This window comes from Pyrus communis, chromosome 16 (genome assembly GCF_041283825.1).
Source record: "Pyrus communis isolate YQ-2024b chromosome 16, ASM4128382v1, whole genome shotgun sequence".
Taxonomy (NCBI): Eukaryota; Viridiplantae; Streptophyta; class Magnoliopsida; order Rosales; family Rosaceae; genus Pyrus; species Pyrus communis.
The window spans coordinates 26,970,186-27,042,274 of NC_142580.1; the positions used below are offsets into that span (position 1 = coordinate 26,970,186).

The 72,089-nt window shown below is 38.6% G+C and overlaps 2 protein-coding genes, 2 long non-coding RNA genes and 3 pseudogenes across 5 annotated transcripts; 5 read left to right on the top strand and 2 right to left on the bottom strand.

Moving 5' to 3' along the window:
- Positions 1 to 6,377: 6,377 nt before the first annotated feature.
- Positions 6,378 to 24,840, top strand: LOC137731177 (cinnamoyl-CoA reductase-like SNL6; annotated as a pseudogene).
- A 4,282-nt stretch (positions 24,841 to 29,122) lies between these two features.
- On the top strand, positions 29,123 to 33,694 carry LOC137731920 (zinc finger CCCH domain-containing protein 56). The gene is made up of 3 exons (XM_088688262.1): positions 29,123 to 29,508; positions 29,568 to 30,520; positions 33,034 to 33,694. Exons 2-3 carry the CDS (start codon positions 29,755 to 29,757, stop codon positions 33,312 to 33,314), a joined length of 1,047 nt encoding a protein of 348 aa, XP_088544388.1. The 5' UTR covers positions 29,123 to 29,508; positions 29,568 to 29,754; the 3' UTR covers positions 33,315 to 33,694.
- An 853-nt stretch (positions 33,695 to 34,547) lies between these two features.
- On the top strand, positions 34,548 to 36,165 carry LOC137730632 (RING-H2 finger protein ATL29-like). 2 transcript variants are annotated; one of them, XM_088688219.1, is made up of 3 exons: positions 34,548 to 34,673; positions 34,787 to 35,222; positions 35,313 to 36,165. In XM_088688219.1, exons 2-3 carry the CDS (start codon positions 34,927 to 34,929, stop codon positions 36,031 to 36,033), a joined length of 1,017 nt encoding a protein of 338 aa, XP_088544345.1. In that variant the 5' UTR covers positions 34,548 to 34,673; positions 34,787 to 34,926; the 3' UTR covers positions 36,034 to 36,165. The 2 variants fall into 2 exon arrangements, with proteins under 2 accessions (XP_088544345.1, XP_088544344.1); XM_088688218.1 differs by having other exon boundaries at positions 34,787 to 36,165.
- A 10,286-nt stretch (positions 36,166 to 46,451) lies between these two features.
- LOC148690214 (uncharacterized) lies at positions 46,452 to 47,326 on the bottom strand. The gene is made up of 3 exons (XR_015957505.1): positions 47,240 to 47,326; positions 47,037 to 47,146; positions 46,452 to 46,520 (listed from the first exon to the last, which is right to left on the bottom strand). It is a non-coding gene; the product is annotated as an uncharacterized LOC148690214 (long non-coding RNA).
- Positions 47,327 to 53,640: 6,314 nt separating this feature from the next.
- LOC148690215 (uncharacterized) lies at positions 53,641 to 54,514 on the bottom strand. Its single transcript, XR_015957557.1, has 3 exons — positions 54,428 to 54,514; positions 54,225 to 54,334; positions 53,641 to 53,709 (listed from the first exon to the last, which is right to left on the bottom strand). It is a non-coding gene; the product is annotated as an uncharacterized LOC148690215 (long non-coding RNA).
- A 3,077-nt stretch (positions 54,515 to 57,591) lies between these two features.
- Positions 57,592 to 58,723, top strand: LOC148690216 (uncharacterized; annotated as a pseudogene).
- A 4,506-nt stretch (positions 58,724 to 63,229) lies between these two features.
- LOC137732897 (uncharacterized protein At4g17910-like) lies at positions 63,230 to 67,112 on the top strand (annotated as a pseudogene).
- The last annotated feature ends 4,977 nt before the right edge of the window (positions 67,113 to 72,089 follow it).

Sequence of the window (72,089 nt, forward strand, 5' to 3'; positions counted from 1 at the left end):
CTAGGTGAGGATCACTCGTGACGTCTTGATATTCGTGCTTGGGAAGATTGACGTCTCCACAAACGTTTATAAATTGAATATTTCATATAATTATTATGAATGCTTTGGAGGACTAGTACGAACTACGAATGACTTGATCCCTATTTAGGGTACGTATGCAGTCTAACGAGACGTTAGATGCAACCATATAATAATTAAGCAATGTGAGGGACATTAGTGGAAAATGTGAGATTTAACCTTATGATTTGGTGGTTAAATGTTGGTCATAAATCAATGTGTGAAGAATCAAGAAATTAAGGTAAGGAAACGTAAGTAATGATAGTTAATTAAATTAGTGTCTAGTTGAGTTTATCACCGACAATTATTCCTAAAAATAAATAGTTTGGAAGTGGGGCGTTATAGATTATGCATTTCACGCCATATTGTATATATATATATATATATATATATATATATATATATATATTTGGAAACACTATGTTATGGTTGAGTATTAGATTGCATCATGGTATATCTCTATGTATATTATCTGCACATAATTATTGTGAATGCTTTGAAGTACAAGGGTGAATGCAGGACACACAGGTAAGTTCAGGTGAGTTTATAGTATTAGTTGAAATGATGGAGTTATGGCATGACTACATTTATGTTTTAGGCAACTCCGACCTTGTCGTACAGGTTGCCCATGAGTCGTACATGTTATATTTGATGCAGTTAGAGCTCATAAACCTCCCGGTGTTAGTGCTCCCGCCCGTGGCCAAGGCACAATCTTTCACGTGATGTTCACTTCTCACACCTTACGCTCACCTTGGATCCAAGGTAGGTGCACAGTCCTGTTGTACAGACCACAATAAGTAATTCCGACTCATAGGTGACCCGTGATTATTCGCATAGTCTTCACATAATCGTAGCACTTGAGCGTATTTATTTACACCTAGTCCTATCATACATACCACTTTAGGTGATTCCAACTCGTGTGTAGGTATACTTATTGAGTTATTGGCTAGCATATTTAAGAGCTATTGACTAGCATGTTGATGAGTTATTGGCTAGCGATGAGCTATTGGCTAACATGTCATTGAGCTATTGACTAGCATTGATTGATGAGATATGGATAAGTTGTAACGATCATTATAGGTGACTCCGACTTATATGCTAGCTTTGATTGATGAGATATGGATAAGTTGTACCGGTCACTATAGGTGACTGCCGACTTATATGCTAGCTTTGATTAATGAGATATGGATAAGTCGTACAAGTCACCCAACTTATATGGTAGCATTGATTGATGAGATATGGATAAGTCATACATGTCACTATAGGTGACTCTTGACTTATATGCTAGCATTGATTGATGAACTATTGATACAGCCGTACATGTCACGTAAGGTGACTCCGGCTAGCATGTTGATGAGTTATGGTTCAGCCGTACAGGCCACAATAGTTGGATCTTGCTAACATACCATTTCATATTGATTTATTTCACCTGGGTTACTTATTCTTGTTGAGATATTTGACATGACATAACTATGAGACAGTTATTTTGGTTAAACTTTAGAGTTATAGTCACGCCTGTTATTTTCTGGGAAATTATACAGGTGTTACGGCGAGGGGTTACTGCCTTTGGTAATTGAAATTGGGTTGAAAAGTTTTGTTTCACTCACTCACATTTTCTATTTTTGCGCCCCTCCAGGTTCTAGCATCAGAGTTCCATATCGACGAGGATTCGTGGCACTTTTCAGTACAGATGTCTTCTTATGATGGTATAATCATTATCTTACCTTACTGTATTATACATATGCTTTGTATCACGCATGAAATGGGTCCAGACCCGCTCATTGCGCACTCGTGTACTTAAACACTTTTAAGTTTTAATTTATTCACATTTTATACACTATCACACTTTATGGCTTCGACACCTTTTAGGTGTCGCCCAGCACAGCTCGATTTGGGGTCCTAGTGGACGTTCCTGGTAGGGGTGTGTCAGTTTGGTATCAGAGCATAAGTTGGGCAGTATTGTGTTCATCACACGCATGATGTGAGCATTCTTGGTTTTTGTGTCTAATGTTCGAATCTTGCCACCTCATCGAATACGGAAAAATATGATAGCTTTTTTTTTCAGTTTTGTGGTCTTGACGACATTTTAGAAAATCATTTTGGCACTTGTCCTTCGAATTAAAACGAAGTTATTCCTTGTGGAAGAAATGTGTAGATTTGAGGCAAATTGAAGGCCTAAGTTAATGTATTGATAACTGTGTATCACCGGAGATTTTACCAACCAATTCCATCATCATTCTTCCATTGTTAGAATTGATCCTTTTGAGATTGGAAATATATGCTAGTTTTGATTCCTTGGTAGTATTGTTAGAATATCACCTAATAGAATTCTTGCGAAGTCTACTTTTGTTAAGACTCTAGAAATGTCTCATGTGGCAATGTGGTGCTAAAGTGGTAACACTCAGCGGAAGAACATGTTGGGAAATTACTTTTGGTCCTTGGTAGTTTAATATTTTGTGATGTTACTTTTCGATCATCAAGAAATCTTGTTAAATTATTCTTAAATTTTATCTCTCTATTTTTGGCTTGGGACAACGTCGAAATTGTTTAGTTTTTTTTTTATCATAATTCATCACTTTTGAAATTATTCGACTTTTTGATATTAGTTTGCATCAGCTCTGTTCGTACCCTCAACTTCACCTCTTGGTGGTAATTGGGTTAATTTAGAGTCACCAGTATGTTTCCCATACAAACTAAATTAGAGCTCCTAAGCATATTTGCCAAGATAGCATTAGAAGGATGACCACATCTATGATACCACAGAGAAGATTGCACAGTGTGTCCTAGATAGGCAGAAGAAATTACACCTTGATTCAGTAGTTTAGGAAAAATATGCACAGGTACTCTGAACAACTCATTATTGATACTCTTTCCATGGTGGAGGATTGCCCCTGTTGCCTTGTCTTGCACATAAAATTGAATATCATCACATATGAGCCAACTGTGATTGTCTTTGCACAGCTTTTTAACAGATAAAAGATTAACAGTTAACATTGGCACATGCCAAACATTCTTAAGATGCAAAATATGAGATTGAGTTTGCAGAGTGCCATGACCAATATTGTGGACATCCAAACTTGCACCATTACCAACTATTATCTTCTCAGTGCCTTCATATGGTGTAGACTGAGCAAGGACTGTCACATCTGGGGTCATATAATGTGAAGTACCCGTATCAAGAATCCAAGACTCTCTATTTGAAATGTCAGCAGAAGTTTGAGCATTCAGAGCTTGAAAAACAAGAGAAGGGGATATCATACGTTGAGACAAAAATGGAGGAGTCTGATTGGTATGCATAAACTGAAAATGTTGATTATTGTTGACAAACTGTGACTGAGCAAAAAACAATCCCATATCAGCTTGAGGAGACATATGAAAACCTTGATAGGTATAGTTGGCAGTTAAGGAAGAAGGTGGTTAAGCTCCTTGATAGGCATAATTACCTCGATGCCTGCAATTTAAGGCAATATGACCTCGTTTTCCACAAATTTGACATTCTTGCACAGATAGACCATTATCATTCCTATAAAGGCAAGTAACTGTTGTATGACCTTTTCTTGAACAGATTTGGCGCTTAGGAATATGTTCAAATCGATTGGAGGTATTACCTGACCATGGCTGCCAATTATTACCAAATCTGGAACTATTAAATCTCAGTTTATATCCACCATTTCCCCTTGGTCTATAGTTGTTGGAATTGAATGATCTACCAGTCGGATAAGTACCTGAGGAGCCATTAGATTGAAACTGATTACCCATAAAAGGATAACTTGTATGAGATGATAGGCCATCTGAGAATCCAGAACCAACATTCGGAGGAAACTGTGTAGTAGAATAACTACCCGAAGAACTTGATGAACCATTAAATTGAGATGATGAGCCCCTAGCATTATCATTAGAAGCATTAGTATTGACATACATAGCAGACATACTCTGAACTAGAGACTGCATTCTAGTCTCAATTGTTTTCTCTGCATCAATCAACTGAGCCCGAAATTCTTTAAGAGTAATAGGCGACTTGCAAGCCAATATAACCGTTCTAATCATATCATAATCAGAAGGTAAGCCTGTTAGAGCAACAATGATGAGATCATTATCTGACACTTTCTCCCTAGCCGCCTATAACTGATCTTTAATAGTCTTTAACCTCAGGAGATACTTATCAATAGTGTCCCCCCCTTTCTGCATAGCATGTAGTTCTGCTTTGACATGATTAACACTAGCTTTGGACATAGACATATATCGATCCTGTAAAGCAATCCATGTCTCACGAAAGGTCTTACGACCTACCACATGTTCTATAGCATCATCACTGAGTGTAGCAATCAACAAGCTTAACAGGGCCATATCAATCTTAACCCATTCCTTATAGGTTGCATTTATCTCATTGGTAACACCTAATTCAGGAGTGAGAACAAATTTGGGAGGGCACACAGAATCACCAGTAAAGTGATTAAAAAGATCATAGCCACGAAGAACCAAGCCAAACTGAAAACTCCACTTAATGAAATTATCATCATTCAGTTTAACAGTAAGCATACCCAGCAAACTTTCAATTTTCACTTGATTCACCATGATGTAAAAGAGCAATCAAACTTATATCACCAGATGTAAGCAGTAACAACAATGGCGGTGAGAGAACGCCTAAAAAAACCCATAAACAAATTGAGTCGGTGAACAAAAACCCAAAGAAAAAAATTGTATATTTGATCTCCAAATAAGAACACAATCACTATACTATTGCAGAGAAGCAAGAATCACATATAAACATCAACAATGGCTTCCGCCTTCGATCAATTCATTCAATACAAGAAACTAAAAACTCAACAAATTTGGCATCGGCCTTTCATCAAATCAACATATAACTCTTCAATTAACTAGAAATTATGGCATCGGCCTTCAATTATACTTCAATTCGAAAGAAAATTCCAAAACAAAAAATAGAATTCTTTAGAGTTTTCGAAGCAAAGAACAGAAACGATAGCACCTTATTCACCAGTCGAAGCAGCGGAGATCATGAAGCAGTACCATTGTGCAAGCAAGACCGGCTCTTCATACCATATTAACAATAAAGATTAACTCCATGGAAATCAAGAAACACACTGAAGAAGGAAGCTTAGAGAAGAAGAAAAAGAATATCCCAAGATATTTCTTAACTGTTTCTTCTGTTTACAAATGAAGAACCTCCAAAGTATATAAGGGAAAGGCTATTTATACTATTCTATTGAGACTTATGAGATAAGCTACATGTGCACATGTTTTGCACATGTAGTGACAATGACATGGCATACTATACTTATCCAATAAATAAAAGTAACAACACTTAAAAGCTATAGTAGGCAAAATTCGCACAAACAATTTAAAAATCCTCACAACGTACTCCAGATCCCAAAAACAACAAAGCCCTATAATAAAATCATTATGGATAGTAAATTTTTCTGGATATAACTAGTGTATAAATTGTTGGACAATTATCTGATTCTAAAAGCTTAAGACACTAGCCACTTAGCATTGCTATCTACTGATTTTTTATTATTATTTGTAATTGAGAGATCTTATGTTTATTTTTGTCAATTCAAACCAAATTACTATCACTGATGTATTATGTGTTTTAGCTCAAATTCCTCACTTGTATAAATATATCATTGTATTAAAATAAAACTTAAGCAACAAGAAATATTGTACAACAAACGAAGACACTCATTATATTGCAATTTGACTTGTAGATAATTTTGGCTCAACCTTGCTCCTGCAAATTAATATGATAAATGATAAAGTGAAGATTGAAGAGCTTATAGTATTCAATTATGAGTTTAAAGAATTTTAAAATCATTTGCAAATTCAAGGTGTTCAGTCAAGATTTAAAACGAATTCATGAAAATTCAATGTATTAATTAAAATTTTGAAAGAGTTCATAACACTCTGTAAAAATCTGGATATATTCAATCATGATTTTAAAGTATTATATGTATTCAATTGCTAATTTTTTTTTTTAACATATGATATTGTATATCTACACTAAAGATAAGGTGGAGTGCGGCTAAACCACACAATGGGCAACTTAAATTGATATTGAATTCGCCATATACAATATTTGAACATAAAATCTCTCACTTTTAAGTAAAGATGAATACCACCAGTTTGTTGTATTGAATACAAAATTTAACCTAATAATTGACATCTCTAGCATTAACCTATATAAACAAACCTCATCCCTCTCTTTCTACCAGAACCTGCAACCTCCCTAATATTGACAGCTCGGACTTTTAGACCCAAAAAGCCTTTCTCTCTCTCTCTCTCACAGAGACAGAGACACAAAAATGGCACCAACAGCAGCATCAGACTCTTCGAACAGAGCTGTATGTGTAATGGATGCATCAGGCCACTTAGGCACTAGCCTCACTGAGCGCTAGCTGCAAAAGGGTTACACAGTCCATGCTGCCCTTCAAAAACATGGTGGGTAACTTAATGAAGTTTTTTAATTATCTTTAATTCTGAATTATTATGATTAATTAACAATATTGTTCTGGGGGGTGTGTTGATTAACTAGGGGAATCGCAGTTGGGTGGGATTTCCTTTGACAAAAAGAAGCTCAAAGTTTTCAATCTTGATCCGTTCGACTACCGGAGCATTCTTGACGCTCTCAAAGGCCGTTCTGGTTTGTTTTATTCATTTGAGCCTCCACAAGATCAACCAGACTATGATGTACGTACCTTCTTTCTCCCTAATTGACTTCCTTAATAATATTTTAGTTTTCGTATTTTCTATGAAAATTTGTTGTTTAATAACTGCTTTTTGTTTGTTAAGGGTAGGGTTATTATACAAAATGGTCCCTCATATTTGTATGATCAATAGAAATGGTTTCTGAGATTGAAAATCAATAGAAATGGTCCATGAGATTGTCCAACATCCATGATTTTAGTCCTTCCGTTAAAAACGATTTTGGGCAATTTTCAAAGCTTTGCAACTAAATCGTTTTTTAACCAAATTCGACCCATAATATATCAAAATGAAGATAGGAAAATGTATAATAAGATTATACCTATTTGGAAGCCCAATGGTTCCCGGAGATGGCCGGAAAATAGCCTAAAAGGTGACTGGTCCGCCGGAAAACTGGGTAAACTTTAAACGTTCATAACTTCTTCAATACTCAACCAAATTGAGTGATTCAAAAACTAAAATCATACTTCTCGACAATACAAAGAGAATGATATATTTCTTTACTGCTAACTCATCTTGGTTTGTCCGAAAAACTGCTCGAAAGTGGCTAATTGGAAAATGATTAGCCACTTTCGAGCAGTTGTCCGACCAAACCAAGGCGAGTTAGCCTTCTAAAAATGTACCATTTCTTTGTCTCGTCGAGAATTATTATTTTCATTTTTGAATCACTCGATTTGGTTGAGTATTGAAGAAGTTATGAACGTTTAAAGTTTACCCAGTTTCCGGCGAGTTTTCCAGTTTTCCGGCGGACCAGTCACCTTTTAGGCTATTTTCCAGCCATCTCCGGGAACCATTGGGCTTCCAAATAGGTATAATCTTATTATACACTTTCCTATCTTCATTTTGATATATTATGGGTCGAATTTGGTTAAGAAACGATTTAGTTGCAAAGCTTTGAAAATTGCCCAAAATTGTTTTTAACGGAATGACCAAAATCATGGATGTTGGACAATCTCATGGACCATTTCTATTGATTTTCAATCTCAGACACCATTTCTATTAATCATGCAATTCTCATGGACCATTTTATATAATAAACCTTAAGGGTAAGGAAGAGTTTCAAGCTATTACAATAATTTAAGAGGTTCAAAACTATTAAAAAATACTTTTGTGAAGTTTCAATATTTTACTGAAAACTCAAAACAATTACGAAATTATTTCGGTCTTTTTTTCTCTCAATAGAACTAAAAGCTGAAACGTTAGTAAACGAACCCTTCTGTTAATAACATTCACTAGAAATTATGTGTTTAATTTGCTGATTTTCTCAATTCATTTTGTGTTATTATCAACATAACAAAAAAAAAAAAAGACTAAAATATTATCAACAGTCTCAATTCATTTTGTGTTTTAAACCCTTTTCTCATAACCAAAAAAATATACTAGAAAAGAATAAATAAAAAGAGCTATTATCAACAGTCTAAAACAAATTATTATGCAGTCTAGACATCTTAAGATGATCACGTAATTGCCTAATGAAGTTGTCACTTTGTCCCAAAAAAAATGATAACGTAATGTATGGAAGTGACAGGAGAAGTAATTTTTTTTTTGGCAAGAAAGAAGTTTGGAAATGAGATATCATTTGCTTTTCTATATTTTGTGTGTGTATATATATATATGTGTATATATATATATATATATTTTTTTTTTTTTAAATGATAAACTAATTTACCAATCATCTAAATACCAATCAATACATTAACATTAGCATTTGCCTACACATTTTGCGTGCATGAACACATTTTTTTAAAAAAATGAGAAGGAGAGAGGGAGAGAGAGAAAACGTTGAGGGAGTGGGAGGTTTTTGTTTTTGGTTTTATTTATTTATTTTTTTAATATTAGATGTATTTTAACATCATTTGTAGGTGAGACTTCAATAAAAAACAGTAAAATTTGGATATCTGAAACTACATTATTGCCCATCATTTTTTTTGTGTGATAGAAGACTAATTTGTTTTTTCACCATCTTTTGGTTGACAAAGAGGGTTTTATTAATTAGTAGAGATAACATCTAAATTATTAAAACCTAAGTTGGGTCCCAATTGACACACCCCGATCGAGATCGGAGCGTGCTGGTCGTCACACTAAGGTGACGTAGCCATGTGCACGTGCGGAAGCTAATAAAGTAATAATATAACAGTACGAATAATTAAAAACTAGCATACAGAGTACTAAATAAGTGCTAGCGTAAGTGAAAGACAATTTCAGAGCAGGTCTACAGCAGTCCAAAAGAAAGTTGCGACAAAAGTACACCCAAAGGTGACCCTACGCTGGTGAGTATCTGTCAGAAAGCCAGGAGAATCCTCTGGGAATACCACCGAACTGCTAAACGACTAGAACCTGGAGGGGCGCAAAACAAAAGCGTGAGTGGGCAAAAACAAAGCATTTTGAAAACCATTTAGCAAAATACATTCTAACCCCTCGCCATAAAACCTGTATACTTCCCAGAAATAAATATATATATATATATATATATATATATATCTATGTATAGATATGCCAAACATGCTCAAGGGTATGCCAATCATGCTCAATATATGACATGTCGGAAATCTCATAATACAATGCAAGTGTTCAGGTATAAAGTATGTCAATAACATGTAATCTGGCAGCCGGAGTCACCTAACGTGACCTGTACGGCTGCATATAGAGCTCAAATCTCAAACTCAATAACTAAACCTGCCCACGAGTCGGAACAACCTAAAGTGGTCTGTACGACAGGCCTGGGTGTAATACATATATACGCTCTAGTGCTACGATCACGTGAAGGCTGTGCGACTGATCGCGGGTCACCTACGAGTCGGAACCACCTAAAGTGGTCTGTACGACAGGACTGTGCACCTAACTTGGATCTAAGCTGAGCGTGTGGTGCGGGAGATGAACATCACGTGAAGGACTGTGCCCTACTCAGGGCGGGAGCACTAACACTGGGGGTGCAGGTTATGAGCTCTCTAAGCATCTCAAACTACTGCTGAATGTAAATATGAATACCACTTACCTGGCACTTACCTGTGCGTCCACAACACCCAATATGCATATGTATATGCAAGCCACTACTAATGCATGCAATTATGCATAAACAATAATAATAAAGTGCATGGCATAACGTAAATAACCCATTTTCAAACAATTTCTGGGAATATAAATGTATATAGGTATATACGGAAAACAAAAGCCCACTCACTGGTATGTGGAAGGGTCGTAGCCCCTTGCCTCGAGTGTGAACGCTCGTCCTCGGGGTACGTGTCACCTATATGCGAAATAACTATAAAAACGTTAACTTTAAAGCACATAACCAACTTCTCGTAATAACTGCTCATACATTGCTCAAAATGGACAAATGAATATATCAACGTGCTCTACACAACCTCAGGATCACAACCATATTTTTAGAAAAAATTTCCTCCGCCGCACGCGCCCCCACGCGCCGGCCAAGGCACGGCCACACGCGCCGGCCACGCGCAGGCACGTGTGGCGCACACTGACGACGTCAACTGACGCCATTAGGAATATTCTGTCAAAACTGACAGATTCCGTTAACGGCGTCAGGAATATTCTGTCAGAATTGACGGAATATTCCGTCACCTTCTCCGTTCAGTCTCCGGTGCCGTCGCCGTCGCCGGAAAACTGGAAAAACTTCGAACCTTGTTTTCTCGTTCATTTCTCAACCATTTTCCAAGATTTTTGCACCAAAATGACACTTAGGACATGTAGAATCACGATATACTACTTTTAAAGGCTAAAAACTACGCGATCGTACCTGTCTTCAACCTCAAAAACTGGCCAACTTCGAAACCCACGATTTCGACGTCCAATTTCGTCCAACGAGCTACTCCGATGCTCCTTAAGACCGCACTAAGACACCTACGAGCTTAGAAATCCCAAAAACTCAATGAATAAACTTTGCATGAACAGTACTCGAATCAGACATTGTCGAATCGACGTGAAAACCAAGGATTTCTCACCTGAAAATGGTATGGCTGTGCTCGCCTCGACCTCACGAGTTCAATGGTATAGTTGGTTCCCTCGATCTGCAAAGGTTTGAGGGTTCTTGGTGTGTGTCTGTACGTTAATGGTGGATGAGAAGAGAAAGGAAGCTCGGGGGAGAGAAAAAGACAGGGAAAAGACAGAGGGTGAGGGGGAGTGAGACAATGTGTGTGTGTGTGTGGCCCTACACTTGCCAACACCACACAAAACAACCAAAACCTAACGAGACGAACTAGGGGTAGAAAAGTCATTTCACTAGTACGATTTAATACTCCCGGGACGGGATGTCACAACCTTTCCACCTTAATAGAATTTCGTCCCGAAATTCAAAACAACCAAGTATAACCCCTAGTGGTCAAAGAACAATCGAGGATACAAATCCCTCATCCGATCTTCTGTCTCCCACGTAGCTTCCTCGACTGAATGATTCCTCCACAGAACTTTCACTAAATTCACCGTCTTGTTCCTCAGAACCTTCTCTTTCCAATCAATGATCGTCACCGGTTCCTCGTCATACGTCAAATCTGGGTTAATCTCTAACGGTTGAGGAGGTATCACGTGAGATGGATCAGCAACATAGTGTCGGAGCATAGACACGTGAAAAACATTATGCACTCTAGCCAACTCCGGAGGCAACTCCAACCTGTAAGCTACCTCACCAACCCGTTCTGTGACCATGTATGGTCCGATGTACCTGGGGCTCAACTTCCCCTTCTTTCCGAATCGCACAACACCTCTCCACGGTGAAAGCTTCAAAAATACCCAATCTTCGATTTCATACACTCTATCCGTAGCATGCCGATCCGCTAAACTCTTCTGCCTGTCCTGGGCTGCTTTCAGGTTAGACTTAATCACCCGAACATTCTGAGTAGTCTCCTCAACAATCTCCGGACCCACTAGAACTCTTTCTCCAAACTCTGACCAACACAACGGTGCACGACAAGCTCTGCCATACAAGGCCTCAAATGGCGCCATACCAATGCTCGAATGAAAACTGTTGTTGTAAGCAAATTCCATCAAATCTAACCGCTGGTGCCAAGCATCACCAAACTGCAACACCGAAGCTCGCAGCATATCCTCCAAAGTCTGAATAGTTCTCTCTGACTGACCGTCTGTCTGTGGATGATACGCCATACTGTAAAGTAATCTCGTGCCCAAAGCTTCCTGAAAAGCCACCCAAAACTTCGATGTGAATCGTGGATCATGATCCGAGACAATACTCACTGGGACACCATGATACTTCACCACCTTCGAGATAAACAACTCCACTAAACGGCTCAAAGAATACTTTTCTCTTACAGGAATAAAATGAGCCGACTTAGTGAGCCGATCAATGATCACCCAAATGCCGTCAAAGCCATTTTGTGTACGCGGCAACTTGTACACAAAATCCATAGTGATATTTTCCCATTTCCACTCTGGAACGGGAAGCGGCTGCAACAACCCAAACGGCTTCTTCCTCTCTGCTTTAACCTGCTGACAAACAGCACACCTGCTCACATACTCGACTATCTCCCTCTTCATACCCGGCCAATAATAAAATGGTCGAATGGTATGATACATTTTGGTAGCTCCTGGATGCATGGCGTAAGCCGAGATATGTGCTTCATCGAGAATTTCTTTCTTCAACTCCACACTATTAGGCACGAACATTCTACCCTTTAGCATCAACATGCCATCCGAATCACGAACTCTGAGGTCTCGCCCCCTTCCTTGCTCTCGAGCTTGAATAAGTTCTTGAGTCTCCTGATCAGCTACCTGAGTTTCAAGCACCCGATCAACAAGTATCGACCTAACTTGGAAATTAGCAAGTAACGCCACTTCTCGATCTTCGGCTTCTAACCTTACTCCCGTAGCACGCAAGTCCACTAAAAGAGGAACACGACTCGCGTGCAACGCATTAATACGGCCCTGTGACTTCCTGCTAAGTGCATCAGCCACTACGTTTGCACGACCAGGATGATAATCAATCGTGCAGTCGTAATCGCTGAGCAACTCCAACCACCTCCGCTGACGAAGATTAAGTTCCTTCTGAGTAAAAAGATATTGGAGACTCTTGTGATCTGTAAAGATCCTGCACTTCTCTTCGTAAAGATAGTGTCTCCACAACTTCAACGCAAAGATGATAGCAGCCAACTCCAAATCATGTGTAGGGTAATTCAACTCATGAGGTTTCAACTGCCGCGAAGTATAAGCAATCACCCTACCATGCTGCATCAATACACATTCCAGACCATTCAAGGAAGCATCGCTATAAACCTCGAAATCACCACTATCGTCTGGGAGTGCCAAAACAGGTGCATGAGTGAGACAATGCTTCAACTGCTGGAAACTCTGTTCACACCTATCATCCCACTCAAATTTAACATCATTCCTCGTTAATCTCGTCGGTGGCAAGGCAATCACCGAAAAATCCTTAACGAATCTCCGATAATACCCCGCCAAGCCAAGGAAACTTCTCACCTCGGTGACGGTTCGTGGTTGCTCCCAACTCTCCACAGCTGCAACCTTCTGATGGTCCACCAAAATACCCTGAGCAGAAATGATGTGCCCCAAGAACGCAACTTGATCTAACCAGAACTGGCACTTACTAAATTTAGCATACAATTGGTGTTCCCTCAACCTTTTTAGCACCAAAGTAAGATGTAGAACATGCTCCGCTTTCGACTTAGAATACACCAGAATATCGTCAATGAAGACAATAACAAATCTATCCAAGTAAGGCTGGAACACCCGGTTCATCAAATCCATGAAGGCGGCTGGTGCATTCGTCAACCTAAATAGCATAACCAGAAACTCGTAATGACCATAACGAGTCCTGAACGCCGTCTTAGGGACGTCATCCCTACTGATCTTCAGCTGATAGTAACCAGACCTCAAGTCTATCTTAGAGAACACACAAGCACCTCTCAGCTGATCGAACAAATCATCTATACGAGGCAATGGATAACGGTTCTTAATCGTCACCCGATTCAATTGCCTGTAGTCGATGCACAGCCTTAGAGTTCCATCTTTCTTCCTCACAAACAAAACTGGAGCGCCCCAAGGCGAAGTACTAGGCTGAATAAATCCCTTATCCACTAACTCCTGTAATTGAACCTTCAATTCCCTCAACTCCGCGGGAGCCATACGATAAGGAGTTAAAGAAATAGGATTAGTACCTGGGAGCAATTCAATAGTGAACTCCACGTCTCGATCTGGGGGTAGACCAGGTAAATCCTCGGGAAATACATCAAGAAAGTGTCTGACCACTCTCACATCCTCAACTCTGTTAGGAACAGCCTCATCTAACACCACATGAGCTAGATACCCCTGACAACCCTTAGATAACAACTTTTTTGCTCGCAGCGCCGAAATAACGCCGTGTCTCACCCCACTCTGCTCACCCACAAACGTAACCACAAGTAGTCCAGGTCAGTGAAATGTAACTACTTTCCCATAATAGTCAATGTTAGCACGATAGAAATGCAACCAATCCGTGCCCAGAATCACATCAAAATCCACAATATCTAACATGATAAGATCGACTGACAAAGCAACACCCTCTACGATCACTGGACACCCTGGGTACACACAATCTACATCACATCTTTCTCCTCTAGGCATAGCGAACTCTAAATCGTACCCTAGAGGTGTGGGGCGAGGTTGCGTCACTTGAGCAAATGTATGAGAAATTACGGAATGTGTAGCTCCACAATCAATTAAGACTCTAGCAAAACAACCAAGAATGTTCAACGTACCCATAATCAAGTCTGGGTTGTTCTGGGCATCCTGTAGAGAAATATTGTGAAGACGCCCCTGTCCCTGCTGATGTCCGCCGCGGCCTCTGCTCGCCTGAACACCGCGTCCCTGAGCACCACGCCCCTGACTGGGCTGACCCGACTGTCTCGAGGACCCTGCACTACTAGTGGCAATCTCACCCTGCTGATACTATCCTCCCTGATACCACTGAGAACCACCTACTAGCGCTGGAGGATACGGCATATAGCCGCCCGAAAACTGGGGATAGCCACCCTGGGAATAGGGATCCTGGGGGTACTGATACTGCCCCAGAGCGTAAGGGACAGCATCACCCTGATAATGGTAAGCACCACCTCGACCCGCCTGGCCGTAGCTACTTGGACCCTGGATTTGCTAGAGTGGTGCAGGTGGTGGCATAAAGGTCTGCTGCGGTTTCTGTTGCTGCTGACCCTGGGGACAATTCGCCGCTCTATGTCCCAACTGTCCACACCTGAAGCAACCACTGCTACCACGTCTACACTCGCCGAAATGCCGGTTGTTACACCTACGGCAAACTGGGGCTTTGCATCGCCCACCATCGCCCTGCCTCTGGCCTCTAGCGCCACCAGAAAATCTACCTCCACGACCCTGCCCAGTGGCACTGAAGCCACCACTCGAAGAACTAGAACTAGCTCCACCTCTCTTGAAGTTCTGAGTCTGACGGGGCCCGAGCGATGCCTGACCTTTACCTTTGTCATCATTCTTCTGATTGCCGTCCTTTTCTTCATCAGTGTCGCTCGACATATTCTCAGAGTCCTCGATCCTCAACAGTATCTCATAGAAGTCCTGGTAAGTCTCACAGTGTGTGGTAGTCGCCATAGAACGCCACCTCTTCCTGGTGCCCAAACGAAAAAGATTAAGCATCTCTGTTGGATTACCATTAACATCAGGATGGTAGCGGGACAGATCAGTAAACTTGCGGTAGTACTCATTCGCCGTCATCTTCCGCTGTTTCAGCTCGGTGAACTCCTGTTTCTTTCTATCAATGTACTCAGGGGGCACATATCTCCTCTTGAACAAATCCGTAAAAACATTCCAATCAGTCCTCTGATCTGGAGTCAACCTACGAAGCTCCTGCTCCCACCAAGCTGCCGAATCCGTATCCAGAAACCATGAGGTCATTTCGACCCACCTCTCCTTAGGCAAGTTCCTCTGATTATGCAGCACACGGAAAGTCTTCTCTATGTGTTCCAACCAGCGCTCGGCGCCCTCATGCCCCTCACTACCCTTGAACTTATCCAACTTCAGATTGTACATAGTCTCCAGAGGAGTCCTCTGGGGAGGGCGCATAACTGACTGAAGGACTGTAGCAATAACTTCCCCCAACTGAGCAACATCGGAACCACCTAAAGTGGTCTGTACGACAGGCCTGGGTGTAATACATATATACGCTCTAGTGCTACGATCACGTGAAGGCTGTGCGACTGATCGCGGGTCATCTACGAGTCGGAACCACCTAAAGTGGTCTGTACGACAGGACTGTGCACCTAACTTGGATCCAAGCTGAGCGTGTGGTGCAGGAGGTGAACATCACGTGAAGGACTGTGCCCTACTCAGGGCGGGAACACTAACACCGGGGGTGCAGGTTATGAGCTCTCTAAGCATCTCAAACTACTGATGAATGTAAATATGAATACCACTTACCTGGCACTTACCTGTGCGTCCACAGCACCCAATATGCATATGTATATGCAAGCCACTACTAATGCATGCAATTATGCATAAACGATAATAATAAAGTGCATGGCATAACGTAAATAACCCCTTTTCAAACAATTTCTGGGAATATAAATGTATATAGGTATATACGGAAAACAAAAGCCCACTCACTGGTATGTGGAAGGGTCGTAGCCCCCCTGCCTCGAGTGCGAACGCTCGTCCTCGGGGTACGTGTCACCTATATGCGAAATAACTATAAAAACGTTAACTTTAAAGCACATAACCAACTTCTCGTAATAACTTATCATACATTGCTCAAAATGGACAAATGAATATATCAACATGCTCTACACAACCTCAGGATCACAATCATATTTTTAGAAAAAATTTCCTCCGCCGCACGCGCCCCCACGCGCAGGCACGTGTGGCGCACACTGACGGCGTCAACTGACGTCGTTCGGAATATTCTGTCAAAACTGACAGATTCCGTTAACGGCGTCAGGAATATTCTGTCAGAATTGACGGAATATTCCGTCACCTTCTCCGTTCAGTCTCCGGTGCCGTCGCCGGCGCCGGAAAACTGGAAAAACTTCGAACCTTGTTTTCTCGTTCATTTCTTAACCATTTTCCAAGATTTTTGCACCAAAATGACACTTAGGACATGTAGAATCACGATATACTACTTTTAAAGGCTAAAAACTAAGCGATCGTACCTGTCTTCAACCTCAAAAAATGGCCAACTTCGAAACCCACGATTCCGACGTCCAATTTCGTCCAACGAGCTACTCCGATGCTCCTTAGGACCCCACTAAGACACCTACGAGCTTAGAAATCCCAAAAACTCAATGAATAAACTTTGCATGAACAGTACTCGAATCGAACATTGTCGAATCGACGTGAAAACCAAGGATTTCTCACCTGAAAATGGTATGGCTGTGCTCGCCTCGACCTCACGAGTTCAATGGTATAGTTGGTTCCCTCGATTTGCAAAGGTTTGAGGGTTCTTGGTGTGTGTCCATACGTTAATGGTGGATGAGAAGAGAAATGAAGCTCGGGGGAGAGAGAGAGACAGGGAAAAGACAGAGGGTGAGGGGGAGTGAGACAGTGTGTGTGTGGCCCTACACTTGCCAACACCACACAAAACAACCAAAACCTAACGAGACGAACTAGGGGTAGAAAAGTCATTTCACTAATACGATTTAATACTCCCGGGACGGGATGTCACACCAACTATTCTATAGAAACACATCCTTCTCTTAAAAAACTTATCTTTTTTTTTTAGTTTTTATTTTTTAATTTTAATATCAACAGTATAAGGAGGTGGAGGGAACTTGGTAGTATCTAAACTACCAATTAATATACTCCTTTTTGTCAACTCAAAGAGAGTGAAAAGACTGAGTAGTCTCCTATCACCAAAAAAAAAAAATTATGATAGGCAATAATGTAATTTTACAAACCAATTCTAATGTTTTATATTGAAACTTCACCTACATATGATTTTAACATATATCCAATGCTAAAAAAAATTAAAAAAAAAAAACAAAAACCTTTATTCCCACCCCCACTCCCACATTCTCTCTGCCTCTCTCCTTCCCATTTTAAAAACAAAAATAAAAAATATTGACACACAAAATATGTAGGCATATGCTAGTGTTTTTTATTGGATCCATGAAAGGAAAAAAAAAACTACAAAAAAATGAAAAACCACTGGATTTGAAATCAATAGAAATAACTAGATCGATGTAACATAGTCGATCAGCCTCTTAAATTATTATTCCATAAGTACAGGTAAAAAATTTGGCATCTTACATACATAGATTGTTTTCTCAGGTTTTGAATGTTTGGGTCAAATTATTGAAAGTTCGCAGGAGGATAGTTTTTTTATTTTATTTTTTATTATAAGAATCTTTTTTAATATACCACGTAGAATTGAAACAGTTATGGAAATAAAAAAAAAATTAAACAGTTGTGAAAATTAAATTTAGTATCAAATAATAGTTAAATTCCCATTAGTTTTTATATATAAATGTTTTATGTAGGAACACATGACAGAAGTAGAGGTTCGAGCAGCACACAACGTACTAGAAGCCTGTGCAAGAACTGAAACAATAGACAAAGTCGTGTTTACATCTTCCGCCACTGCTGTCCTTTGGCGAAACGATCGCAAATCGACAACTCTTGATTTGGATTTGGATGAACGACACTGGACCGATGTCAATTTCTGTCATAGTTTCAAGGTAAATATTATATCTTTGTATTTTCAGCTCAAAATTTAGTCCATTCCAACAAAAGAAATTATACAAAGGTTCAGTCATTTAGTCAAATGTATGTGTTTATAAAGGAGTAGGATTCTCTCCCCTCTTTTTTTTCCTCCCCTTCCCTCCCTTCTTATTTGAACGGTCACGATTAGACCATGTCAACATCTTATATTAATTTTTTATAGCAAGAAAAAGACAAAATAAGAGAATGTAAGAGGAGGAGATGCAAGGAGAAAATACGAGATGAGAGAATCCTAGTCGTTTATAAACGAGTTAATTAGATTTAAACGCTTAAATTTTGAATTTCTTTTATTAAACATTAATGCCTTTTAGAATTTTGATCAATGCGCTTTGGTACATTAGGCCACATCAGTATTTTTTATTTTTTAAATTAAAAATAATAATTGTATTTTTTTAATTAAAATCTTACATATTGATTTCTAAATTTGTCCTTTTAATTAGCTGAGATAATTTTTTTTTTATCCGGCCATTTTTTTATTCATGTATTTTAGGAGTTGTGTACTCTTTTTTAGGAAATAATTTTGGTTTTTTCGCTCAACATATTTATCCAATTATCTCTTTTAATTTTTGGTTTCGTTCAAAACATTTTTTTATCCTAAAATTGAAAAAATAATTGAAATGATGGACGCTTAGATTTTTTTTTGTTTGTTTATTATTTAGTATACTTTTTGTTAGATAATTATTTTGTATACATTTGAATTTGTTCATATTGTTGATTAGTGATAATGGTACGTTTATTGTTGGTTATCATATATTGGTTTTGTATTGATTGGTACGTTTATTTTAATTTTTGGGTGTACATATCGTTGATTGGTACATTTAGTTTTAGCTTTTGGTACGTTTTGTTTTAGCTTTTGATGCATTTAGTTTTAGCTTCCTGTACATTTAGTTTTGTTCTCGTTGATTGATAGTGTGACAGCCCGTCCTGGACTTTTCGTACCGTAGGGGTGAAATGACGGTTTTGCCCCTAGTATGGTTGTTTCGTTGTGTGGTCATTTTTGAGTTTTGATTGGTTGATTTGGACCACACACATACCCACACTCATTTCTCTCTCTCTCTACCCTGTCCCGAGACTCTCTTTCTCTCCCTTTCCTATCATTTTCATACGGACAACACCACAAACCCTTGAAATTGTCACGGATCGAGGAAACAAACTACATATTCGTGCTCGTGAGGTCCTTAGGAGTTCAACCATACCCATTTCAGGTAAGGATACCTTCATTTTCACGTCAAACTTGGGATCCCCCGATTTGGTCACTGTTCATGCACACGTTAATTCTTGTGTTTTTGGGAATTTCAAGCTTGTAGGAAGCTTGGTGAGGTCGTCCTTAGGAGGCTCGGGGTGGTTCGTTTGGACGTCGGGATCGTGAGTTGCAGGTTTGGCCAGAGTTGGTGGTGTTTTCCCGACGAGATTCCATGGGTTTTAGTGCTTGAAAGTGGTATGGATTTGTTTCTCTTGTTGTAAGCTTCATTTTGGTACCAATTTTGTAAAATTTGGTTGAAAAACGAGTGAGATATCAAGTTTAGAAAATTTCTTGGTTTTTCGGCGCCGGCTACGGCGCTGGAGTTGGCCGGAAAAGATGACGAAATATTCCGTCAGTTTGGACGGAATATTCCTAATGGCGTTAACGGCATCAATTAGATTTAACGGAATATTCTTGACAGCGTTAACTGACGCCGTCAGTGTGCCTGCGCGTGGGTGGCACGTGTGGCCATGCCTTGGCCGGCGCGTGGGGGGGTGTGCGGCGTCGGAAAATTATTTTAAAAATATAGGGATGTTCGTGAGGTTGAGTAGATCATGTTGGTGTATTCATACACCCCATTTGAGCATTGTATGAGAAGTTATTTCGTAATGTTGGTTTTGTGCTTTAAAATTAACGTATTTATAGTTGTTTCGCATATACGTGAGACCTATCCTGAGGACGAGCGTGGTCACTCGAGGCAAGGGGGTTACGACCATTCTACATACCAGTCAGTAGGCTTTTGGTTTTCCGTATATACCTATATACTTACGTTTTTCCCAAAAAGTGAAATGAAACGTTTATACGTTTATATGCCATGCATTATGTTTGCCCATTTAATTATGCATTATTAGTTGCATATATATATGTGTGCTGGTGCTACGAACGCATATGTAAGTGTCAGGTAAGTTATGGTTTATATTTATGTTTAGTAGTGATTTGAGATGCATAGAGAGTTCATAACCTGCACCCCCGGTGTTAGTGCTCCCGCCCAGAGTTGGGCACAGTCCTTCACGTGATGTTCACCTCCCGCACCACACACTCATCTTGGATCCAAGTTAGGTGCACAGTCCTGTCGTACAGACCACTTTAGGTGGCTCCGACTCGCAGGTGACCCACGATTATTCACCCAGTCTTCACGTGATCGTAGCACTTGAGCGTACTTATTATACACCCAGTCCTGTCGTACAGACCACTTTAGGTGGTTCCAACTCGTGTGCAGGTATAGTTAGTGAGTTGGAGATTTAAGCTCTAGATTCAGTCGTACAGGTCACGTTAGGTGACTCCGGCTGACAGATTAAATGACGTTGTTTGGTATTTCCTGAGTACTTGCATTTTATTTCGAGGCATTTGGCATGGCATATTTCCGAGCATGATTTACATATATGAATATATTCTATTTTTCTAGGAAGTATACAAGTTTTACGGCGAGGGGTTAGAACTTTGTTTTTGAAAAGCTTTGTTTTTGCCCACTCGCACTTTTTGTTTTGCGCCCCTCCATGTTCTAGTTTGGCTAGCGCTTTTGGTGGCTCCCTAGAGGATTTTCCCAGCTTATCTGACATATTATCACCAGTGTAGGACCACCTTTGGGTGTGTTTATTTAGTGTTGTTTCTCCTGGACTGCACTAGGTCTTTCGTGCTCTGAAATTTGTTTTTCAAACTTACGCTTGCACATGTATGTTATTTAATTTGTGTATAACTAGGTTTGTTTTTATTCGTACTTATATTATTATTTATTAGCTTCCGCACTGTGCACATGGTTACGTCACTTCCACGTGACGGCCAGCATGCCCTGATCTCGGTCGGGGTGTGTCAGATAGGGTTTTTTCACAATTTTGTTACAATTGTTTTTGTACCATTTAGTATCATATGGGTACGATTAATATTATACATATCGTTGATTGGTACATTTACTTTTGTTCTTCAATTTTGTTTACTAGTACGTTTATTTCCGGTTTTAGTAGGTTTGTTTTCATACATATATTTTTTATTGGTACGTTTGTATTATTCTCGATGTTATTTTCTTATATGAATTACTACAAAAATTTATATATGGATTACGACAAATATCTTAGATGGTATTTTATTTCTTCATTGAAAGGGAAAAAAAAAAATCAAATGGCAGGGTATTTTATTCCTTTATAAATTGTAGATAATCTTTTTTTTTTTTTTTTGTATAATTATCTTTAGAGGGAATCAAAGGAGCTAGATTGTAGGAAATTTGTTTCAATATCTCTGCAATTTTTTTCCTGACGTGAATAATTTAGGCAATGGTAAGATCTGTAATTTTGGTACAAATAAATGAGAGTTATGATAGATGAGACTCCAATTTTGTAGGAAAAATATTTAATTAAATCTCTAAAACCAACAAATGTTTAATCTATAAAGTTGAAAACTCAAACACTTATATCAAAACGCCCCTTTATAAATGCTTCTACGTACGGTTAACCCGCAACAAAAATACTAAGAAACAAGAAGACTTTCTTGTACTTTGGTGGCCCGATGCCCAGCCACATCTTGGACACACTAGGAATTTTGCCGCCACGTGAGTGGCCGATTTCTTATTCATGATGTGATCCAAGTCTGGAGATAGTCCCACATTAGAGAAATAAAAAAATTATATTATTTATAGAGTACGGTTTTTTTAGATCTCAGATTCAAGAAAATTAAAGTCACTTATTGTTCAAATTTAATTCAATTATAAGAGAGAAAATACAGTTAAAAATTAAATGATCACCTATTATTGAATTAGAACGAACAATGAGTAATCATAATTTTTGGAAAATTTGGATTTAGAAGAACATATATGACAGTTTATATATGAAAATTACTGCTAAGTGTCATGGGGGCTTATAATAATTTGTTAAGTCTGCTTTATCAATGGTCATAAATGATTCCTGCATGTCAATGGAATAGGATCCTATACGATTTCTCTTTGTGAGGATTTTGGAGATCACTTCATCGTGTCCGTTCATCTGTTATCTTAAGATAAAAAATTATTTGAATTTTTTATTTAAAATTAAACACAAATAATACTTGATGAAAATTAATCGCACGCTATACGATAAACGGATACAATGAAGTGATTCTCGGAATCCCCACAAAAAGAATCTAAAACAGATCCTCATCCCATACTGACAAAGTATGTGGTGCGAGGTGGTTGGTGTCCCAGTGTTGATTAGCAGTTAGAGTGTACTGAGTAGTTAGGAATGTGATCCGATCCCACTTTCAACCTGAACCAACAAATTAATAACATTTGCGTTTTTGAAGATGTCTCATCCTACGGTCGATATCTATGCTTCAACAACATCATCAATATATGTATGTATGTATGTATGTATGTATGACATGACATGTTGCTCACTTAAAAGCACATTCATTAAGAAAACATGTTTTTGTATTATTACATTTATTCGTATGCTTTGTAATATCCTATTTCTTTACTTCTTTTGAAGCTAGAAATTTATATATTGTTTGTTGTTGGAATTGGCATAAAATCAAGGAAAATTGTCCGAAATGATTTCTTAATCTTGGGATTAAAATATGATTTTTTTTAATTATACACAGAATATGCACACGACATTCATAACTATATAACAGAAATAAAATTATCCTAAAACTTAGATTACCAAATTGCCCTCCCGTATAAATAGTTACCCAAAAATTCTAACTCTAATTTCTCATTTTCTAGAGAGAGAAATGCCGAGTGTAGCTGTGAAGCTCTACAGAGTGTTCTTCAAGTTCGTCTTGAAGCATTGTTTGCAGAAAGAGCAATAATTATCACATGTGAATGCGAGGTGTGAAGGTCCCTCGACAAGATTCACAGACGATAGGGATTGAAGACCTCCACATCCATCACAAAGCCACATTCGCCGACACCATTTTTTGAATGGAGTTCCATGACGTTCTTTGTGGCTTCGGTAGCGTCTTTCAGTTGACGCACAACAGCTTCAATGCTGCTAGGTTGTAGTCCCTCTCTCTCTCTCTCTCTCTCTCTCTCTCTCTCTCTCTCGGCAGTAGTGATAGTTACAGATCTGCAACTGCAGATCGAGACCAAATTGCTGCAACAACCCACGCAAATCAAGAAGCTCGAAACCTTCAATATCTTCAGCCTGACAGCCACCAAGCCCACTGCCACTGCAGACCCGACCCCAGCACCTCTCTCTCTCTGATCCATGCCTGGTCAACTCGATCGCCCAGCACCTCCCCTTCTCTCTATCTCCTCCATGAACATGTGGATATTTCAATGTAACCGTGATTGTCATGAACAATTGGATATATCAAGTCTCTACTCTTTTGCCATTCCCTGTTTTTCTTGATTTCGATTTTTACCTTTTTATTCGTAGATTTTGTGTATTGTTCTAAAAATTCCCGTCTAGCACTGCCTAGGTTCCGTCTCGATGTTAGGTGGCTGGCTATCATCCTGATTAATATCTAAGCATTTGAAAATTAAAAAATGGTGCTTAGACCAGTTGAGGCGCTCGCCTAACCCGCCCAGACCTGCTTCAGGTTACGACTCACTTAAACAGAAAATAAATAACTTTCAATTTGCATCATTTTTTTTTAAAAATAAATTGTAAGAGACTTGTTGAATACTTAAATGAGCACACATTATATGCTTGTTCCCCATATTTTCATTATGTTCCAATACTTTATAATACATATGTCATTCTATTTTGTAGTTTATGATGAAGTTATACATATTAAGTATAAACATACACTTATTTACACGAAAGAGTTATGAACCCAGTTCACATAGGTTGTTTATGTTTGATTAATATATCGATTAATTAGTCTTACAGCAAGTATCTTTGTATTGGAGAAAACTACTTTTGGTAATTATAGTATGAAGATATATTATGGGTTAAACTATCTATGAGTTGAAACAGCTAAAACAACTTTTCAATTGTGAGTTGAAATTCATTACGAATCCTATGAGATATCAAGATACCTTTATAAAGTAATCTCTGGTCCTTCCAAGAAATTGGTTGTGCATAGGTTTTTCTCTAATGCTGTACTGCATGAAGTTCGCTCTTCTGGCTTATAAAAATGCAAATGGAACTGATAAAAAGCAAGAAATGAAACCTCATGGTGATTCATTAATGGCTATAAAAGGGTAGAGGATAGAGAAAGTCTTGGTCAGAATGGTACAGTGCTTGCAGGTGATAAAAAGACTAAAAAATTGTAATGTCTTTAGATCTTTTTTCTTTTGACTAAGATCTAAAGACATTACAATTTTTTAGTCTTAAATTTCTCTTTCACACTAAAGAAAACACAACTTTCACAATATGGAAAAATAAAATTCTAACAGAAAAGGCTAAAAAGAAAAAATAAAAATTATTTACCTTTAGTATAAACGACTTGAAAGCTGCCCACAGAAGCCCCAAAAAATGAACAACAAATTGTCATGAAACAAAACATAGAACCAAATCACACAATCAAACAACAGATCTAAGGATATAAACAAAACACAAAAAATTAAAAAAACCAAATTGAAAAAAACATAGAACATCACCCTCTAAAACGCAAAACACAAACAAATTATAGGCCAAAACAAGAGATCTAAACATATAAAGAAAATACCCAAAATCAGAACAAAAAATTCATGCACAAATCCCACCTCAACATCGAAACCTACCTAAAAAAATTAAAACGGAAATAATAAAAAAGTTAAAACCTCACCAACAAAATTGGAGGTAAGAAATCCACCTTGAGAAAATCAAAAAACCAATCCAATGCTGACGAGTCTTAAAGACAACAAATTTGCAGCAACAATTAACTTTTTCAGGGGTTTTAAATGCAAGAAATTTAGACAGATAATTTGGATGAAAAAATGAGAACGATCTGAAGATCGAAAATGCAGAGAACATAGGGTTTGGGAGAGAGAGATCATAAGAGTAACTCCACCGTGGTGGATTGCTCGGGGGACAGGCCAGAGAAAAGGGCTCGAGGCCCTATGGATTCGCTCCAGCGTGAAGGAGCCCGAGTGAAGGTGGAGGCCCAAGCTCAAGGTCTGTGAAGAATTGCCAGCCTTAGGGCCCGAGTGGACGTGACGTTAGTGCTGACGTCAGCCTGGTGTCAGACCTTTTTTTTGTTTTTTTCCGTCATGCGCGTGCACCCCACTCGTGCGTGGGGGCACGTCACCCGACATAATTGTAGAAAAGTTAGCCCACTTTTCAGAACTGAAATGTTACTGTTGGAAGCCACGTGGCTTCATACGGTCCGTTCGATCTCAACGGCTCTTTAATTTGGACCGTTCGATCTCAATGGTAATAAAAAATAAATAAAAAATTTATTTAATATCAACCGTTTGATCTGAGATCGACGGTTGATATTAATCTGCTTTATAAATAAAAAAATAAAAGAAAAAATAGTTTTAAAATTAAGAAAAGTTACAGTTGTGATACGTGGCACAATCTGGAGTGTTGGAATTCAAATTTTTTTATATCCAACAACAGAGAATAATTAGTTGAATAAAAATTGTAAAAAAATTGTAAAAAAATTCGAAGAAAAATCTAAATTTTTTTAAAAAAAAAATTGTTTTTACTTTTCTATAAATACCTTCTCATTATCATCTACCTTACACCACAATTTCATATTTTCTCAACTACTTTCAATCATATTCCTTTCTTTCTCTCAAAGTTTCAATCCATTTTTTTTTCAACAAAATGACTACTGATGCAGATACGAATTGATCGCTTCTTGAAGATGTTGCGTTGTGTACTAGTTGGGTTGAAGTTACTCATAGTTCGCTTACGGGTAATGAGATGCAGTTGCGAGAAATGTGGAGTCTTATTCATACCAATTATCTTGAGAAAATTGGTGGGAAAAGAACCAAAGAATCGATGTTCAGTCGTTGGAAATTACTTAGCCAATCGTTTAGTACGTGGAGAGACGCCTTGGCACAAGCTAGTGCTACTATTCGAAGTGGGGAAAAATACTCGGATCACGTAACAATATATTATTTATTTGTTTGTACTATACCCAAATTTATATTATAATTATTTGTTTGTATTATTTATTTGTTACCTATTTTCATTATAATTATTTCTTCTCCCGCAGTAATTTTTTACTGAGTAAGGAGACCTATGGCACCAAAAGCATCATTCTTTTGCACAAAGTAAGAATCATGGTTGCAAACAACAATCATGATTTTGTTGAACAAATGTCATTCCATTCTAAAACAACGTCTAAAGTACGTATCAGGGAATACACTATTATAGACAAAATAATCGTCTAAGAGTTCCGTACCTCGTCGTTGCCTGCTTCTATCAAGGTTTCCGGAACGGCTGGGCCTGCAGATCTGAGCCACAGCTTGGATGACTTGACGGGAATGTGAGGCTCTACCCATTCTTACTTTGTCATCTCTCCTTCTACGCTCCTCATCCTCTTCCCTCTCATTTTTTGCCACCTGGAGATTAAACATTCCTTCTGATTGGTTAAACAATTCTTCCTCTTCCTGATCAAATTCCCACATCATTCTTGAGGAGGAAGAATACATTGTAAGAAAGAAGTAGAAATTATGAATAATGATAGAGATTTTTGTGAAGAAGGAAGCAGAAACTATGAATAATGATAGAGATCTTGAGAAAATTGGTGTGAGATTTGTGAGGATGGATGATGGATTATATGGAGGATTTAGAAAGGATTAGGTTGTAGATAATGCCACGTGGCATGCCGTCATTTGTTAAAAATCTGATGGAAATCTATCCTCAAATATTGTAAACAGATTATGACGCATGGCGCGACGTGATTGGTTAATAATTTTATCAGAAATCCATCACCAATAATTGTATTTTTGGATAATGACACGTGGCATCCGTCATTCGTTAAAAATCTGATAGAAATCTATCCTCAAAGATTGTAAACAGATTATGACACATGGCGCGACGTGATTGGTTAATAATCTTATCAGAAATCCATCACCAATAATTATATTTTAGGATAATGACATGTGTCGCAATGAGTACGATTAAAAATCTTATCGGAAATCCATCCTCAATAATTATCTTTTCGGATTTTATGACAAGTGGCGCAACGAGAACGATTAAAAATCTTATCTGAAATTACAAATAAAATTATTTTGTATTATTTAATAATAATTTGGATAATGACACGTGGTGCAACGAGAACAATTAAAAATTTTATCCGAAATTACAATTTTGTATTATTTTATAAATAAAAAAATACTAATATTTTATTACCTATTGCTTATTGCCAGGGCTATTGAAGTGTAACAGTGGAGATGTAAAAGGCGATTATTGTTTATTAAGGACAATTACTGTTTACCAGGTGAATTGAATAGTGAATAGCCTAGGGGAAGGGCTCCCACGCTGAAGTTGCTCTAACAGGCAGAAAAAGCAACGAAAATGAAAGAGAAACAAACTAAAACGAAAACGAATGACAGACGCGTGGAATGAAAGGGCAAAACGGTAAAAAATTAAAATACGAAGGAACCAAGGGGCATTTCTGCCGCTACACTGCAAGCAAAAGGAGAAAAGGATTTTTTAGCAAACCACGGCGAATGAGCCGTCGAGAAAGGTACCATTCTCTTCATGTCGTCGGAAAGTATGATTTTCGTTTTTAAATCACTCTAATTTGTTGAGTATTGAAGAAGTTATGAACGTTTAAAATTTATCCAATTTTCGGCGAGTTTTCCAGTTTCCAGTTTTCCTCCGGATCAATCACCTTTCAGACTATTTTCCGGCCATCTCCGGCAAAGTTCAGTTTGAGTGAGGAGTAATAACAGAAATGCCACATGGTACTATTTCAGTAGTGGAGTTTGTTAGTATTGTTAGAAGGATATTATTATAATTGAGATATATGACTATATAAAGGATTGTATAGTTAGTATTTCATTAAGTTCATTTGTATACATTTTCTTCATTCAATCAATACAATCTCTCTGGTTTTCTCTCTAGTATCTTCCTCTTCCTCTGTACCAACTTTATCTTTTGCAGAGCTTTCAAATAGGTATAATCTTGTTCTACACTTTCCTATCTTTATTTTGATATATTATGGGTTAAATTTGGTTAAGAAACGATTGAGTTATGAAGTTTTGAAAATTGCACAAAGAGTTTTTAACGGAATGATCATAATCATGGATGGTGGACAATCTCCGGGACCATTTCTATTGATTTTCAATCTCAAAGACCATTTCTATTGATTATGCAAATTTTAAAGAATATTTTGGCTATTTAACCAAACAAAAAATAAAATAAAATTATTCACACACACATAAAATGTATACTCATCGGCTAGTTATTAAATTAAAATATTATGTAATGGTAAATTCATTTCAAAAGACCAACTATTTTTACATTTTCCTGAGATACTCCTTCAACACAAACGCACGCTCAGGATCGCCGCCAAAGTAAAAGACAAAAAGTTGGAAAAGAAAATAGGAAATGACTAAAAATGGAACAAAAGTAGAGAGTCTCATCCAAGTCTTTCCTCTAAAAATTTACAACCTTTGATGTGAAAATTTGGAAATCTCCTCCATCTGAGGGATCTCTGAATCAATTCTCTCTCTAAATTCTCATTCTGTCTTTCTTTCTTGCCTCATTAATTTGAACACTCCTATCAATTTATCCACCACTTTCCCCTTATTAATGCATTAACAGTTACCCATTTTGCTCTGCCACTTTTCTGTTAATTATGTTTTGGACATTTTGAGGCTGTAGATCCAACTGCAATTCCAAGTTGGTAAGTGTTTCACTTTCCCATTTCCCCCCTTTGTATCTTTCTTTGATCTCTTGTAGTTGTTGTTGTTGCAGTAGTAGTAGTAGGTACTTGTTATTTCTGGGGAAGTTTCATAGCTAAAAGCTGTGTAATTTGTGTGTTAGAGGTGGGTCTTGAAATACCCATTTCTCAGATTGTTGGGGTTTTTTTTTTTTCCAATCAAAATTTCAAAAATTTTGATAGAATTTTGATGAATTTAGATTGTGGATGTTTTGGTATTAGGGTTTTTATAGAGCAGTCTTGTTTTGTTTCAAGCACTCTACTTTGTTGAGGAATTGTACTTTCAAATTCCAATGGATTATGGTAGAGAGAGCAATGTAGTCCATGTAATCACTGGGAATAGTAGTGGTGGTGGTGGTGGTGATATTTGGTCTAGTGACCAGGCAGTTTGGGCTACTGAGGATGAGTACCGTGTTTGGAATAACGGTGACGCGTTGGCAGACACCATGTCCAATTCAAATTATGATCAAAGGCAGTCGCAAAGTCGCTCTGGAAGCGAACCCCCAAATAAGAAATCAAGGAACTCCCAAGATGCAACTTCATCTAACCGGTCAAAAGCCATTGGGAAAATGTTCTTCAAAACCAAACTTTGTTGCAAATTCCGTGCTGGGACGTGCCCCTATGTTACCAATTGTAACTTTGCTCATAGCATTGAAGAGCTTCGGAGGCCGCCGCCAAATTGGCAAGAAATTGTGGCTGCCCACGAGGAAGAAAAGGCTGTATCTTCAGAGCCAAGGGAAGAGTACCAAATTCCAATCGTCTCTGCAGGTTATGGTGTGGAGACTCCAAGATCCTATAAAGGGAGGCATTGCAAAAAGTTTTATACTGAGGAAGGGTGTCCTTATGGGGATAATTGCACTTTTCTTCATGATGAGCAGTCCAAGAATAGAGAGAGTGTGGCAATAAGTTTAGGTCCTGGAGGGTATGGTGGTGGTGCTGCTGCTGCGAATGGAGCAAATAACAAGCCATCAAACTGGAAAACAAGGATTTGCAATAAGTGGGAATTGACAGGATATTGCCCATTTGGAAGCAAATGCCATTTTGCTCATGGTGTAGCAGGTATGATTTATATACTTTTTCCATTTTCGCTTTGGATAACGGAAAAGAATTGATGTTGATTCTGTATATAGGCTAGTGTTGTCTTTATAGCTCCAGTTTGAAGATTCAGCAATATTCCATGCTGTAATAGGTATCTGATTTGAGGATGAGAATAATTTAATTTTTATAGTTCCTTGATGTTGTCATTTGTCCATGTACATTTTCATAGAGCTAGCTGTCTTGCTTGGGCTTCCATTCTAGGACTTAAGAAATACTGGTTTCAGTTTCTTTACATGGATGCTTGATGTTCTCAACTTCTGTTGTCCCAAATAAGTACGACATTGAGCTAACTCTAAAGAATTGTTGTAAAATTATAATTTCATACATCATTTATGTCCACGCCTGTTCTTGTTTTGCTCTTGATTTTGCAAAGTACTTGAGTATGTTAAGTGATTCAATTATGATCAACTACTATTTAAGTTTATTTTCCAATAGTTTTTTAATCATGCTACTGGTTTACTTCTTGTTTTGGTGCATCATTAACAAAGACTTTGTTACCTGTGTTTCTCCCCTGAAAAAAGGAAACCTTAACACAGGAATGTTTCTTTTAACAAAGGCATGTTTTTTTTTCATCATAAGACAAAGATGCTTGTCAACAGCTTTCTTTGTTCTGTTGTCTTTCATAGAGAGCCTGGGAAAGCCCAATTCCGATGTTAGGACAGAGGTTCTGGATTGCAATAACATAAGACTTTATTCAAAGCCGCTCATCCAGTCTTTTATTTGAGCCAATCTATAGTGGAATTTAGAGGAATAGTTCCTGTAGCAGAAATATGCTGGTGAATTATTGCTTGCTTGTTCACCTGTGTTATTGATTATGACAGGAAAGAGTGAACTCGTTATCTCTTCTATCTTTCATTTTTCTTAACCATCTGTGGCCTTGAACCAAGATTTTATTGAAGTTGCCTATGCTGATTTGGACAACTGGATAGTTTGTCCGTTTCTTAATTATTATTATAATTTACATGGGTATGATTAGAGAATACCAAGGAAGAAGGTCAGCTGAATAATACCATTAGGATTCCAGCAGCGGAGTTGATGTTACTATCACTAGATCGAACAATCTGCAAGTCATCAGGGGGAGTCTAGGGCTGTTCTCCAACCCACTGAAAAACCTTAACAAAGAGGTTGGTACAGAACAACCAGTCCAAAAGAGGCTTACATCTGACTAAGAAGGCCACTCGTATTATCATAATCATTAATAAAATCATCTTTTATTGTAGGCTAGGGAAGTTCCTAGTTAGAAGCTCTATTCCATTTTTTCATTCAAACATGCCACCTGAGCCTCTGTAAGTTTAGAAGAAACAAAGATTTTGACATAATTAGCGGTAGAGAATGAGATGGTGTATCGAATCTAGACTGCTGACACAGATATTTGTGGAATTCTTATTGTCTGGATCTGCCTCTGAGCATGTATATGTGTGAGAGGACTTTATAAAAAAATATAAGTGATATAAGTTTCTAACTCCTATCATGTCTTTAATGAGGGAGAAGACAAATCCAGACTCTCTCGTACCTTCAGTGGAAATTTCTCAGAAACACGGGGCATATTCCCACTGTTAAAGTTTAAAACAATTATTGGTTCACAATCGTAACAGCTTAGGGTTTTGGGATCTGGTTGTCTAGCATGGTACTAGAGCATCGGTAGTAGGAGGTCATTGGTTCAAAATCCAATCCCCATTCTTACTTCATTGTAGGATTGCAAGGTGCAGGGTGGGGCTGGACCTATGTTTCTCCTCTGCCTCTCCACGTGCAGAATGGATACATTCCTATGAACTTAAGGTTTTGGGTAGTGGTAAACCAACAATGTATATCACCTGACCGACTATACAGATGGCGACAAATTCAAATTAGCAACCAGCTTAAGAGAGATGTGGCCAGCCCACACTTTGGAGCTGATCAACTTTTTCTTATTGGTGGTTTGACTTGTGCATTGACGTCTAGGGAAACATCGTGCATCTTCCATGAGGAAAGGCACAATGGAATTTACCCTCAAAATATAAAGCTTAAGCAAGGATCATGTAGATGCATACTATTGTCGTACAACTTGATCCAGTTTGGCTACGCAGTGCTGTCAATGTTGTATTATGAGTAATGATACTAGATTGTGCATTTGTTTGTTTACTTGTTTTCTCTAATTTTTAGTTTATTGGCTACTGAACTATCGGTACAAGTTCTGGCTGAAAAATGAAAGATTAGAAAGTGTTCATAAAAATTGGCATGGTGATGTTCCTGTTAAGGTTGCAAGTATTCAGGGTTAGTTGACAATAAATGCAAATATGCTCTTATGAGAACGCACTTGACAACATCTGTTCGACTTCAACTTTTCTGCCACGGAAGAGTAGCATGCTAATGTATTGTCTGGAATCTGAGGACTATATTTTTGTTTCAGTTCGAACTTATGTGCAATATCTATCATGACTAATCGTATAGTGCTTTCAGTATCTGACTTTGAAATCCCGAAATTCTGACTGCAGAATTACACCGGTATGGTGGTGGGCTTGTGGAGGGAGAAACTAGAGATTCTTCTTCAGTCGCTCCTGACAATAAGCAGGGAGTAATGCCTTCGAAAACTCCAGGAGATGCTGTGGTAGTATCGGTCCCTGTAGTCTCGTATTCTGATGTTTATCACCTTGGAGTTCCGTCACAAAGATCATCTATTGTAATTCAGAGATCAGGGCCGAGAGCCCATCAGAAATGGAAGGGACCAGACAAAATCAGTAGGATATACGGTGACTGGATTGATGACATCGAATAGAATTTGCGATTGCTTGCCTGCAATGCACTGCGGTCACTTACATAAATTAGATAGAAAACTAGATACCTGGTCTTTGTAAGAGATTACGGTATCATCATGTAGCTGTAACATTTCTGTAAAAGTTTCTGTATCCTCGCTTCGAGTTCAGGTTAATCGCAGGCTTGTTAAGTCGCATCCGATGTGTGTTTCATGTGAGAATTTTGTTGTTACAAATAGAACTTGAAGCTTTGTATCACTCTCCTAATCTTAGTCTTCCTTGTTACCATATATAATTATGTGACGGCCCTCTTTGTCCGAAAGAGACGATGGTCCTTATTTTGTACCACTTTGTTCGAACTGTCGGTTCCCTATTCTCGAATTAGTCATAGTATTTGTATCTAGTCTTCTGCCTTTGAGGTTCTTTTGTACTGTTTGAAACTTTATTCTCTCGTATGATGCAAAATAATATGACTGGATTTTTCTTTCTTATTCGATGAATGGCCAGGCGAGATTCGAATTTGGGACTCCAACATTGGAAAGAGAAGTGCTAACGCTGCACCAAGGGCCAAACATGGCATTGAAATATACGGGTGGCTAGATAGTGTTATGTGGATAACCATTTTTATCTTCTACACATCCTTGTTAATTTTTTGCCGTTGTCTTTTTTACTTTTGATTTGACGTTTGGCAATTAAGAAGGGTGTGAAACGAAAAAATGGGCGTAAATAATACTATCCTATATATATGGATCTAGATCGAGAGACATTTTTCGACACACTTTTTTGGGGTTTTCATTTCGTAATATTTCAAGAATCCGAACTGTTCATATTTCAATCTTTCTTGCAAAAAAATAGACAAATATAAAATCATTAAAAATATTCATTTCTAGTGAAGAAAATAGACGTATACATATTTATACAAAGACCACAATGAATGAGTGGGCCCTAAGAATGTCAACAAATGAGTTCCCCGATTATGACACACACATATATGTATGCATGTGTTAGGATACAGAGACACTCTCTTGACATACATTTTGAAACATGTTTTTATGGGATCCACTCTATAATGTATTTCATCAATCCTAACCCTATTTGTGTGTGTGTGTGTGTGTGTGTTATTGATGAAGAAATTGGTGGTTTGGAATAATAGTGAAGAGAATAATTCGCTGAGCCCCATCCTTCTCTCAAGGGCTCGCTCAAATTAAGCTCAGAAGTTTTGGTTCTTACCAGAGAGTTCCACATCTCCAGCCAACATACCAAATTAAGGCAACAATTTTGTATGCTAACAAAAACATGAGGAGATGCATTGACAACATGCATGCCTCCTTGTTTCTCTCTTGCCAATGACTGACTGGAGGAAGCAATCCAACACACACAAAGTTAGATCCCAACACTAACACAAACAACATTGCATTCTCTTCTTTGTAGCTCCTTCTTGTCAATATTACTATTACTATCTAACACAAACAACATTGCATTCTCTTCTTTGTAGCTCCTTCTCGTCAATATTACTATTACTGTTATTGTTGTGTTCCGTCGTCTCGGAATATCCATGCACTAGGGCTGGCCGGAAGTGCAAGCCGATCTCCGGCCACGAGGTTAACATCAAGGTATTGCCGCTCAGTCTTTGTTATGCAGGGAATGTCATCATCGACCACGAATACAAATTACTCCCCAGTACCTCAACATGCCGCGTCCCCTCCAATTACCATCCTTCTGACCGTCCTCCTTGTCTTCTTCTTTGCGGGTTTCTTTTCTATTTACTTTTGCAAGTGCTTCATGGATCACATCCTTGCCTCCTTTCAGAGCACACCCTCCGGAGATCTTGTGGGCACGGCGGTTGTACCCAAAGAAGGCCTTGACGTTTCACTCATAGAATCATTTCCAACATTTGAGTACGCAAGCGTCAAAGATTTTCGAATAGAGAAGTATGGCCTAGAATGCGCAATTTGCTTGGTGGAGTTTGAGGACGATAGCATGCTACGCCTCTTGACGATGTGTTGCCATGTTTTCCACAGGGATTGCATCGACCTTTGGCTCGAGTCTCATAAAACTTGTCCATTTTGCCGTGGAAATCTCGAAGTAGTAGCCCCGAGTTTGGCGGACAAGTCTCCGGTTCTTGCTCATGAGAACCACGCCATGCAAGACATTCATGAAGGGCATGAGTCAATGATGTTGGATCTGGATGCTGTCCACATTGACATTAAAGATGAACAAGGCCAAGATCATCATCATCATCAAGGAAATAATGATAACAGTAGTAACGACAATAACAATATGGTTGCACAAGGTGAACAACGTACCAGCAGCACTACTCGAGATCGAGATCAAGATCACGATCAGAATCATGATCGAAACAAAGAGAATGAAACCGAAAGATTTTCGCGGTCGCATTCAACGGGGCACTCCATAGTTAGGCCTAGAGCAGAGGAGGATCGATATACTCTGAGATTGCCAGAACATGTGAAGAAAAAACTTATAAGAGGACATCATAACTGGACGGGAAGTTGTACTACATTTGGGGAGTTTTCTCGCCAAAGAGACAATGCCGGTGCTTCCTGCTTTGGAGAGGCCTCTGGCTCCGCAGGTGGAGGAGACATTGACAATGCCCAAAATGAAATTACAAAGATAGGCCGCGGCCTAAAAACGTCTGTTACATTAAATCATCTCTCAAAAGGGGCCTATTACGAACATAACGGCCACGAAATACATTTAGCCTCAATCAAAGTTGTTTCCTAGATCAACAACACGGTCTGCCACCATATTACGTTCTTTGTTGTCTGTAGATATTTTGGATACTGCATTTCTATTTGTGACTAATATAATCTAGACATCCCAATATGAAAGCTATGGTAAAATTTATCGTCTTTAGTCTTGATGAAATTGTACTTACAAAATAATTAAACACACCTTTGATCAAAGACCAAAGTCATGCACCCATGGAGTTAGAAGGGGGGGGGGGGGGTTGGCCAATAGATCTCCGATTCGTGAGTCTGTTTTTCTAAAAATAGAGAGTTTAAGGCTTAAGTTTCTATCATAATTCAGCTCTACATTTGCCCAAATCTACATTTACGATACTCAAAATGATCCAAAAATATCATCAAAACTTGACAAAGAAATAATTTATGGGCTCATTAAAATGTTCGATGTCTGTAGTTAGTTGGTTCAATTATTTAGGGTAGCAAGGGACAAGGTTAATGAAGGGTCTGTGAGTTCTTTGTGCTTGCGTTTGCATGGCATATAGAGCAATTGTGATGCGCAATATAATATATGCTGGCGTGTGAGAGGATAGGTGGGTTAATAGTTGGGGATATTGGTCAATTTCACACTAAAAGAGATATTATTGTAGAACATAGGACAATCGGGTTGCAAAGGATAACAAAGTTGCATCCTAAACACATGGCTCTCCAATATCCTCTTCTTTTCTCATCCTAAATACATGGGCATTCCTTGGAATCCAGATTTCAGAGGGAAAAAACCCAAGACTGGAGGGGTATCTATGAAAGCATTTCTAGGTTACCAAATTCAGGATAGGCCGACTTAGAAAAACACCCTACTAGGGGGTGGGGGCAAATTGTTTCAACAATATTTAGCTAATGCATATGCCACACTTGAAGAAGATAGGCTTGATTTCATTAGAGCAAATCAAACTTCTTTGAGAATTGAGAGTCTTAGGGGAATTCATGAAGCACTTAAAAAATGAAAATGCAAGTGGTTGAAACATTGGTAAGAGAATTATCCTGCCAACTTCTTTTACTAGCATCAAAGTTCTAAAAGACGTTAGGTGTTAGTCGGGTGGCAGGTTCGGGCCTAGTGCCTAGACAAACTAGGCAAATTTAAGTAAATCTATCATATTTCGTGTAAATAAATATTTGCTTATACTTAAAATATATATAATTTCATCATAAACTACAAAATAGAATGAAATATATAGTATGAAGTATTGGAACATAATGAAAACATGGGGAACAAGGATATGAAGTGTGTTTATTTAAGTATGTAATTAGTCTCTTACAATTTATTAAAATAAAATAAAATACAAAATGAAAGTTATCTATTTTTTGTCTAAGTGAGTCATGACCTAGGCGGGCGCCTCAATGGGTCTATGTGCCCTTTCTTAATTTTCAAATGCCTAGGCATTAATCGGGACGGTGGCCAGCTGCCTAGCACCCAAGTAGGGACTAGACAGATAATTTTTAGAACAGTGTTAGATACATGATCAATAATTATCAGGATGCTTTGGTTATATTCCATCATTTTGGAAATCCTGATTTATTTATGACCTTTGCTTGCAATGCTAAGTGGCTTGAAATTGTCGAAGATCTTCGTCAAACCCCTGGAAGTAGAGTTGAGTGACACACCCTGACCCAGAATGTCCACTAGGGCTCCGAATCGAGCTGTGCTGGCTGACACCTGGAAGGTGAAGAAGCCATAAAGTGTGATAATGTGTACAATGTGAATAAATTTAAACCTAAAAGTACCTACATACACGATTGCGCGATGAGCGGGTATGGACCCAGTTCACACATGATACAGAGTATAAGTAAAATACAGTGAGGTAAGATAATAATTATATCATCATAAAGAGCCACCTAAACTGGGGAGTGCCACAAATCCTCCCCGATACGGAACTTTGCTACTAGAACCTGGAGGGGTGCAAAATAGAAAGTGTGAGTGGGCAAAACAAAGATTTTCAGAATCATTTCAATTATCAAAGGTAGTAAACCCTCGCCGTAAAACCTGTATAGTTCTAGAAAATCATACTACATATAAGTATGTAATTAAATGTATATTAACAGTAAATCCAGAAGTATAACTACACAACATCTCATTAGCAATATAAATAATCATGTGCTTAATAACTTATACTAGCCCACAAGTCAGAGTCACTCATACTGATGGTGACCTGTACGACTGCACTCATATCTCCTCAATCAATGTTAGTACATAAGTTGGAGTCATATATAGTGACCTGTACGACTTATCCATATCTCATCAATCAGTGCTATCACATAAGTCGGAGTCACCTATAGTGACCTGTACGACTTATCCATATCTTATCAATCAGTGCTATCACATAAGTCGGAGTCACCCATAGTGACCTATACGACTCATCATTATCTTATCAATCAATTCTAGCGCATAAGTCAGAGTCACCTATAGTGACCTGTACGACTTATCCATATCTCATCAATCAGTGCGATCCCATAAGTCAGAGTCACCTATAATGACCTGTACGACTCATCAATATCTCATCAATCAGTGCTAGCGCATAAGTCGGAGTCAGAGTCACCTATAGTGACCTGTACGACTTATCCATATCTCATCAATTAGTGCTAGCACATAAGTCGGAGTCACCTATAGTGACTTGGATGACTTAATCTATAGCTCATCAAACATCCCTGCACATGAGTCGGAACCACCTCTAGTGGTCTGTATGACAGGACTGGGTGTAAAGAAGTACGCTCAAGTGCTACGATCACGTGAAGACTGTGAAAATAATCGCGGGTCATCTACGAGTCGGAACCACCTATAGTGGTCTGTACGACAGCTTGTGCACCTACCTTGAGTCCAAGGTGAGCGTAAGGTGCAGGAGGTGATTATCATGTGAAGGACTGTGCCCTGGCCACGGACGGGAGCACTAACATCGGGGTGCAGGTTTATGAGCTCTCAATGCATCTCAATATAACATGTACAACTCATGGGCAACCTGTACGACAGTGCCAGAGTTGCCTAACATTGCAACTTGTATGACAATGTCGGAGTTGCCTATTATTGCAACATGTACGACAATGTCGGAGTTGCCTAACACATAAATGTAGTCATGCCATAACTCCATCAATTCAACTAATACCATAAACTCACCTAAGCTTACTTGTGTGTCCTGCGTTCACCTTTGCACTTCAAAGCATTCACAATAATTATGTGCAGGTAATATACATATGGATATAGCATGATGCAATCTAATACTCAACCATGTCATAACATTTTCAATTATATACATATATATAATATGACATAAAATGCATAAGTTGTAACGCCCTACTCCCGAGCTATTTATTTTCGGGGATCATCATTAGTGATAAGCCCAACTAGACACTAGTTTAATTAACTATCATTACTTACGTTTCCTTACTTTAATTTCTTGATTCTTCACACATTGATTTATAACCAACATTTAACCACCAACACATAAGGTTAAATCTCACATTTTACACCAATGTCCCTCACATTGTTCAATTCCCCAAACAAGGCTATTGTCTCAATTATTTAATCTCACTTCTTGTATTGCTGCATCTAACGTCTCGCTAGACTGCCTACGTACCCTAAACAGAGATCAAGCCATTCGTAGCTCATGCCTATACTTCTAAACATTCACAGTAATTATATGTAGGTAATATGCATAAATCAACTTAAAAACGTTTGTGGAATTATCAATCATGTATATATATACAGTAGAAAGGAAAAAACCCACTCACCTGAGGTCCGCGCTACGACTCCCTAGCGCGAATATTGAGACATCACGAACTAATGTCGCCTAGAACAATTATTAAATCATGTCTCAGAGTTCTTACCGATAGAATACATAATTTACATAAAATACATCCCTACGTAATTCAATTAAGAAGATCCGCATCATGGATTTCCAATCCGTTACTTCCAAACATACACATTATGTTCCTAGAACAACATCCTAATGTTTCATTACGATCCAACGGTCGGATCTCTGCCAATTGCCAAAACCAAGTGGCGGTCAACATTTTATTTTATGAACTTACAAATCCATTTCGGGAAGATCCGTATGTCGAACTTACAAACACACTTTTACCAATTAACGTATCGTAGAGAATTTAGGTTCCAACCATCAACCTATGTCATACAATTACCAAAATTGAGCTCAAGGCATCTAATTTAGCCTAAGAGTGACATCGACGGTCCCCTGGCCATGTGCCGCTGTGGGTGGCGGTCGGCCACGTCGACTCGCAGGAAAAATCCAACTATTTCGGAAAATTACCAAAATTTACAGGAATGAAAATCTCAATGAGTATAGCAACTTTCATACCTGTGACCAAGGCTAATTTGGCCGTGAAGAGCTCCAATTTCACTAAAATCCGCCGGAAACCCTAGAATGGGTGTTCTTCAATTTGACATCCTCGGTGTTCCAACGTCTTCACCACTACTTGGGATTTGTTCCTGGGTTCTAGGGGAGTGTTCTAGTGGTGGTAACTGAAGGAAATGGTTTTTCAATTGATGGATTTAGAACATGGTTCCCTGCAGCACCCACAAGTGTTTTTCACCAAATTACAATCAAATCCCTTCCAAATTTGGGTGGAAATGGAAGAGGAAAGGACTAGGTAATGATTGGGAGTGGTGCCTTGATCCAATTCATGGGAAATCCTGTGGAAAACCACCGAAAAATATGGAGAGATGGGTGCACGGGTCATGCGGGTTGGGGAACTTGTTTCGATCTTTCCCCCGTTTCTCCCCCTTATCCTTTCCCTCATTTCTTTCTTTCTGATTGGCCATCCCTTCCTCTCTCCTATCCTGATTCAGCTAAGCTCTTTCTCTCTCGCCGGTTGGGCAGTTCTGCCCTTCCTCTTCCCCTGCCGGGGGTTTTTTTTTCTTTCTATAATGTCATCATCCACATAATAATAATAATAATAATAATAATAATAATAATAATAATAATAATAATAATAATAATAATAATAATAATAATAATAATAATGATATCTTTTCATGCAAAGATATAAAATAGTAATATATACACAAAAATTTTAGTGAGAACTTCAGGAATACACTATGGAAATCTTTCGTACGTCTCACTATACGTTGGTCCATAAGGGTCAATACCCTCGTCTCTAAGACCATTTTCGTAAAATCATGCTTTTAAAAGTTGTAAAAACATAAAATTAATAATAATAATAAAATAAAATAAAATAATAATAATAATAATAATAATAATAATAATAATAATGATATCTTTTCATGCAAAGATATAAAATAGTAATATATACACAAAAATTTTAGTGAGAACTTCGGGAATACACTATGGAAATCTTTCGTACGTCTCACTATACGTTGGTCCACGAAAGTCAATAGCCTCGTCTCTAAGACCATTTTCGTAAAATCACGCTTTTAAAATTTGTAAAAACATAAAATTAGGGACGGGTCATCACATCGAGAACATGCCGGATATAGTTTTCAGAATTTTCAAAGCAAAACTTGAACATATGATCAAGTATATGAAAAACCGAAAAAACATTTTAGCAAGGTTTGAATCTGGTCAATACTCTAACCTTTTCTAGTTCGCTAGCTTCTCCAGTTTTTTATTTTGATGTTTTCGTATTATTTAAAAAAAAAAAAAAAAAAAAAAAACTGAAACAACGGAGTTTTAGAAAAGAGGTCTCCGTTATTGTCACATTCTAGTTTGGTTAGCAAGGAATATAAGTGTCATTTTCCTACTGATGTAGATTCAATCATTTCAGCTGAGATTCCTAACGCGGAAGTAGACCAAGTTTCATATGATGTTGTTGCACAGCAAATTAGGCATGGTCTGTAACGCCCCAGAAATTTATACGAAAAATAATTTTGTGATAGGCCAAAATTAAACTCTTGTTTAACTAACTACTATTAATCACAATTCATTATTTAGTTTTCTTTATCACTCACAAAATCTATAACCAAAAATTTACTTACCAAAAACATAAGATTAAATTCCCAAATTACTCACCAAATTTCTTTTCCTAAATCAAATTCCCTACCAAAGATTAATCTCAATTATTTAAGGCTGCATCTAACCCCTGTTAGACTGCCTATGTACCTTTGAGCGGGATCAAGCCTTTCGTAGTTCACCATTCATTCTTTTATCCATTTCTGAAATTATTCTAGTAACGGAAATATCCAACATTAGTTTTCACAATCGAATCACATCAACTGGGTACAAATTATCGATTTAAAATATCAAAATTTGCATGAAAAGATAGCGTCAGCCTATTGGCTAGGCGCAGCCGTGGGTGGCGTTTTCTGGCGAACGGAAACTCGATTTTTCCGACTAACTTTAAAAATTACCAAACTTCACAGAATTGTAGATCTCAATGAGTAGAGTAAGTTTCATACTTGTGACCAAAATCAATTTGGTTGGGAAAGGCTCCAATTTCCCTCGAACTCGTCGGAAACCTTAGAAACGGGTGGCTTCGATCCATCACCTCCAGTGCTTCGCCGCCCCTACAGTTGCTTGGGCTTTGTTCCAAGCCTCAAGGGGAGTCTAATGGTGGTGGTAATTGGAAAAGAAGGTTTCAAGATTTGTGGATCTCGGCAAGGTAACACCGCACCCACTTATGCGGGTTTCACCAATTCAAGGTCAATTTTCATCAAATTTAGGGTGGAATAGGTAGAGGGAAGGTCGTGGAGTGTTTCCCAAGTGGTTGTTTGATATGATTCACCAGAAAAACTGTCTGAAAGGCGTCGAAATGTATGAAACCCGTCGGGTCGGGTCACGGGTCAGAGAAGGGTTCTGTTTTTCCTTCCTTTCCCTCATTTCTTCCCTCTCCTATTGGTTCACACATCCTTCCCTTCCTCTGATTCGTCTACCCCATCCTTTTCTCTCATTTTCTTTTCATCTTAGCCACACACGTGGCATCACAGATAATTGCTCCAGCAATTTGGAGCTTTCTAGATTAACAATTAAATAACCACTTTGTCCCTATCTTTGTTCGTTTATATCTCTTTCGTTATAACTTCATTTCGCGAACGGGTTTCACCTACGTGCTCGTAGGGTCATTTTCTATTCAAATATGACGATAAAATACGTCCTCGTATAATTACGTTAAACCAACTATGGCATTTTCATCTTTTCCCCTTATCAATAAATTTTACGACGTAGATTATAATAATTTCTGGAAACAAAATGTTAAAATTTCTTAATTAAATTTTCATAACCATAAATTGATTTATTTTCGATTTTCTCCACATATTCATAATTTTGAATATCTAATTTATATATTTAAACTTTTAGGGTATTACTTCGTCCATGCGGTCTTGCAGATTAAACGTCACCTTTCATAAAAGAAAAAAAAGTTCAAAAAAATTTCTCAAGGCTGTTAAAAATGAAACCACTTTTGACCCTGATGGTTTTGTCACATACAAGCATAGGGAAATGGAGAATATATTTTTTTTCTTCTAAATAATGGAATCAAGATTTTTAATGCATTTGTGGTCCCTTACAATCGTGATTTGTTATTGAAGTATCAAGCACACATAAATATTGTATCATGTTATCAATTAGTGCTCATTAAATGTCTTTTTAAGTACATAACCAAAGACACTGATATGGCTAGAGCTATGTTTGAGGATAAAGAATTTGATGAAAATGTGGCTTATCTAAATTGAAGATTTTTATGCCCTTATGAGGTAGTTTAGAGACTGTTTCAATTTCACTTTCATTTTAAAGTACCATTTGTTGAGAGGTTGTGTGTGCACCTTCTTTCTGACCAAAATGTTATTTTCTAAGATGGTGATCATTTAGACTATATTGTTAACCAACCTAATCTTGAACTCACAATGTTAACCTAATGGTTTGAAATGAATATTAAAGATCCTAATGCACCTGAATTGTCTTATGTTGAATTTCCATTTAAATATGTTTGGGGTAGTGGTAATAAATAATGGAGGCATAGGAAGAACAATAGATGTTTGGGTAGAATTGCCTATGTTCACCTTTGCTGCTGGTGAATTATACTACTTGAGATTATTACTTAATTACCAAAAATGTGCCTTCAGTTTTGATTATTTAAGAACAATTAAAGATGTCATTTAACCCACAATCTAGGCTACATGCAACTCACTTGATTTGTTGGGGATGATAAGGAGTGGAACAATGCAATGTTAGAAGCGGCTCTCACTACTTCATCCTTTGAATTAAGGCAATGTGTGATGATATTTCAATAAGATGATCAATGCTTTTAGGTTTAAAGACATGTCTAAGTATGAGGATGAACTTAAAAATTCTCTTTTGTATGAGTTAAAAAAACTATTCACAATTTCAAATAATTCTTTGTCTAAACATCATCTTCCAATTCCAAACAGAGAGTTGATGGATTGACTTAAGATTAGGAGCTTGAGAGAGTAGTTAAATTATAACATTGAATCATTGAAAAGAAGCATTCACTGCTGGTCACATAGTTGAATAAAAAGAAAAAAAATGTTTATGATAGTGTCATTGAAGTAGTTCATAACCAAAAAATCTAATTTTATTTATTTTATTTTTTTGTACATGATCATGGTGGAAATAGTAAGACTTCTTTGTGGACCACCATCATAACTAAAATTAGATCACAAAACTTTGTTGTTTTGACACTGACTTCATCTGGAATTGCCTCCCTTTTGCTTCTTGGTAGAAGGACTGCACACTCTATGTTTAAAATCCCTATTAATATTACATATTGTTCACTATATAAAATCAGAAAATCAACTCATCTTGCAAAATTAATTAGTGATGCAACTGTTGTTGTCTAGGATGAGGCACCAATGAATATTAATGATGGTTTGAAACTCTAGATAGGTCTCTCCGTAATCGTCTCAAAATATCATAATCAAGTTTAGAAGATTTGCCGTTTGGGAAAAACCAATTTTATTGGAAAATGATTTTAGACAAATTTTACCTGTTGTTCCAAATGGAAGCAAGGACAACATTGTTAAAGCTTCATTTACAAGTTATTAACTTTAGCCTTATTTCACTATTTGTTTTTCCTAAAGAAAACATGAGGCTTTAAAAAACTGGTTTGAATGACGGAGAAAAACAAGAGTTGAGTGATTTTGCAAAATGGAGATTGAAAATTGGAAACAGTGAAACTGCTGAATCTATATTAGGATAAATTAAAAAAAAAAGCTTTAGTCATTATTTATTTTTATTATGAGAGTTTCTTATTATCATTATTAGGATAAATTTTACTTAACATGTTGTTGTCCAAAATTAAAATAAACTTGTATAGTATTTGTATAGGCAAGAACTAAGAAGACATGCTGACACACCCCGACCGAGATCGGAGCGTGCTGGCCGTCACACAAAGGTGACGTAGCCATGTGCACGTGCGGAAGCTAAAGTAGTAATATGAAAGTACGAATAATAAAAAAAAAACTAGCATACAAGTACTAGAATGAGTGCTAGTTAGTGCGATACAAATTCAGAGCAGGTCTATAGCAGTCCAATTAAAACAACAACAGTAGTACGCCCGAAGGCGACCCTACAATGGGGAGTGTCTGTCAGAACGCCGAAAAGCTCTCAAGGGAAACCACCGCAACGGCTAAGCAACTAGAACCTGGAGGGGCGCAAAACAAAAACGTGAGTGGGCAAAAACAAAGCTCTTTGAAAACCATTTCATAAAATACTTTCTAACCCCTCGCCGTAAAACCTGTATACTTCCCAGAAAATAAACATATATACGTATGTGTAAACATGCAAAACATGCTCAAGGGTATACCAATCATGCTCAAGATATGCCATGCCAAAATCTCAAAGTGATATGCAAGTGCCCAGGTATAATCATAATCAATATCATGTAATCAGGCAGCCGGAGTCACCTACGTGACCTGTACGGCTACATCTAGAGCTCAAATCTCAATCTCAATATCTAAACCTGCCCACAAGTCGGAACCACCTAAAGTGGTCTGTACGACAAGCCTGGGTGTAACATATATATACGCTCTAGTGCTACGATCACGTGAAGGCTGTGCGAATAATCGCGGGTCACCTACGAGTCGGAACCACCTATCGTGGTCTGTACGACAGGCCTATGCACCTAGCTTGGATCCAAGCTGAGCGTATGGTGCGGGAGGTGAACAACACGTGAAGGACTGTGCCCTACTCTGGGCGGGAGCACTAACACCGGGGGTGCAGGTTATGAGCTCTCTAAGCATCTCTAACCACTATTTAATGCAATCGTTAAATAACGCTTACCTGGTACTTACCTATGCCTCCACAGCACCCACATATAAATATGTATATGCATGCCACTACTAATGAATGTGATGATGCATAAACGTTAATAATAACATGCATGGCATAAGGCAAATAACCCTTTTAAATCAATTTCTGGGAATATAAATGTATATAGGTATATACGGAAAACAAAAGCCCACTCACTGGTATGTAGAAGGGTCGTAGCCCCCCTGTCTCGCGTGTGCACGCTCGTCCTCTGGGTACGTGTCACCTAAATGCGAAACAACTATAAAAACGTTAACTTTAAAGCACATAACCCGTTCCTCGTAATAACTTCTCATACATTGCTCAAAATGGACAAATGAATATACCAACGTGCTCTACACAACCTCAGGATCACAACCATATTTTTAAAATAATTTTTGGACCCCGCACGCGCCCCCACGCGCCAGCACAGGCACGGACCTACGCGCCCCCCACGCGCGGCCACGTGCCAGGCACACTGACGGTGTCAACAGACGCCGTCAGGAATATTCCGTTAAACTGACGGAATATTCCGTCAAATCTAACCGGATACCGTCACCGCCGTTAGGAATATTCCGTCAAACTTGACGGAATATTCCCCTTTCTTCTCCGGCCTACCCTCGCCGGACTCCGGTCGCCGGAAACTGGGAAAAACTTTAAACTAACTATTCTCCTTCGTTTCTCAACCGTTTTCTATGATTCTTGGACCAAAAGAAAGCCCTAAACTAGTAGAATCACGTTGGACCACTTTTAAAGGCTAAAAGTTACGAAATCTTACCTGTGCAAACAACCAAAACCGGCCAACTTCGAGTAGGACGATCCCGACGTCCAATTTCGTCCAACGAAGCACTCCGAGGCTCCTTGGGACACCACCAAGCTACCTACGAGCTTAGAAATCCCAAAAACTCAACGTATAAATTTTGCATGAACAGTACAAAAATCGGGCTTGTGAATTCGACGTGAAAACGTTGAGGTTCCTACCTGAAAATGGTATGGTTGTGCTCGCCTCGACCTCACGAGTTGAATGGTGTCCTTAGTTTCCTCGATCTGTCACGGTTTGAGGGGTATATGTGTTGGTCCGTACGTTTTTAGGAAGAAGAAGAAGGGTAGAGGACTCGGGAGAGAGAGAAGACAGAGGGAGAGAGAGAAGGATAGTGTCTGTGTGTGTGTGGGAGTGTGTGAGGTTCCAAACACATGCCACAACACAACAAACAACCAAAACGTGACGAAAGCACACTAGGGGTAAAATTGTAATTTCATACGTACATTTCGGTATTTCCGGGACGGGATGTCACAACCTTCCCACCTTAAAAGAATTTCGTCCCGAAATTCAAAACGACCAAATAACAACCCCTAGTGGTTAAAGAACAACCGGGGATACAAATCCCTCATCCGATCTTCTGTCTCCCACGTAGCTTCCTCAACTGAATGGTTCCTCCACAAAACCTTCACTAAATTCACTGTCTTGTTCCTCAAAACCTTCTCTTTCCAATCAATGATCGTCACTGGTTCCTCATCATACGTCAGATCTGGGTTAATCTCAAGCGGTTGAGGAGGTATCACGTGAGATGGATCAGCAACATAGTGTCGGAGCATAGACACGTGAAAAACATTATGCACTCTAGCCAACTCCGGAGGCAACTCCAACCTGTAAGCTACCTCACCAACTCGTTCGGTGACCATGTATGGTCCGATGTACCTAGGACTCAGTTTCCCCTTCTTTCCGAACCGCACAACACCTCTCCACGGTGAAAGCTTCAGAAATACCCAATCTCCGACCTCATATGTTCTGTCCGTAGCACGCCGATCCGCTAGACTCTTCTGCCTGTCCTGAGCTGCTTTCAGGTTAGACTTAATCACCTGAACATTCTGAGTAGTCTCCTCGACAATCTCTGGACCCACTAAAACTCTTTCTCCAACCTCTGACCAACATAACGGTGTGCGACAAGCTCTGCCATACAAGGCCTCAAATGGCGCCATGCCAATGCTCGAATGAAAACTGTTGTTGTAAGCAAATTCCATCAAATCCAATCTTTGATGCCAAGCGTCACCAAACTGCAACACCGAAGCTCGCAGCATATCCTCCAAGGTCTGAATAGTTCTCTCTGACTGTCCGTCTGTCTGTGGATGATACGCCGTGCTGTAAAGTAATCTCGTGCCTAAAGCTTCCTGGAAAGCTACCCAAAACTTCGATGTGAATCGTGGATCACGATCCGAGACAATACTCACTGGGACACCGTGGTACTTCACAACCTTTGAAATAAACAACTCCGCTAAACGGCTCAGAGAATACTTCTCTCTCACAGGAATAAAATGAGCCGACTTAGTGAGTCGATCGACGATCACCCAAATGCCGTCAAAGCCATTATGTGTACGTGGGAGCTTGTACACAAAATCCATGGTGATATTTTCCCATTTCCACTCTGGAACGGGAAGCGGCTGCAACAACCCAAACGGCTTCTTCCTTTCTGCTTTAACTTGCTGACAAACAGCACACCTGCTCACATACTCGGCTATCTCCCTCTTCATACCCGGCCAATAATAAAACGGTCGAATGGTATGATACATTTTAGTAGCTCCTGGGTGCATGGCATAAGCCGAGATATGTGCTTCATCGAGAATTTCTTTCTTCAACTCCACACTCTTAGGCACAAACATTCTACCTTCTAGCATCAACATGCCATCCGAATCCCGAACTCTGAGGTCCCGCCTCCTTCCTTGCTCTCGAGCTTGAATAAGTTCTTGAGTCTCCTGGTCAGTTACTTGGGCTTCAAGCACCCGATCAACAAGTATCGGCCTAACTTGAAAATTAGCAAGTAATGCCACATCTCGATCTTCGGCTTCTAGCCTTACCCCCGTAGTACGCAAGTCCACCAAAAGAGGAGCACGACTAGCGTACAACGCGTTAATACGGCCCTGTGACTTCCTGCTAAGTGCATCAGCCACTACGTTCGCACGACCAGGATGATAATCAATCGTGCAATCGTAATCGCTGAGCAACTCCAACCACCTCCGTTGACGAAGATTGAGTTCCTTCTGAGTAAAGAGATACTGGAGACTCTTGTGATCCGTAAAGATCCTGCACTTTTCTCCGTAAAGATAGTGCCTCCACAACTTTAACGCAAAAATGATAGCAGCCAACTCCAAATCATGTGTAGGGTAATTCCTCTCATGAGGTTTCAACTGCCGCGAAGCATAAGCAATCACCCTACCATGCTGCATTAATACACATCCCAAACCATTCAAGGAAGCATCGCTGTAAACCTCGAAATCACCACTATCGTCTGGGAGTGCCAAAACAGGTGCATGAGTGAGACAATGCTTCAACTGTTGGAAACTCCGCTCGCACCTATCATCCCACTCAAATTTGACATCCTTCCTCGTTAACCTCGTCAACGGCAAGGCAATCACCGAAAAATCCTTAACGAACCTCCGATAATACCCTGCCAAACCAAGGAAACTTCTCACTTCGGTGACGGTTCGTGGTTGCTCCCAACTCTCTACCGCTGCAACCTTCTGAGGGTCAACCAAAATACCCTGAGCAGAAATGACGTGTCCCAAGAACGCAACTTGGTCTAACCAGAACTGGCACTTGCTAAACTTAGCATATAACTGGTGTTCCCTCAACCTTTTCAACACCAAAGTAAGATGTCGAACATGCTCCGCTTTCGACTTAGAATACACCAGAATATCGTCAATGAAGACAATGACGAATCTATCCAAGTAAGGCTGGAATACTCGGTTCATCAAATCCATAAAGGCGGCTGGTGCATTCGTCAATCCAAATGGCATAACCAGAAACTCGTAATGACCGTAACGAGTCCTGAACGCCGTCTTAGGGACATCATCCCTACTAATCTTCAGCTGATAGTAACCAGACCTCAAGTCTATCTTAGGGAACACGCAAGCACCTCTCAGCTGATCAAACAAATCATCGATACGAGGCAATGGATAACGGTTTTTAATCGTCACCCGATTGAGTTGCCTGTAGTCGATGCACAGTCTCAAAGTTCCATCCTTCTTCCTCACAAACAACACCGGAGCACCCCAAGGCGAAGTACTAGGCTGGATAAATCCCTTATCTACTAACTCTTGCAGCTGAACTTTCAATTCCCTTAACTCCGCAGGAGCCATACGATAAGGAGTTAAAGAAATAGGATTGGTACCTGGAATCAACTCAATGGTGAACTCTACGTCTCGATCTGGGGGTAACCCAGGTAAATCCTCAGGAAATACATCAGGGAAGTGTCTGACCACTCTCACATCCTCTATTCTGCTAGTAACAACCTCATCCAGCACCACATGAGCCAGATACCCCCGACAACCCTTAGTTAACAACTTTTTCGCTCGTAGCGCCGAAATAACGCCATATCTCACCCCACTCTGCTCACCCACGAAAGTAACCACAGGTAGTCCAGGTCGGTGAAACGTAACTACTTTCCCGTAACAGTCAATGTTGGCACGATAGAAGTGCAACCAGTCCGTGCCCAGAATCACATCAAAGTCCACAATATCTAACGGGATAAGATCGGCTGACAAAGCAACACCCTCTACGATCACTGGACACCCCGGGTACACACAATCTACAACGCAACTCTCTCCCCTAGGCATAACAAACTCTAAATCATACCCTAGGGGTGTGGGGCGAGGTTGCGTCGCTTGAGCAAATGTATGAGAAATTACGGAATGTGTAGCTCCACAATCAATTAAGACTCTAGCAAAACAACCAAGAATGTTCAACGTACCCATAATCAAGTCTGGGTTGTTCTGAGCGTCCTGCAGAGAAATATTGTGAAGACGCCCCTGTCCCTGCTGACGCCCACCGCGGCCTCGGCTCGCCTGAACACCGCGTCCCTGAGCACCACGCCCCTGACTGGGCTGGCCTGACTGTCTCGAAGATCCTGCACTGCTAGTGGCAATCTCCCCCTGCTGATACTGTCCTCCCTGATACCACTGTGAACCACCCGCTGGGGCTGGAGGATACGGCATATAGCCGCCTGAATACTGGGGATAGCCACCCTGGGAATAGGGATCCTGAGGGTACTGATACTGCCCCGGAGCATAAGGGACAGCATCACCCTGATAGTGGTAAGCACCACCTCGACCCGTCTGGCCGTAGCTACTAGGACCCTGGATCTGCTGGAGTGGTGCAGGCGGTGGCATAAAGGTCTGCTGTGGTTTCTGCTGCTGCTGACCCTGGGGACAATTTGCCGCCCTATGTCCCACCTGTCCACATGTGAAACAACCGTTGCTACCACGTCTACACTCACCGAAATGTCGGTTGTTACACCTGCGGCAAATAGGGGCTCTGCCTCGCCCACCATCGCCCTGCCTCTAGCCTCTAGCGCCACCAGAAAATCTACCTCCACGGCCCTGCCCAGTGGCACTGAAGCCACCACTCGAAGAACTAGAACTAGCTCCACCTCTCTTGAAGTTCTGAGTCTGTCGGGGCCCGAGCGATGCCTGACCTTTGCCTTTGTCATCTTTCTTCTGGTTGCCGTCCTTCTCTTCATCCGTATCGCTCGACATATTCTCGGAATCCTCGATCCTCAACAGTATCTCATAGAAGTCCCGATAAGTCTCGCTGTGGACCGTAGACGCCATAGAACGCCACTTCTTCCTTGTGCCCAGACGGAAAAGACGGAGCATCTCCGCCGGATTACCAGCGACATCAGGGTGATAACGGGACAAGTCCGTAAACTTACGGTAGTACTCATTCGCTGACATCTTCCGCTGTTTCAGTTCGGAAAACTCCTGCTTCTTGCGGTCAATGTACTCAGGGGGTACATATCTTCTCCTAAACAACCCCGTAAACACGTTCCAATCAATCCTCTGATCCGGAGTCAACCTACGGAGCTCCTGCTCCCACCAAGCTGCCGACTCCGTATCTAGAAACCAAGCGGTCGTCTCGACCCACCTCTCCATAGGCAAGTTCCCCTGATTATGTAGCACCCGGAAAGTCTTCTCTATGTGTTCTAGCCAGCGCTCTGCACTCTCGGGTCCCTCACTGCCCTTAAACTTATCCAACTTCAGATTGTACATGGTCTCCAGAGGAGTCCTCTGGGGAGGGCGCATCACTGCCTGAAGGGCTGTAGCAAAAGCTTCCCCCAGCTGAGTAATATCGGGGAACATAGGCTCAGAAGAGCGACGGGGTTCCCGACGAGGCGGCATAGTTCTGACAGAAGACATCAAAATTATTAGAATACTCACAAGGACACAGAACTGCCAAACCTAGGCTCTGATACCAAACTGACACACCCCGACCGAGATCGGAGCGTGCTGGCCGTCACACAAAGGTGACGTAGCCATGTGCACGTGCGGAAGCTAAAGTAGTAATATGAAAGTACGAATAATAAAAAAAAAACTAGCATACAAGTACTAGAATGAGTGCTAGTTAGTGCGATACAAATTCAGAGCAGGTCTATAGCAGTCCAATTAAAACAACAACAGTAGTACGCCCGAAGGCGACCCTACAATGGGGAGTGTCTGTCAGAACGCCGAAAAGCTCTCAAGGGAAACCACCGCAACGGCTAAGCAACTAGAACCTGGAGGGGCGCAAAACAAAAACGTGAGTGGGCAAAAACAAAGCTCTTTGAAAACCATTTCATAAAATACTTTCTAACCCCTCGCCGTAAAACCTGTATACTTCCCAGAAAATAAACATATATACGTATGTGTAAACATGCAAAACATGCTCAAGGGTATACCAATCATGCTCAAGATATGCCATGCCAAAATCTCAAAGTGATATGCAAGTGCCCAGGTATAATCATAATCAATATCATGTAATCAGGCAGCCGGAGTCACCTACGTGACCTGTACGGCTACATCTAGAGCTCAAATCTCAATCTCAATATCTAAACCTGCCCACAAGTCGGAACCACCTAAAGTGGTCTGTACGACAAGCCTGGGTGTAACATATATATACGCTCTAGTGCTACGATCACGTGAAGGCTGTGCGAATAATCGCGGGTCACCTACGAGTCGGAACCACCTATCGTGGTCTGTACGACAGGCCTATGCACCTAGCTTGGATCCAAGCTGAGCGTATGGTGCGGGAGGTGAACAACACGTGAAGGACTGTGCCCTACTCTGGGCGGGAGCACTAACACCGGGGGTGCAGGTTATGAGCTCTCTAAGCATCTCTAACCACTATTTAATGCAATCGTTAAATAACGCTTACCTGGTACTTACCTATGCCTCCACAGCACCCACATATAAATATGTATATGCATGCCACTACTAATGAATGTGATGATGCATAAACGTTAATAATAACATGCATGGCATAAGGCAAATAACCCTTTTAAATCAATTTCTGGGAATATAAATGTATATAGGTATATACGGAAAACAAAAGCCCACTCACTGGTATGTAGAAGGGTCGTAGCCCCCCTGTCTCGCGTGTGCACGCTCGTCCTCTGGGTACGTGTCACCTAAATGCGAAACAACTATAAAAACGTTAACTTTAAAGCACATAACCCGTTCCTCGTAATAACTTCTCATACATTGCTCAAAATGGACAAATGAATATACCAACGTGCTCTACACAACCTCAGGATCACAACCATATTTTTAAAATAATTTTTGGACCCCGCACGCGCCCCCACGCGCCAGCACAGGCACGGACCTACGCGCCCCCCACGCGCGGCCACGTGCCAGGCACACTGACGGTGTCAACAGACGCCGTCAGGAATATTCCGTTAAACTGACGGAATATTCCGTCAAATCTAACCGGATACCGTCACCGCCGTTAGGAATATTCCGTCAAACTTGACGGAATATTCCCCTTTCTTCTCCGGCCTACCCTCGCCGGACTCCGGTCGCCGGAAACTGGGAAAAACTTTAAACTAACTATTCTCCTTCGTTTCTCAACCGTTTTCTATGATTCTTGGACCAAAGAAAGCCCTAAACTAGTAGAATCACGTTGGACCACTTTTAAAGGCTAAAAGTTACGAAATCTTACCTGTGCAAACAACCAAAACCGGCCAACTTCGAGTAGGACGATCCCGACGTCCAATTTCGTCCAACGAAGCACTCCGAGGCTCCTTGGGACACCACCAAGCTACCTACGAGCTTAGAAATCCCAAAAACTCAACGTATAAATTTTGCATGAACAGTACAAAAATCGGGCTTGTGAATTCGACGTGAAAACGTTGAGGTTCCTACCTGAAAATGGTATGGTTGTGCTCGCCTCGACCTCACGAGTTGAATGGTGTCCTTAGTTTCCTCGATCTGTCACGGTTTGAGGGGTATATGTGTTGGTCCGTACGTTTTTAGGAAGAAGAAGAAGGGTAGAGGACTCGGGAGAGAGAGAAGACAGAGGGAGAGAGAGAAGGATAGTGTCTGTGTGTGTGTGGGAGTGTGTGAGGTTCCAAACACATGCCACAACACAACAAACAACCAAAACGTGACGAAAGCACACTAGGGGTAAAATTGTAATTTCATACGTACATTTCGGTATTTCCGGGACGGGATGTCACACATGCATACAAGTATGAAAAATGTGAAAGAATATATAAATGCTCATGATTCATCATTATTCATCCACGAGTAGATAATGGTTACACTTACATTATCTTTTAGATTTTTAAAATCCTCCAAACCCTCATGAATAATGTTTTTTTATTTGAGGGAAAAATTAATAATAATTATTGTAGAAGTGTAAAAAATGTAAAAAAAAAAAAAAAAAAAAAAAAAAAAGTTATACAATCACTCATAGCGACAAGTTTTACAACTTTCATGAAGGGGTCAACTTTGAAATCCAACACTATAATCCATAAACCTTAAATTTATATTTAACCGTCGACTGTCATTTACGCTTTGTTCTTCTTACTGAATTTCATTTTTAAAATTTCATTTTTTGAAAACATGATCATCTGGCGAATGTAAGAAGATGAATGGTTTAGATTTTTGATATCACGTTTCGATATTTACGACTAACTGAAATATGAGTTGATGTCATATAATTTGTAGAAACTTTATAAACATCAAGCAATATTTTTACTAATCGTAAAACTCTGAATATAATATCAACGATCCAAACCTTCATCTTCCTGCATCCTCTAATGGATCATGTTTTCGAAAAAGAAAACATAAAAAAACAAAATTTGATGAGAACAATGAAGCGTAAATGTAAACAACAATCAACGGTTAAATTTTGATCTATGATATATCTTATTATAGTGGCGAATTTAAATGTAAACAACAATCAACGGTTAAATTTTGATCTATGATTTATATGATTATAGTAGCGAATTTTGAAGTTAAGCTCTTCATGAAAGTTGTAAAACTTATCATTATGAGCGTTTATATCTATTTTTTTTCTATATTTTTTTTTACACTTTTACATTAATTAAAAAACTATTAAAGACTTTATTTAAATAACAGTCGTAAGATAAATGAGAGTAAATGGATTCTATTTCGCTTATATTATTACAACTTTTTTGGACAAAAAAACTCCTTCTCTATTCCAATATTTTCCAATTTTACCATTTGATCAATTTAGGTAAGCAAAAATATACTTAAAAAGAAAAATGTGTTTTTATGTTTTGGATGTGACAATATCGTATGTACATACTTATTTAGTATTCTGTTTTTCATTTGATTATTTATTGGTTTAAAATATATTTTCCTTAACGGGTAACGGGTCGGGTCATATTACCTGTTAATATTATCGGGTCAGGTCATTTTACCTATTTATTTTAACGGGTGTTACACGACACGACCTGTTAAGATATCGGGCATGACACGAAAACGACAAGAACACGAAAAACACGACACGAATACTAGGTCTACACCCAGCCGTCCAATGGCTTTTCTAATTCAGTTCATAAGATTCTCAAAACCATTATTCACAAATACACTAAAAACTAGGGCTAGAGTGACAATTTGGTCGAAACCTATAACAAGTAACCAAGTAGGTAGTAACACCCTTATGCGAATTAACCAGGCGGTGTCACTCCTACACATGCTGATAGGCAGTGATCACCTAATGCAGATTAACCAGGCTTGATCTCCCCTAAACTACGTACGGCCATACTTAGGTAGCGAGAGTTGCCCAATGAGGGTTGCGCAATGCAGATTAACCAGGCGCAACTCATAAATAGTATGATTCCCCAATGTGGATTAAATAGATGGAACCATCCATGTACCACTACTACATGGTGCAGTCACATCATCACACAACATACATCAACATAAATAAATTATAATTACTAGCATACACACTATCGATTCCTAAAAAAAAAAAAAAAACGAATATCGAATCACATACTACCTAGGTTAGTTCAATATGAATCACAATTTCAAATATACATTATACTGATTCCTCTTAACTACCCAATATCTGGTCACCCAGACATATGAATTCTACGAAATATTTCTAACAAGGTTCCATCTCATATTTTCAAACTAGCAATCATACATCTCATTTATTTTAACAAGAAGTTAAATACACACACACACACACACACACACACACACATATATATATATATATCACAATAATGCATCTCATACATGTAAATCGAGGTATATATTAACTGGAATAGCCCACTAACCAATATAGGCCCACTAGACTATACTTAGTCTCTAGTTGTACTAATTTTTGAACTTAAGAACGATTACGAACGTTTTGAACAAAGTCAACCCTAGTAATACAATCAGGAAGATCTGCTTGCCAGATTTTCAATCCATAAATTTTGGGAGTCCTTAAATAATACGTATGATAACATATTAACATTTAGTGATGATCTAACGGTTCGATCTTCGTTTGCTACAATAGTCAAGTGGCGGACCCTAATGGAACTAGGTTCAAACGATGAAATTTCTTTGAATAGAGGTCAAATATGAAATCAAAATATCGAATTTAGCCTAGAAAGACAAAGTTGGCCCTTTGGCCTTGCGTCGCCACATGAGGCGGTTTCCGGCAAACAGAAACCTAATTTTCCTACTAACTCCAAAAATTACCAAATTTTACAGAATTGTAGAACACAACAAGGGGAAGAACTTTCATACCTAGGCTGAAGTCCAATTCGGTCTAAAAACACCTGAAATTGCCCTCGATCCATCGAAAACCCTAGAAATGGTGAGCTTCAAATCATCAAATCCGTAACTTCGCCACGCCCATACTTGCTTGGGTTTTCTCTTGGGTTTAAGGGAAACATTTTTGTGGTGGTAATCGTCAGAATACCTTTCAAAAATGGCAAATTGCCGCCGTGGATCCCACGAAGCCCTCGACTTCAATTCTCACGAAATAGGACCAATTTGTATCATATTTTTTATGAAAATGAAAGAGGGAAGGTTAAAGCTGTCCCAAGTGTTTTTTCACTATGAATCATCGCAATCCATGGTTGCAGTCAGGTCGGGTCACGCAAGAAACGGGTCAAGGAGGTGGATCCAGTTCTTTCCTTTTCCCCTTCTCTCATTTCCCTTATTTCTCCTCCCCTTGATAGGTCACCCTGCCCCTTTTATCTCCCGTGTCTCTCCTTTCTCCCTTCTCCCCCTCACCCCTGCTGCCATTTGGAAGCTTCCAGTATTTTTTTTATTTTTTATTAATGCCTCTAATTTCTTCGTTTCAACTCCAATTCATGAATGGTTTTCTCCTACGTGCTCCTAAGATCAAGCTCTGTCCAATTGTACTTAGTGTGACGCCGTCAGTTTATGATTTTTTAAAGATTCTTGACCAAAATTCAAAAATCATAATTAGTTTAATTATAAAACAAGGAGATTGATAAGTAATCAGAATTCTTTGATGCTATGTATGAGGTGCTAATACAAAGATGGACCAAGAGTTGCACACAACTCTATTGCCTGGCATATTCTTTCAATCCAAGGTAACTTTCTTGAGAGTTTTAGTAAATTTATTTAGTTGGTTTTAATTATTATGATCTTTTCATTTATCACTTATAGGTATTATAGCAATGAGTGGCTTGATGGTGCTCCAAATCGTGTTGCTCTGCATGACAGATCTTAATAGAAAGAACAAAAATGCATTGAGCGATACTTTGCTAATAGTGTGGAGAGAAGAAGTGTCAATGAGGAGTATGCTGCTTTTTCGGCTAATCTTGATGATTTTCAAATAGTGATGCTATGGTAGATAGATTTCCAATGGAACTGGTGAAATGATGGGTTGTTCATGGAGCTTCCACTCCAACTATTCAATGTTTGGCTTTGAAGCTTGCAGGACAACCTTGTTCCTCATCATGTTGTGAAAGAAATTGGTCAACATATAATTTTATACATTCTTTGAGGAGAAATAGGATCGCACCCCAAAGAGCCGAAGACTTGGTATATGTTCACAATAATCTTTGTCTTCTATCTAGGAGGACCAACCTTTATAAAGAAGGTAAATTCAAGATGTGGAATTTGGGTGGGGATGAATTTGATTCTTTGAGTATGGAACATGCGGGTGTGCTTGAAATTGCAAACCTTTGACTTGATGAACCGATTTGGAGGCCGTGATAATGACGACGATGAAGTTCAAGAGGAAATATAAAGAGTGACTTGAAGGCCATTGAGATTTGAATCATGTGTTGTTTTAATTATTATGTTTGCGCTTTAATTATTATGTATGCTGAATGAATTTGATGAACATGAGTACTTTATTATATTATGAATTGGAAGTATTGTTTTTAATAGAGTTTGCAAGACGTATATTTTGTTATGTTGCATGCACAAACACAAACAAAATATATGTAAGCTGTATGCTACCTCTATTTCTTATGCAAATACATTATATTTTGGAAAACTACGCTAAGAAGTATTTTGTGAATTGATACATTTCTAGAAATTTTCAAATCTTCCTTTTATTTTAGTTCCGTGTTAGCACATGACATTATTTTGCTTCACTTGCTGGTTATTTGTTAGGCCGTCAAATTTGCATACTGGTTATTGACAAACTCGTCTAGAAGTTTTTAAATTTGCATGAAAAAAATTTCAATCTGCTGCACCGTGCGGTCATAAAGTCTAGTTGTAAATAATAATTTAGAGGGAGAGAATAATAGGACTAGAGAAAGGGTTCAGCTGTCTAGCTTGATTGATTTTCCCTTGGCCTTGTACTTTTATTTATACTAATCATAATGAGCTTTACTTGCCCTCAAAGTAATACAAATCATACAAAAAAAGGAACTTCTAGATCCTATGAGATTCCTACATCTAGTTTACACAATCACATTCATGTTTCAATATTAACTGCGATACTCTCTTTTGAGTGTGTAAATTAAAGAAGCAATCGCATCAGGTTTTTAGGCAAATGTGAAAAACAGTTGATGAATTTTTCTCCTCAGGCACAACAATGCATACACAAGTCTCACAAGTAGGGTTCACATAAAAATATAGTCTCACTAAAACCTGCTACAGTAAACCCAATGAGAGGTGCTACGTTATAATTTGTACCCAACTTCTTAAATTTGACTATAATATTTATATGTATTTAATATAATAATCATTTTACCGGTCAAATGGTGATTCTATTAAATACATATATATTCACAAGAATATCGGAACGCTAGATGATCATTGTATTAATACATGTAAGAATTGTAATTAGTCTCCAAGTTTAATAGGTTTATTATCACTTAATACTACGGTGTACTTTTTATTTTTTAAATTTCAATTTTGTGAATGACAAGTTTCAAAAAAATATTTAATGGGCCTTTTCCTAAAAAACAGTAATAGTAAATAATTATGGGGTAAAAAAAACATAAAACTACCTCAACTATTAGGTCATTAACAGTTTCATACCTCGTCTTTAAAAAGTTTCAATGTTATACCTTATCTTCGAATTTGTTGCAATGTCATACCTTCTGTCAGTTGTCTGTCAATTATTCTGTTAAATGCTAACGTGGCTTGAGACGGAACCCACTTTCTATTAAAAAGTTAATTAAATATTAAAAAAAAATTAAAATACAATTATTTAAATATTTTTATAAAAAGAAGGTGGGATCCACCCACCTCCTCTCCCCCTTTCTCTCTCGGTCTCACCCCCTTTCTCAATCTCTCCCCCCGCCCCTGATGTGATATATAATAGCACACAAATTAAACCCTCTTATTGACAATTGTAGTAAAGATGTAAGTAGGGATCGTTCTAGTCTGTGGATTAGGAGGGATTGCAAATCTACTCTAAACTGACTTAAAAACACAAAACTAAACTTAAAAACAGAAAACTAGACTCTAAGACTCTTAACTAGACTTATATGACTCAAAATAAACTAATCAAACTCAAAATTGCACAAAACAATAAAAAAGACTCAAAACAGACACTAGGACTTACTTTGGACGAAAATTGAATTGATTTTGACTCAAAACACTCAAAAACACAAACATGGACAAATTCTAACTAATTTGACACAACAAAGTAAAGGGGATTGTGTTTTTGACGAATTTAAAGTAAATAAGTAAACTTGCAAAAACGAAGTAAAGGGATACGAATTTGGGTGAATCAATGGGTGATAGGCTAGCTAGAGGGTCCTTCTCCACCCATGACACACTTGCATACAAATCTATTTCCAATTGCTTTTTCAATAAACCATGAACCTCAACACCCTAGATTAACCATGAATAGCACTAATTAACCCTCAGATTTTCCTTATGTCATTGAATTGGATGCGATACGCATCGGCAACCAAATTATTCTTCAGTAGTTTCCTACATGAACAGCATAATAGAGATACAATCAAAGATCATAAGCATTGACAAAACATTCATAACTATGAACAACATGATACTCCTGCCAAGAATTTACTTAGCACGATCATGACCAACGATCTTCACTACTTGTGAATATAAGTTTGTAACGATTATGTGAAACTCCCTTATATTCTAACATCAAATTCATGCATGCAAACTAAGTAGGCCTCCTTAATCAACATCCAAAAATAAGTTCTTAATCCAACAGTTAAGTAAATTGCATTCACGATTTATGAAATCACAATTGGAAGTAATCAATTCATATTGCAAATATAATCTTGGTTTCAAAGTCTCCTCTAGCTAAAACAAGTTTAGCTCCTCATGTTCAGAATTAAACATTGAAAACAAAAGATTGAATACACCTAGAAACGCTCCAACAATCTAACAATCTTGAATGGCAGGCACGGCTCCAAGCTATCCTCTCCTTCCTTACAAACTGCGGCACAAGGGTGGTTGTGGTTGAAATTGGGTTGTGGTGTATTATGGTGATGGATGGTATATGGATGTATTGAATGGTTGAATGGGTGAATGAATGAATGGTTAGGGATTTGCGGCAGAAACATATATATGAAGGGAGAAAAGGCAAGGCGTTAATTAAATGTTTTGGGAAAGATTTGGACTCCAAATCCTCAAGGAAAAAGGGTAAATAAAATCAGAATCCCATAGAGAAAAGGGAAGAAGGGTGCGGCAAGGGAATTGGGAAAAGGGGAAGGCCTTGCACGGCAAGGAAAGGCAAGAAAAGGGATAGGTGGTGCGGCATCCCTCTTAGAATGGGATTAGGACTTCTAGAAACATATATTTAGGTGTCCTAAATTAATTAGGGATCCCTTTAGTAGCTGGAACATAAGTAGGAAAAGATTAGGATTGACTAAGTCAAAATAAGGAAGTTTGACTCATGTTTCCTTCTTTATAACTGATTCCTTTTCTTCCAAATCTTGAATTAATTTCTTCAACTCTTTAGCATATTCCTAGCCTTTCTTGAACTTCAATTTCGTCCATCCACCTTGCTCCATGCATGTGCTATCCATTCTAAGCCCAAAATTGCTCCAAATTGTCTTTTCTTGCCACTTTAGCCAATTGAACCTACAAACACACAAAAATAGCTTAAATCACTATAATAAATAGAAACTAACTCACTAAATGCAAGGAATTAAACTAACAAAGTCGCATAGATATGCTTTTATCAGCCCCCACCTTCTTCATATCTTGTTCCCGTTCATCAGCTATTCGACGACATTGATCCCATTAGACCTCAAACAAAAAATAAAACCTAATCCAACATCAAATCTCATCATCCTACCCCTAGAACCCCCAAAAATCAAATCCAAAACCAAAATTTCATCACCTCCAAACCCGTCAAGAATCAAATCACATCCCACCTTCTCGACCAATCGCCGTTCTGGGTCATCAACGCCAACACCGTGTGCATCGCCCTTACAACCACAAGAGAAAGAGGAGGAGGAAAACCCACAATAGAACAAATCGCATTCTCCATAGGGGGAATGTCGATGCCGTCTTGGTCGTATGCGTTTTTCCTTGTGTGGGCCTCGAACCCAAACCTGGTCGCGCCTGCATTGGCCTCTCGCTCCTCCATTCTTTGCTTTGGGTGTGGAGATTTGAAGAGAATAGAGAAGATTGGAAGAGAAGGGGGGGAGAGATATGGGAAGGTTAGTGAAGCAGGATGAGGAGGAGAAGGGGAGGAGCGCCATGGGAGGAAGGAGGAGATGGAGGAAGAGAGGGCGTGCGGTGGTGGGGTTCTGGAGTGAAGGGAGGAAGGGTGCCGGGGAGGGTGGGAGACGAGTAGGAGGGAAGAATGGGGTTCTGGAGTGAAGGGAGGAAGGGTGCGAAAGGGAGGAGACGGGTGGGAGGGAAGGAGGTGGGTGGGTCCCATCTTCTTTTTATAAAAATATTTAAATAATTGTATTTTAATTTTTTTTAATATTTAATTATTTTTTTAATAGAACATGGGTCATGTCTCAAGCCACGTTAGCATTTAACAGAATAATTGACAGACAACTAACGGAAGGTATGACATTGCAACAAATTCGAAGATAAGGTATGACATTGAAACTTTTTAAAGACTTGGTATGAAACTGTTAATGATCTAATAATTGAGGTAATTTTATGTAATTTACCCATAATTATGCGCCAAAATTCGGCCCAATGGCTATGTATGTAAATTGAAGAATTGTTGTAGGATAATTCGGGACCAAGACTCAAAGCTTCACCGCCGGCCAACACAAATTCTCCGGCGAAGTTCACCTCTATTCTCTTTTATCAATGGATTATCCTCCCGACTCCTTCAATCCAAACAAACGTCTCAAAGAAGAGTTACTATTCTTTCACTCTCTCTAAAATCACCTGCTTCACTAAACTGTTGATTATTTTTTAATTTAACTTTGTTTTGCGGAATTTGATAACTTTTTCAGGTTTGTGAGCAATTTGAGCGGATCGTCAATGATGGAGATTGCCGCGCTTACCACAATAATCCTTGTAAATTGACCTAATATTTCATATTTCATTTTTCTTCTTCGTCTCGCATTTTTGAGGTTTAGAACAACAATGCTGATGCACTTTTATGTTGTTTGTATTTTTGTTTTTGTGAACTCTGATAGTTTTCTTACGTTGTTGTCAGATTCTGTTACTTCTGCGGCACAACATTGGCTCTCATCGTGTTGTTGGTAAGCCACAAGGACTTCTGTTCTCAAATTAACAAAATATTATCCTTCTAATTATTTGGTTATTGAACAAAACCTTGCCGTTATTGTTGTTGTATGCCCGTGCGTGTGCGTGATAGCAGTCACAGTTAGGCACCATGTCCTGTATGCTAGATTTTACATATATGATAAAAACATCATCTGGCGGTGCTACATTCTAGTCTCCAAAAGAGTCTATCTCATAGTTTTTAACATTATCTTGCTGTGTTTTTGGCAACACGAAATGGAGTCATTCAATTTAGCGTTTATACCGTATCCCTTCACATTACCATAAGCTTCTCATTTCCAAGCTTGTTTGATATGCATTGCAGCTAATATGTTTGTTTTTCTGATATTAATTTTTTTTCATGTGATTGTTTTACCATAGATGTGGCATCAAAGAAAAATGATGATGCAGTAGTTGGTTCTAAGGGATGGGCGGCTTACATGGCTTCATTGTCTCTTGGATTTCTTCTCATTATACTTCCTATCGTTTTAGTTTACACTGTAAGTTTTCTTTACTTGACTAATTACGAAAACTTGGAAGGATCCAAGCTTGTAAGTAATCTTTAGAGTGGAGATTGCAATCCTATTTTCTCCACCACTTTTTAAACTTCTGAAAGCAGTGCCATTGCTCATGAATCGTCAAGGTGTCTCAAAATTGATAGTGTGTAACTGTATATTCTAGAGTCGGGTCTTCTGTTGTGGTCACATTATTTCTTATCCAGGGATACATGTCATATTATATTCACTATGATCATAACTCATGTCAGGTTTTGGCAGAGTGGATGTATATCTGGGCGACTTTGTTGATGTTGTTACTGCATTTCAGTATTCCCCCCATTATGAGGAGTCATTCATGCCATGTTCACAATGCTAGAAGATGTTTGTATGAGTAGCAGAGTATTTTTATGCTTGGATATAGTAGACTGATTCACAGTTACGTTCACTTAAATGTAGGTTTGGTTCTTATTCTACTTTGAAGGAGGATCCTTATTCTATAAGGCAAAATATGTTGTCTTACAGAGTCGCTACGGTATGCAGTTTCACTTAGGTCTGCATAGTATAATTTTTGGGAGTTTTAACGAAAAGCCCGTGGTACTGTTCACTTTAACGAAAAATCACATTTTTACACTAAAAAGTCAAACTTGGTATTATTCATTTTACCTTTTATTTTGTTCTTATAGTTAAAACTCAAAGTTTTCAAGCCCTTTTCATTAGTTTTCCTATAATTTTTTACCATAAAAAATTTCCTGTAACTTATACTATTTTTTCGTGTGAACAAAAGTAATTGCTGCAGATGATCATCACATGCTTTTGTATCTTGGCTGTTGACTTCAGAATATTCCCTAGAAGATATGCCAAGACTGAGACTTATGGTACTGGCTGGGTAAGAATTTTGCAAGCAATATGGAACGAAACTGCGATCTTCTTAAGCCTATTGTTACAGTGTTGACTTGATTAGATTTTGTTGATTTTCATTAGAGTATAACTTGTACCACCTTACTCTTCAAATTGAGAAGTCAAATAACATATGTTTAACATCTGTTCCATTGCTAGCATTTCCTTCTGGGTTGCCATCAATTGATGAGTAGTTTCCAATTTGCAGCGAACTTTTCAATTCTGTCTGAATTTCGCTATCTCTGAATTTCGTTTGATATCATACCACACCCTCATGAATAATTCCTTCATTATTTATCAATAGCCAATATAGGACAAGACTTAGGGATGCAATCATACGTTACTGGCGCTCAGTAGTTCTCTGGTACTAGTTCCAAATTTTGTTTAGAATAAGAATAGTAGAATTGTCCAAATTTTGTTTAAAATAAGAATAGTAGAATTGTTTCGGATCATATTGTTTCTATCACTTCTTTTTCTTCCTGTGCCTTTATATTAGCTTCTCTTAATTTATTGTTTGTATTTTAGATATTCTATTTTCTTTGAGACCTACATCGCATGTGTTAAACATCTCTACTTAATGAATATCTATTGAGGAAATTAAATTGAGAAATGACCACTAGTGAAAATTTTTCCATACATGAATTTGTCCGATGGATCTTGGGGTTGGCTCATTTGTCATAGCAAATTCCTTAGTTTCACGGCAAGCACGAAATATATCATCAAGGTTAGCCATTTATAATTTTGTTGGTTTGGGTGTAACCTCTTAACTCACTCACTCTCTCTCTCTCTCTCTCTCTCTCTCTCTCTCTCTTTCTCTCTCTCTCTCTCTCTCTCTCTCTCTCTCTCTCTCTCTCTCTCTCTCTCTCATGTAAGTGTGTGTGCGCGTGCATATAGCATACATCTATAAATTTGCAAATGTTTATTTGTTCTAACTCCTAAGATATTCTTTTCTCTTGCATATCTTTTTGAAAATTTAGACAAACAGCAATAAAAAAAAGTTCAGAGAATAATGTGTTTCGGAATAATGGAAATATATGGAGGTTTGAGTGTTCCTCCAAAACTAGCAGCACCCTAATGGAACAAATATCTTAAGACTAGTCTCTTGAAGGTCCCAACTTCCAAGAAATCCTGGGATTATGTTTAAATATTATCATCATTTTTGTTGACTCTTTAATGGTTTGTTTTTTCCTATAGTTTTATATATTTTTGTTTGCATGATATGATCTTGAATGGTATAAACGAACTGCAGTGTCCTCCTGTCGTAGTCTGAAAATATGTTGTTGATGGCATGCTGTTTGTTTATGCTTTTTAAGGTCATGGAAGACTGCTATTCAATCTGCTAGTCCACTAATCATCCTTGGGTTTGTCCATCTTCTTTCTATGACAGGCGTGGACTATCAGGTAGGTTTATGATATCAGGGATTATCAGGTCAATTTGGTATGTACATCGTTGTCATGTCTAGTTTTCAGTTTAAGCCAATTTGACAATGAAGGGTGACCTTTCTATTCATCTTCTATTGTAATAAGTCATTCCGTTTAAACACTGAAGTGCATTGTGATCATTTCAATACTTTAAGGTGTTCAATAGGCTATTCTATGCTGCATTAATCTCTTTTTGATGTCATGTTATGTTTACATATTGTAGGTTCATGTGGCTGAATATGGAGTGCATTGGAATTTCATTTTCACTTTCTGGGGTATCAATTCTTACATTCATAATTAATGTTCCCGCACAGTATTCTGGCATTCTTGGTTCATTAATTCTAGTAGGTATAATCTTATTGTGCAATGTTGTTTTTGGTGTATGCGGTTTATTACTTTTATCCTTTGATTAGATATAAGACTATTCTTTAGCCTAATTGGTTTTCTATCCCCCAGGTTACCAAGTTTGCTTGATGCATGGGTTAAACTCATATCTGCTTTCTAATGAAAGGGGAGCTGATATAATCAGCCAAAATAAGGAGGGGTTTTTTAGCATATTTGGTAAGTGCTTGAGCTTGAATATTTTTCAAGCTTATTCTATCTTCTGAATAATTTGGACTCTCTGTCAAGTTCAAAGCACAAATTTCTTTATACACCAATAAAAGAAGATGGGATCCATTTATTTAGTCAAGTTGTTAATGTTCTCAAATCTCATATAACAAAATATTCATTTTTTTGTTCTGATCATAACTGATATAGGTTGGATCATGCTGTAAGAGATATCAGCTTCCCTTTCCATAATGATGTATCATACGAAGTAATTGCACCAAAGAAAACATCACACACGTTCCATTTTATTGCATACTTTCTTTTGGAAAAGCAGCTGATTTAGTGTTATCTTCGCGGTGTATAGGGTTGATGACCCAAGTAAAGTTGTAGTATGATAACCAAATGAATGCTGCACCCAGATTACTTCTTAGGAAGACTCTAAATCCTAATCTCTGCATATATACAATATGATCATGACGTTTCTCTATGCTTATATATTGAGAGATAAAAGTGATAACAGACAGTAGTATCTCAAGATTGATACTATTGTCCGCACCAAGATTGATGTCCCCAGAACACATTCAGTTTACACTGTTAAGTTCTGCATACCAGGAGAAAGTACTCTAGATTCAGAGTATAGCAGTTAATGGTTAAGTCGTGTTTGTAATTAATGGAATTTGGTGCTTGGAGCTAAGGGCTGGTTTGGTATTGCTGTGCTTTGAAAAAAAGCTGCTTCTGCTGTGTTGTGAGAATAAGCAGTTGTGAAATAAAGCAGTAGAGTGTTTGGTAAACTTTTTTGTAAAAGTGCTTTTGAAAAAAAAAAAAGTAGTATTAGAGTGTTTGGTAAACTTTTATGTAAAACAGATGTGAAAAAAAGCCAGTTTTTCAAAGCTGGGTTTTGCAGCTTCTTGTTTTTGGCTTTTTTTCACCCAAAACTGTGAAAAAAAGCTGAAGCTGAGTGTTTACCAAACACAAAAACAGCTCCTAGCTTTTTTTGACAGCAGCTTTTTTCAGAATCACCTCAGTACCAAACCAGGTCTAAGACTAGTATCTTGCAACTGAGTTGCCGCTTTTAGATTTACTCATTATTAAGAAAATGTACAACAACAACAACAAAGCATTATTAAGAAAATCTAGAGGATTTAAAATCTGCATTGAAAAGGAGACGAAGTATGTGCTTGCATTATAAGTATATTTAGCCGGACTTCCAAATTAAATCAAAATACCATATGAAAGTATGTCAATTGTTCCTTTTAATACAATACCCAAGTTATATCTTTTAGGCATTTTAGCCAAAATGGTGCTTGAGATTGGCATAAGTCCTTAATTTGGTCCATGAGATTTGAAATTAATAGAAGTGATTCCTGAGTTTGCCAAAATCTTTGTTAAATAAGGACCAATATGAAAAAAATACCCTCAATTTAATAAACAATGTGCCAAAATGATTTGACAAAATTGAGGGTACTTTTGTCATTCTCTCTTTATTTAACCGAGATTTTTCACAAAATGATTGACGGTGGACAAACTCAGGGACCAATTCTATCGATTTTAAATCTTAGGAACCAAAGTGATGAGTCATGCCAATCTCATGGACCATTTTGGCTAAAACCCTATCTTATATAATGGTATACCCTTTGAATATGGAAGTTGAAATTTATCATGTAATAAACGATGTCACTAAAATTATCTAGCATCATTGTTATGATCATCACCATTTCCACTAAGCTCATTAATCCCCTCTCTATATTTCCTAGTGTTATCTGTAACTCAAACAACAAAGTGGAAATTGGTTTCATAAGTTGGCCGTAATGCAGTTGGGTTGCATTTAGCCATATGATGTAATTCATTGAATGACCTAATTGTGGGTATTTGGGGAACGCAAACATCTCTGATATAGCTGGAAAGAACGCCATCTTCTGCTGCGAGGTGAACTGCTGAACAATTGGCATATATTCTTTACAAAACCAATTAGGTTAAACAGAAAAACAGTACAAAAATGCAAGTGTGTTGTTTGCAGATTTTCTTCTTATTGCTTAAAGTAGTTTATTGTTTTCATTCCCAGGATATTGGGGTATGTAGGTTGGATGTAAAATGTTTAAATGGCATGCCCCCTTCTGAAATTGTCGTTGTAATGGATTAATGTTCGTGATTGAAAATGTCCTCATTCATCTTTAGAATATGTTTATCTGTAGAAAACAACAGTTGTACAGAAGACTAACCTCCTTTCAGTTTAACTCCTACTCAAGTTGTCACTCCTTTTTCAGGTGCTGGCAATACTGCTGGTCTCTGATTTTCTCCCCGGAAGTAAAATTTCAGCGATTGAAGAAGCGTATAATCGCAATTTGCTCGGGACGTTTCTTCTGGTATGCTACAGCAAACTTTTTCAAGCTTCTTGTGCCAACCATTAAATGATTGTCTGGTTCAATCAACATTTCTCATGCTTAAAACAATCTCATACTGCTTTTTCGTGCCGGCGAATTTGCTCACGGGTTTGGTGAACTTGATGGTGGATGCCCTGTTTGCATCGGCAGTCAAAGCCCGTTTTATATTAATGGCCTATACATTTTCGCTGACTTTCATCTTTGGTTTCCAAGATTTTTGGGGCATCCGGTTGAAATTTTGGTAGGTCGGAATTGGAAATCTAATCAGTTAAGGACATGATATCAATGTAATCATCAGAAATTCGTACAAAATTGTTGCTCTCTTGATTACAATGAATTTTTTTTTTTTCTCCCGAGCCACCTATGTGTACAACCGAGGACCCAACTCTCTCTCTCTCTCTCTCTCTCTCTCATGGATAGCATTTGACCGACCCTATTGGCACTCTTCATAGTGGTTAAGTTGAGTGTGATAGCAACAGAAAAGAATCAATCACCGCGAGTTTGATTAGTATTACACTATGCTACTATGGCGTAAGTTTGATAAAGATGAGTTATACATTAAGTGTGAGATTCGTCTCTTTTCATTTATTTTGTATGTATCATACTAATGAATTTAATATAGTGAAATAAAAATCGCTCTTAAAGCAGATTTTTTGGCACATTGTAAGAATTTGATTCTTACATTATTGATTTCACACTCATTTTTTCGGCCCCACTGTGGAAATGTCCTTCTGCAGTGCTAGAATGAAGACCTAAAATATGAAAGCTTCGTATCCTCATTTTACATTACGGAGTAGGTCTAAATAAGTAGTTACTGTTGTAGTAACATACTCATTGATTAGCGTGGTTGTGGGCTTAAAAAATCAGTCGGTTAGCATTTATTGAACTCATAGTAGGTAAAAAAAAAGGAGTGAGATACTGATATATTGGACTCATAGGAATTACACTTAAATAGTGGGTCAAAAATTTATGTAATACCAATATAATGAACATGCACTAATGTAGCAGTAGTATTATAAGGTATCCCACTCAGTTACCTGATTCTTATAATAGGTATTTGTAACGACCCCGAAATTTCTAATTCGGAAGCTAATTACTAAGGTAGGCCCCAAATTCATTTTCTTAGCAATTTCACTAAAAGATCAATCTTAGGTATTTTATTATGGCTGCATCTAACCTTCTCGTTGGACTGCCTATGTACCCTACTAAGGGATCAAGCCATTCGTTGTTCACATTATGCTTCTAAAACAACATATTAAAATTTCATTTCGATCCAACGGTCGGATCTCCGCCAATCACAACATTCAAGGGGCGGTCAACGTTTTAATTTACTAACTTGCAAATCCAAATTGGGAAGATCTGAACGCCGGATTCTCGATCCATAAGTTTCTAAGGCCCTCAAATATTATGTACTATAATGTTTCAAAGTTTGGTGACGATCCAACGGTTGAATGGTCGTCAATTATGAAAAATTGTATGGCAGTACAATTCTCTGAAAAATTTGAATATTCAAATCATCGTATCAATTTTCAGCAAACGGACTTTGGATATGGGCTCAGGACATCAAGAATGTCCCGCTGTCCAAAATCCATGAAAACAGATTCTCCACCACGCGCCGCCGCACGTGGTGGTTTCCAGCAACCGGAAACCCACTTTTTCATCTAACTCCAAATTCTACCAAAATTTACAGGAAGATAGAGCTCAACAAGAGGAACACGTTTTATACCTACCATGAAGTCCAAAAGTGGACGGAAGATTCCGCTGATAAAGTCGACGGGTGCCTAAAGCTTCCTGGTGTCGATTCGTCACCTACGATGGTCTAATGGGATCAAAGCTGGTTGGGATTTACTCCTGGGATGATGGGCTACAAAACCCAAGTGGTGGCATTGGCCATCGCTTTGTTGATTCACCAGAAAAATGAGAAAGGTGGCCGGAGCACCATTGGTTTTCATCAGTTTTTATGGCCACACACCGCCACATACAATGGTTAATCAAGGTGGTTCTTGGTGAGCTTCAAGATGGTGGTGGTGGCGTCGAAAAATTCCACTGGGGTTGGTCGGAATTGATCTCAGAAAATGGGAGGTCGGGGGAGGTCAAATGGGGGTTTTTCTGGGCTCCCTGGGCCTCTAAACCCAGTTTCTATATATGGAAACCTGCTAATTTAGGCCGATAGACTTTGGAAACCTACTACTAATAGTAAGTTCATATGTCTAAAAGGTCTCACTACTTCCGAGGCTCGTAACTTCTTCGTTCTAACTCGGAATTAAGAACGGTTTACACCTACACGCTCATAAGGTCGTCCTCTATTCAAATTTGCCAAGAAATACAATAAAATATATGAGGATAAAATACATCCTCGTATAATTAAGTTAAGTCAACGAGGGACATTTTCGTCATTTCACTTTCCGATAAAAAAAATTCCACATAATCATATATTTTAAAATTTTCAGGGTATTACATTCAACCCTCATTAACATAAATCTCGTCCTTGAGATTTCTTCCCTCGAGTAGCAAAAAAGGAATGAAAGCTAATTCCACTATTCCACTTATCGTGAATAAAATCATAACCTCAGTCTACGATTTTATTCAAGCTCCAAAAATAAATACTTCCACAAAGTAATAATTTATACTCAGGTTTCCTACCACCCTCATTAGTATAATAAATATCGAAAAATCTAGCCATACACATTG

Excerpts from the sequence above, each read along its gene's own strand:
- LOC137731920 (XM_088688262.1), top strand. The coding sequence starts at position 29,755 with ATGGATTATGGTAGAGAGAGCAATGTAGTCCATGTAATCACTGGGAAT. Across the intron at positions 30,521-33,033 it reads TTTTGCTCATGGTGTAGCAG|AATTACACCGGTATGGTGGT; the intron begins GTATGATTTATA and ends TTCTGACTGCAG.
- LOC137730632 (XM_088688218.1), top strand. The coding sequence starts at position 34,927 with ATGCAGGGAATGTCATCATCGACCACGAATACAAATTACTCCCCAGTA.